Source organism: Xiphias gladius, chromosome 22 (genome assembly GCF_016859285.1).
Source record: "Xiphias gladius isolate SHS-SW01 ecotype Sanya breed wild chromosome 22, ASM1685928v1, whole genome shotgun sequence".
Lineage (NCBI taxonomy): Eukaryota > Metazoa > Chordata > Actinopteri > Istiophoriformes > Xiphiidae > Xiphias > Xiphias gladius.
In genome coordinates this window covers 13,456,814-13,517,761 of record NC_053421.1, presented here as the reverse complement: position 1 = coordinate 13,517,761, position 60,948 = coordinate 13,456,814, and the positions used below count along the sequence as shown (strand labels likewise).

Here is a 60,948-nt window from a genome sequence, read left to right as displayed (position 1 = left end):
ACAGTGTCGGTCGGACTGCAAAGTACAGTGAACAGAAGGGCCCTTTATTTGCAACTTTGAATTGTCTCCCTCTGCTGTTCATTTTCCAAACTGCAGGAGGCGACTTCGCTTTACAAGACAAACACAATTTATTCAGGCTTTCTGTGCCACATTTTTCCTTGGATGAGAGCTATTCATTTTCTGGCATCTTCTGGGTCGGCTTGATGTCAACACGATAACGTAACTATTTTCTGTTGCACCAAAGTAGTCACCCCGGATAATGAGAAAAATGTAAAACTTCTTAAAAAAAAAATGGTTGAATGGATCTTAAGTTAGTTCTTGATTTGTTCCATGACCTCTTACGTGAGTTTGTAGTTCCTCTTCTGCTTCACAACACACGAAAAGGTCCTGAGCACTCACCACACTTTTGTTAAATTATAGGTCTCGTACAGTCTCTCTTTTAAAAGTTAAATGTAATTAATAACAAAGTTCGGTCAGCCGACGGACATACTGAGGTTTCTGTGTGAGATGACTGCACTTAAGCGTGTACCAGGATTTTTATTCAATTTGCATTGCAGTCCAGCAGAAGGGGTCCATGGTCCTTGACACAAATAGCAAAATGAAATATGCTAGCTAGTGATTCTCATTTATCATGATGCACAAGTAGAAAACAAAAAAGTCCCTGTAGGCGCTGAGAAAAAGATCACTTGCTTAGCAGCAAATCATTGTTGAGATTTCCAAAATGATGGGGCCGAAAAAGACCAAAAACACACCGAAATTTTTATTTACTCCTGGCTGCAAACAACTCTAAATTCCTAAACTGCATTAGCAGGAGTGTACCGTCCTCTGTGTAAGGCACATTAATGGTGTAATGATATCTAGACGTCTCCATAGCAGGTGAAAAAGCAGGCATAAAGAATACACAGAGAGGACTCCCTGCACATCCACTGCTGCTGCAATCTCCTGCAACGCAGGTCATCATCGGGCCATCGTGTTCTGATGATGCTATGAAGTGCAATGTATTGCAACAGCAGGGGAGTCCTCTCTATTCAGTGGTTTGATGATAAAAATGAAAAAGTCAGCATGTAAACAGCACACAGGATTGCTCCTGTACAAAACATCCATAATATTTATAATATGTACATAAATAAGACATCCAAAAATGAGAAACATTCATTGCCTAAAAACATTAAATCGCTTTATAGTGGCAAAAACTCGTATATAGGGGATAATTAAGTACCACTTTCAAAACAAATGTGTCTTCAACAGGGTTTAACAGTTGCAGGCGAGTTTGAAGAGGGTTATTTTGTGTCTAGCTTTGGTGCAAAACTACGCTCAAGAGAAGAAAAAAAAGAGGCTTCTTTCAAGGCTGAACGGCAGGTAATCACACAGACGCCAGGGAATGAATCTCTCAAAGTTCAAGTAGGTCAAGTAAAAAGAAGAAAGCTGAATCCAATCTTCTCCTCAGTTCCCTCCCTCTGGCTCCAGCCTCGGCCCCAGATTCGAACAATGCTCCTCCTCGCTTTGGTCCGAAGTCTGGTAAATCTCATTGTCCACCAGGGGTAGGCTCGGAGGCCTTTTGGGAAGCGGAGGAGCCTGTTGAGATGAGTACCGAAACGGGTGATAAACCCCGACCTCCAAGTCCTCGACACCAGAGTCTTTAGAGACCAGCGGCTTTTGTGAGTCTGGGTGTCCTGTGAAGGGCTGGTACGTGTCAGACTCTCCGTAGACGCCGATCTCCATACCCTTTCTCAGCAGGTGTGTGTAGACCAGAGTGTCCTCAATGGAGGTGTACACATGGGACTCGTTGTCTTCACGTGTTTTAGGGAAGCTGCTGTGTCCCGGCAGGAAGTTGGTGCCATTCGGATTGTAGATGGACACCTGATGATTCAGCTTCTTCTTTTTCTTCCTGTTTGGCAGGGGGAGACGAGAGCACATGAGTTTCAGAGTTATATACAGCAACTATCAGTTGTGCAGTTAAATGGGGTGAAGTTTTAAGATGAAGGGGGGAACTCTCTGTGATCTTTAGTGTTTTTACTGAAACAATATCTTGTAAAATTCTTTCCACAAGACAAAAATACCTACTGATCAAGTATAAATGATAACAGTATAAAACATAACGCAGATGCACTCACCTAATCACCACACAGACCACTACGAGCACAATGACAAAAATGACCAACAGAGCAGCCACCACACACAGGACGATAGTCAGCAGAAGGTCTAAATATGAGAAAACAACAACAGATGCAATCGTTTATTAATACTTACAGTTTGCACAAAACTATGACTTACGACAAGCAAGCCTGCAAAACCTCCTCTTACTCTTGCTCTCCAGCAGGGTGATCTTGGTGATGACGCTGAAGTTTCCTCTTTCGGGCTGACAGTTGGACATGTTGAGGTAGAATCTGTCCGAAACGACGATCTCGTTCTCAGCCACCTCATCCTCCCTGCGGCTGTAGTCCTCCTCCGGACAGCCGACTCTCTGCACCCTGATGTTGGTGTGGCGGTTGCGGCACTTGGGCTGGCTAAGGTTGGCAAACATCAGGTGCGCCTCCATCTTCGGGGGGATGGAGACAATCCAGGAGACGGTGGAGTAAGACCTCATTCCGACTGGCCAACCAGGAGTAGCCAAAAGGACAGGGTTGTCTTTCTTTGTAGATACAGTGAATATGTATCTTTCTGAATAGGAGTTAGAAAAAAAAGAATAATAAATATCACTGAAAAACATTCATCTATTTGATTCAACTGAAGCTGCTTGTTACCTGATATCTCCTCTTTAAAACAGGCATCCAGCACGTTCTTGTAAGACGTCCTCAGAGCTTTACCCCCCACGCTGGACACAGTGACAGACATGTTGGTGTGGATCTGGACCTTCTGTATGGCTCCCTGAGGGCAGAAGTCTCCAATAGCAGTGCCGTCGCCTTCGGCCACTTGGATAATAATGCTGTCATTGCATGGCTGTCCAGGTAGGGACTGCTTGAGGGGCCCAGTTGGAGAGGTCAGCTCCACGGTGCCGCGCTGGGGAGGACGGAGAACCCAGGTCGCACTGCTCAGAGGGGCGGGGAGGCAGCTCGGCAGCATGGGGACCAGGAGACGGACTGGAGTCTTCGGGCAGTCTTTGAGCTGACTACACTCTGATATGAAAGCAGAGGTCGTTTAAATAAAGAGGGGTTCAGGGATGAGGCAGAATTTCTTTGAGTAAGAACTACGTGGTGTACACAAGGGTTCCAGGATATACATAACTTGTTTGTTACTAAATAAGGCCTGGAGCAAGTCAGCTTAAAGTGGGCATGAAAAATACACCATTTTCCAAGAGTAACAACACTGTGACTAAAAAAACCACAACAACATTCCAATGTGATTGAAAGTCAAAGTCCTTTCTGATGCCAAATCAATGGAAACCTACAATCATAAAATTTTTTGATGATACGAATTACTGATCCAAGTATGGAGGGTTATAAAAACTATTAACGGCTTATTTTCCAGGCCCAGGGATTTACCTATGACTCTCATGGCGGTGACTCGTACGTCCTCAGGAAGGCAGTCCTGGAAAGACAGGTCACTGTTGGATGAGACTGCGATCTTCTCCTTCGTCACAGAGTTTATTTTCATCTCGCAGTCTGAGGCCGGTGTCAACTTCTCAATGTAAAGAGAGAGGCCCTCCACCTTGCGTAGGTCCACTTTACACAACACTAGAGAAAACAGTGCAGTAGGACATGAGCTTTTATTCCGTCTCTATTTCTGTCCCACACGTAAGCAGATGCGTGCGCTCGTGCATTTCAGCTAAAATGATTATTCATCACACCCACGTTGAACAGCTGGAATTTGAATTTCGATTTGACTGACAGAGCTGAACATGATTCCACTGAAGGAAGTTTTGCCTCCTTATGTGCCACTGCTGCCTTTCATGACTCAGCAATGAGGCAATCTCGGAGCTCCCAAAAAATGAGACCTGAGGAGTCAGATAAAGATCATCAGACCCAAATCTCCACGCCACTGTTCATCATTTCTCAAAAAAAAAAAACGAGGGGAAATTCTGTCACGCCCCTGACTAATAGAACAGCAGGCTTGTTTAAACATGATAAGAAACAATTTTATTTATACACATGCCTGCTGCAACATGCAGAGGAGAAATCATTCATCTTCTACACATGTTTCTGCAAAACAGCGGAGCCTCCACCTACACAGAACAATTTTCCAAGTTGTTCAAAGACAACCAAAGACAAAACCGCTTTCATTCAAAAATGGATAAATCAAACAGTTGATCGACACAAAATGTATGCGTCACGATTCCAACATTTGCAGCTTTAAAGACTCTAAGATTTTGCTTTCTTTTTCTTTATTTCAAATCTTTATGAAATAAATGATTTGGTACTTATCAGACTAACTAATAACTCCACCATATTCACCAGCTATTCTCTAACTGTGTCTGTCTGCCGTTTGGTGCTGAGCAGGTAGTGGTCAGTGGGTTTTTAGAGTTTTTTTTTTTTTTTTTTTTTGCTGGAAAGCCGCTGCCTGCTGTGGCTGGTAACTGACACTGATGAGAGTGCTGAAAGTGAACCACAACTTTTGAAGTTGCGGGCCAAAAACCAAAACAGTGCGCTAAAAGACGCTAAAACACTACCTAGAGCTGAGGACTCGGGTCATAAGTCTCTTTGACATTACACATGATCGTTTGATGCATTGTTAATATAAACACACTGGTTATAGCAGCTTTAAATTTCAGTTGACCCTTTAAATCAGCCTTAGCAGCAAGCGTACATCTCAGTTAGTTTTATAGTTACAATATGGATAAAAACAATATTCGTCAACATCCAGATTAACCCAGAATTAAAAAACATTTCTCCGTCTCTAGGTCTATCTGACCAACTTAATTCATACGTATTTGAGATATTTTAAATTGACAAACCATGTCAAAGGGCCAAATGCACAACCTTCAAAAGTTTAAAGCAAAAGCTGCAATGATACCAGAGCTAAACAACATGATAAGTTGAAAAATGAGGTACAAACCTGGTGAACTTTTACTCGAAGTAGACACCCGGACGTTCAAGGAGAGTCCACGAGAACCAGTTCTTCCTCTGTCCATCTTGCAGTTCCTCAAAGTCAGGGAGAAGTTCCCCAAATTCTGGTCCGGCTGGGGATCCGTCAGACTCAGCACCAATGCCCCTCTCCCTTTGCCGTGGTACTCCACTGCTGTCTCCTTCTTTAGACAACTCGGCTCTGTGAGGTTTAAGAACTGAATGGCCGTCTTGTGTTTGTCCGGGACCTGAAAGTACCACTCCATCACATCGTCGTCAGGAAAACTGTCTGGGTAGTTTGGAGAGAGCAGGTCTGAGGACGAGGTCCCTTTTGGTAATGTGAGTGTAATTTTGGCGAGGGCTAGGAGAGAAACAAGTAAATGAAACTGTCAAAATAAAGTGAAAGACACACAAGAGAGACGTTCAGACATGAAAATTTAAACCTACTCACACTTGACTTCCTCCCCAACAGACACATCAAACTGGCCATTTTGCAGCTTCTGCCCTGCTGGGACCTCCACAGAAAAGCTGCCCAGATTTAGTATCTGAGCACCACTGATAGTGCCCGTTCTGCAGTATTTCCCTATGGCCACATTCCCTGTGGTCTGGAAGGCCTGGAGGGTATAGCTGTGTCTGTCTGGACATCTCTCAGATGGATTAATCTGTCTGAGTCCCGTCTTGGTGAAGTCTAGTTTGAGCGCTTTTGGTGCTGAGGCCTTCAGGTTCCAGGTGAACGTGCGGTTAAATTCCAGCAGAGGAAGTGAGCCGGAGTGGGCCTGGATGATGTGCCCATTGCATGACTTTGTGGTACATACTGAGGAAAGAAATGCACGTGAATTTTACAACAAATAAATCCACCCATACTGTGTCAGTTGAGCAAGATAGTCTGATCACGTTATAAAACAACGGTTCACGTGATACCTTTTATTTTCATTCAGAGAGACTGCAGTACTCTTACCTATATGGCGGCTAATTTCCACCCTGAATACATCTTGAGGTCTGGTGCATTCAAACTCCACTGATAAAGGAGCATTGTCTTTTAACAGTTGAGATGTACCACAACGCCGTGTGCGCCCTGCCCCTGTGCACACTTTACAGCCTTTGACCTGAGCAGTGCTGATGTTGAAGGTGGTGCCTCTGTCAGGGGTGATTGTCAGCTTCTGGACCCCTGGACAAAAGACAAAGCATGGACATCTGATTGTGAGAAAAGCGGTAAAAGCACCATATGTCCAGCCCTGAATGATCATCGGAAATGGCACAATAAGATCCCCACTTCGGTGTAACTGACAATCAGAATGTGAAAAGTGTTCACACGTCGTTAGATTTGTGCTTTTGTCCAATGTTAACAAAGTCAGTATGACTAACTTGGCTTCACTCCTTCAATGACTAACCAGGCCTGCAATGCGCAAACAGGGCCCCGTTCAAACACTATATACAGCAACTACTGTTCTTCTTTAATCCCCTTCCAGTGTCTCCCACATATCCCGTTTTACTGTACTCTGTCCATTTCTGTATTCCTCTGTATATGTCCCTCAAGTGGACAAGACACACGCAGCCCATCATCTGACACATGACACATCAGATGACGCCTTTAGATGGTGAGGATTTTTGTTGAACAAACAACAGGAAACCGCTCCGTCCAGTCATGTACAGCAACCGAAACTCCACACGGAGACTACAGGGCACTGCCTTCGTTTTTGTCCTGATCCTTATCCTGTCCTACAACCTGATTCACTCAAATACGCGTATTAAAGACCTTCGTGTTCCGGCAATCCACCAACAGCCATATTAGGTGTAAACGGCCCCAATAATAATAAACAGCTTAGAAATAAATAAACCTCATCATAACACTATCTGATGAGACCTCCGCGCTTCCTACGATCGTCCTTCAATGTGAGGGATTATCAGTACTTGAACAATACAGTATTAAACAACGACATTTAAACAGCAGATCCACCACCTTTCAGGGGTCAACACTTGAGCGATCGCTTACCTGACACGGCGGAGGCGACGCACGTAAGAAAGAAAACGTGCAGGCAGACTCTGGCCGTTGATGTGGACATGCTGCCCCGCGCTGTAGCCCCGTAACTTCGATCCGGAGGGAAATCGGCGCACATGTCATCGCGTCTCGTCCGGAGCCGGGACCTTCTTCCGCAACATCTACCTCTCGTTTACGTGAAGCTCAGCTCGTCCATGTCGACACCCAACCCCTCCACTTCCTTAAATGCGTGTGTGTGTGCGTGTGTGTGTGTGTGTGTGTCAGCAGCGAGGAAGTGTTACGGTAAACAGGTAATGTAAAGGCGTGGCCAGGTCGGCCATTTTGGCAGGTAGAGAGTTCGTTAATGCCTTATAACATCCGTGAATTAAAATAAAGACATAACTCTATTGAACATAATCGATACAATTTGATAATTTCTAGAAAATATAACCAATAAGTGAAGTCGTTTGCAATTTAAAATGCAATTATCGTTTTAGTTCTGTGCTTCAGATCAAACAAAGTATATACTGATGTTACAGATGAGATCAATACTATTGTAATATAGAATAAGGTCAACATGAACTCGCAGCTGAATGGATTTCCAGTCTAGAGATAATACGCTTTTCTTCTTCATAGAAATGTATACTATTTTGTCCATGATCCGTGGGCTGTCTACTAATCTGTTTCTACAGATCAACATCCTCTCTGGCTGCGTTCTGCCCACACTATTAATGTTAAACCTAAATTTTCAGTCAGAGTTTGTCAACATCTGTAACTGGAAATTGAGATCAGGCTGATAAAGTCTCTCTTGTGCGGGCCTGCAAAATACAGTCACCTGCACTGATACTGAAAGAGAGTTTACACCGCTATGTCCTACTAGTTCTCACACGTTTAAATGAGGGCAGGTTGTATGTGGTAAAACTTTCTTTAATTTCGGGATTCAAAGCAATTATTGTGTCTGTAAACATTCCCATTATAGTACTAAAACAAGCATTACTAACAGATGAGGAGTAATTTTCCAAATCCTTCCTCTACACTGGCCATTATAAAGAGGGGAGGGCGAGAGAAATGGCCTCAAACTGAGAAATGTTGGCTACTAACCTGCAGGTTTTGCAAAATGTGCAACATGACGATCTTTTATGAATTGATGTAGATTAAACACCAGTATATAAAGTGCTTACGGCAACCTGGACCAGCTTTAGCATTAAAATACTGCTCATTATGCATCAATAAATTATCACTCTGAAAGGGGAGATCTTCAGATAATAAAGTGCATTTTACTGATAATAATTCCATACATCCACCTAAAAAACATGGAGGTCATTTGTGAAATTATGGAATTATTATTATTATTATTAGATTAGAAGATGTAACTATGGATTTATTCAATGTACTAACATTATAAAAACAATCTTCCTAGAAGACTGAGCATAAAGAATGAAAGATGCAGAGGAGCCCTGTGGTCCTAAATCAAAGGCGCATCTCATGGTGTCACAATCACTTTGCAAAGACTTCAAGCATTTGACACCGTGGGCTCAAAATATTTCAACGGCATTCACTCAAAATGCGTGTGAAGTAAATTGATTTAGGCTACAGAGACCAGGTCAGTGAAAATCTGAAATAGTATAGCCTATAATCAATTTTATTTTCATTTAAACATGAATACAAATAATCACGAATGAACTTGACATTAGAAATCCAACAATATAAATAATGAAACTCTCTCTATGTCAATCAGAAACAACATCTATTTTTCAGAATGTATTGGGGGAAAAACTATTACACTTGCTCTGAACATGACTATAGGTTAACTATATACTGTATGTGACGGCACGCCTTGAAGTTCAGCTGTCAGTGCAAAAGTCCTACACATGGGATAAGGCAAAAACTTTCTAGAAAGGTTAAAAACTATACAAACACAGTTTAAAGAGAAAGGTTTGCACAGTTTACGCTGACTTAATCTATAGGAACGCCTACGGGGGTATACAAAACACATTGGTGTTGGTCCCAGTATAGATTACTATTGGCTAGTATAAGTCTTCATACATTACCTCGGTTGTCCTAATGAGGAGGAGGTCTATTAAGGGTTAAATAACACCCAAAACTAAAGCATTTGATCAAAAAGTTCTCCAAATCTCCGCAATCAATCATTCGTGTGAAAGGTTGAATGGCTACAATGATAGTATAGGCAGCACAGGCTAATTAATATAAAGATTATTTCAATTATCTCGGTCTCCTCTGCTCCATTCCATTAGGCAGAAATCCTGCAATGATCGGGACTGGCCATATGAGAGCAGCAACACTCCACACAATGATGACCAAAGTCATGAAACAAGCCACAAGTGTCGACTCGATGGGCTTTCTGTTCAGCCTCCAACTTTTGTCCCCCTTCAGCTCGTCGAGGCTGAAGTCCAGGCAGCAGAAAGTGACCTGATCCCCGGTCTGCTGGCCCCTCGACCTGCCCTGACCAAACCTCCGGTACCGCGACATCCCGCAGCCCACGCACAGCCGCAGCTCCTGCTGCCCCCCGCTGACCCCGAGGTGCTCGATGACCACGGGCGAGATCGCCCTGTTGAAAGCCGCGGAGAAAAAAGCCCTTCCGTGGTTGTTGGTGGTGTAGATGAGCACATCACACTGGAAGCCGAAGCTGCTGTCCCAGCGGGCCACCAACGAGGTGGGCAGGAGTCTCTGGACGCTCACGTTGCACTGGGACAAGAGGAGGCGTCGGGCGAGGCTTCGCTCTCCTCCACGGACCTCTTGGAAAAGCGCACGTCCACCTCCAGGTTGGCCAGGAACCTGTTGGAGGAGTTGATGGGGGGCAGGAGGAGGTCTTCGTCGCTCCAGCCTTGACATCGCTGGAGAAGTCCGGCCACGGCGGTCAGAGCCAGCAGCAGAGTCGGCGAGTTGTTCAGCATGGCACAGGGCGCGTCTCTCCTGCTCGCATGGTGCTGAGACGATCCGCGGGCGACGGGCGAGGCGTGCAATGTTTGGAAATGCCAGTCACCGGTGATTTTTTAAAAACGCAGCTCCCTACAGAGTGATTCAGTTCCCGGCCCGACTTGTATAAATGCAAACGTCCAAAGCCTGTCACATGCGCGAAAGCCCCCCCCCCCCTTCCCGCTGGATAGTTCCCTTCTGACTAGTTCTCCAAACGCTCCGCGCGATCGCTTTCCAGGAGAAGCAGGCTGGGCAGCTCTGTGCGCTCCCTTCATCACAGTTCCGAGCTTCACTCCCCCTCCGTCACTTCAGGTGTGAGCGCTGAGCACCAAAACCCAGCGGGGCGGTGAGGGGAGAGCCTCTAGTGCGCAGGGACAAAAGCGCCAAGTGCAACATTCCTCCTCCAATCGGCAATCCTAGCATTCATACGCTCAGAAACACAGAATACATTCATCTTTGTCTGTCTCCTTTGATCCACGGGCTGACTTCAGTGATCTCTCACTACCTGCAGAGGACAACCCTTAGCACCCTGCAGAACCAAACGATTCCTTTAAGACTGAGCCACCGTAGAGTTAAGAGTCCTACTGGACATAAATATGATATAAGCAGGGCGACAGCTGCTTATATAAGAACATTTCAGACCAGGCACCAATGGGAAAGCCTTTTAAGATGAATTTTTCAAATTCTGGAGGAGAAGCAGTGAATCCTTTATCTATTTACTTTGTTGGGTTAAAGTAGTCAAATTCACATATGACGAAACAAAAAAAAATATTCAAATCATTTAATTAAATGCCCATCATGTGTAATATTTAGCCTTTCTAGTGGCATGGCTAGGGACTGCAATGTTGGTTGGTCAATCCACCAATTTGGTCCAGAACTGAAATCTCAACATCTATTGAATGGGTTGCCGTGAAAGTTTGTACAAACATTCATGATTCCCAGATGATGAATCTTACTGACTTTGGTGATCATCCAACCTTTCCTCTAGCGCCAAAGAAAGCATGAAAGCTTTCACTTTTTCTGTGAAATATCTCAACATTTACTGGAGGGATCGACACAAAATTGGTAAGGGCATTGATGGTTCCCTGATGTTGAATCTTAATGACTTTTCTTCTAGCGCCACAATGAGGTTCGCATTTGTGCTTTTGAGTCAAAAGTCTCAACAAATGTTGGATGCATTGTTATGGAATTTGCTACACACATTCAAATCCCCCTCAGGATGAATTGTTATCGCTTTGGTGAGACTCTGACTTTTGCTGTAGCGCCATCATCAGGTAAAAATTTCAGTTTATATTCACACCAAACATCAGAATAGGTTAAAAATGTGATCTCAGTGACTTTGACTGTGGCATGATTGCTGGTGCCGGACGGGCTGGTTTGAGTATTTCTGAAACTACTGATCACCTGGGATTTTCTCACACAACAATCTCTAGAGTTTACTCAACACCTTGTTGATGAGAGAGGTCACCGGAGAATGGCCAGGCTAGATGGAGCTGACAGAAAGGCTATGGTAACTCAGATAATCCCTCTTTACAACTGTGGTGAGCAGAAAAAGCATCTCAGGAAGCACAACACGTTGAACCTTGAGTTCAGTGAACCACAACAACAGAACGCTTCGGGTTCCACTCCTGTCAGCCAAGAACAGAAATCTGAGGCTGCAGGGGGCACAGGGTCACCAAAACGACAAAAAAGACAGTTGAAGACTGGATAAAGGTAGCCTGGTCTGACGAATCTGGATTCCTGCTGAGGCACGCAGAAGGTAGGGTCAGGGTTTGCTGCCAACAGCATGAATCCATGTACCCAACCTGCCTTGTGTCAACAGTCCAGGCTGGTGGAGTAATGATGTGGGGAATGTCTTCTTGGCAAACTCTGGGCCCCTTATTATCTAGCAATCATTGTTTGAATGCCACAGTCTATCTGAGTATTATTGATTTATGGCCACAGTTTACCATCTTCTAATTGCTACTTCCAGCATGATAATGCACCTTTGTCACAAAGCTAAAGTCGTCTCAAACTGGTTTCATGAACATGACAATGAGTTCAGGTACTTCAGTGGCCTCCTCAGGATCGGATCTGAATCTAATAGAACACCTTTGTTCTGTGGTAGAACGGGAGACAGGAAGCATGAAAGTGCAGCTGACAAATCTAGAGAAGTGATGTGATACAATCATGTCAACATGGAGCAGAAACTCAAAGGAACGTTTCCAACATCTTGTGGAGTCCATGCTACGAAGAATTAACCCATTTGTGAGAGTAAAAAGAGGCCCCACCCCGTACTAGTATGGTGTTCCTAATAATGTGCTCGGTGAGTGTATATTTGGAGCTTTGATGTCTGTAAAGGCCACTAAGCCGAGAAATGTGATACGGGTAACCAACAAGGTCACACTGATAACTTAGACTGTTGTTTCATCAGAGTGATTGAGCTAAAAGATACAGAGAGAAGTTAATCTGTGTACCACGCAGGAAAGATTAACTCCTGAACCCTTTATCTAGTCAGAGTAGATTCACTGAGTTGAGCACAAATGATGGCCAATGAATAGGCAGTCCCGGGGAGCAGCAGGGGCTTAAGAGCTTTGCTCAAGAGCACCTCAGCAGTCAAGATGAGGTAAAGGCAAATGCTGCTCTCTCACTTTCCCACCAAGATTTGTCCTACTAGTCGAAAATCTGTTTAAACCATTGCTATTATGTATCTGTAAATGTAGTAAAAAAATATACCAATAGTCTTAAATTGTTATCCTTTGGAAGTGTAGGTGTGAATGTAATGTGTTGAAAGTGAAAATGTAGTCATTTGAGAGTATTTCCCTCCATTCAATGATAAAACATCCAGGTCAAGAACCTGGTGTTGTCACATGTTAGAGTCACACACATCTTTCTGAGCTCAATCTGCAATAATGTAAGAGTGCAAGTACACATTTCATACAAAATGTTCCCATTGGAAAATCTCTCTCATCTATCAATTCTCTGTTTTATTGAGTCATGAAATCAACTGTGTGCTGTATACATGACTAGTTACTATAGTTACATGACGCTGTAGATAAACAAAAACAGACTGCAAAAAAGGTTTGCTTCTTAGCGGTTGTTCTGTAACATATTTAAATGGCAGGACCTATAATTCAGCACGCTCAAGGTTCAAAACAAAAAGTTCACTAAATTTGTGACGAATTCAAAATTTTCTATATTTGTAATCGTTAACTCCTATCAATTCTTTTTTTTCACTTAAATGATTGGTGATTTTTTTCCCCTCGTGTGCCAGCTTCTCACAGACACAGATTGTCCAGTAGAGATCAACATTACAAAAGTAGATGCCACCAGTTTCTCTCACTGAGTTGTAAAGAATCTGGTTTGGTTGCAGCTGTTTCTAACACCAGTATCACAATCAGCCTGTCACAGATGACAAGAAAAGGTTAGCTTATAAGTAAGCTCATAAAGCTTACACGTTTCTAGCTTCTATATATGAAAATATCTCTGAGACAGTCCAGCAGTCAATAATCCATTTGCTTATTTATTCATCTGTTGTCTGCTATGAGAGCTTTCCGTATGTTGGTGCCTGTTTCTAAGCCATGTTGTGCGCTCAGGGGCCGCCAGACACATCAATAAACATGTGCCTCCATGCTGCTGGAACAGCAGGGGTTTTGTAAACAGTTTGTGTCACCTGGCTGCTGTATCTGATGCTGAAGAGGACCCAGTAACCCCCCACTCCTCTTCCCTCCCCACCGCTGTTTGTGTTTTGGATCCAGCACTTTATCACAAACAGCACATCCGATTATAGTTACAGCTGGGGACACAGCTGCAGTTAATCTCAATTTTGTGGAGTTCTAATATAACTTTAAACATTAGGAATAGTGGTTGAACACCTGGCCCATTTTGGCAAGGAGGATTTCAAGCTGCGGTCACTGTGAGCCTTGGATGGCCCAAATCTCACCGAGCTCAGAGGCAACTCTGTCTCCTATAAAAAAATAAAAAAAAATTATGTTTATGCAACTCAGAATTGAGGCCGGGACCAACCTTCTTCACCCTGGCAGGACTGGGAAAAATGTCAAACAGAAATGTTTTAATCATTTCCTGCTTGTTTCATACATGCCTTTTGAAAATGTTGCTGCATTTGCTTACTCACAATTAAATCTATTACTGCAGATCCCTACATATATCCATCTGTGGTATCTATTGTTTATTTCTCTGCTTTTACTTACAGTATTTGTATTTGATCTAGAAAATTTCAGAGTTCAGAGCATTTTTCATACATAACGATGTTTGCAAAATTTGCACAGAATGCACTGTTAGCCTCATCTTGTGCAAAACATTAGATACACCTTGCAATGTAATAGAGTTCAATGCCACACCAACCAAAATTAGAGCTTTAAAATCCCAAATCCAGAGCTCGCTTACCTTTTTTGAACAAAATATGGACAATAGAGGCTTCACAAAGGCGCAGGGTCATTATTTTCTGTTGTATTGTATTACATGCTGTTATGGTGTCCACCCTCCTGAAGAGGCTATCCCTTCCTCATAAAAAAGAGAAATCATCCCCATACCCCAATCACTTAACTTTCCATGCATCATGCTTCTAGTAGCCACTTTTTAAAGCATGATATGGGTTTCAATGAGGGCATGATTATGCTTTTTGCCAGTATACTCTTCATAACAATGTATGCATAATGCATCAGAAAAGATAATAAGCTATTGACAGAATTGGGTCATTGACCAGAGGCAAAATGGTGATGAATTATTCTCTTTCATCTTTTCAGGCTAGGATATATGAATGGCACTTGTATGAATTGTTTTCTTCTGTGCTGTTTAAATGGTGTAATTTGCTCCGGGGGCCTGCCTCCATGTATTTGATGTGAAGGCCAGCTGAAGTGAAAGAGGCTTTGGCCTCCATTTGCACCTGAAGGCCCTCGTCCTCTTGTCTCCTTTTAATTACGAGAGTGGATGCTCCTCAACCTTCTTGCTTTAAGACAATTGTGAAGTTGTTTGGTTCTCTTTCTCTACACTAAGACATCTCTCTGGTGCTAACAAATACTCCCACACATCTCCCCAGTGCTGGTCCCTCCGCATCAGATATGCTCTCTAGACAATGTACTGGCGAGCAGAGCAAGAAAATGTAAATGACTTTCTTGTTCATTAATTATGCTATAAAAATGTAAATTGCTTTGGTGACAAAAATGCAAATGGGACTAAGATAAAAGTCTCTTGTGCCAAAGGAGAATGTATGAAACATTCATTTTCTCAAAATGTGGCTCTTTATTCTGGAAACCAAAAGAAGGGCCTGTTAGGGGCTCCTGGCTTCGGCAGCACTGTGCTGGATCAGACACCATTAGTCTGACCCATCGAGTCTCACAGACAACCGACTTAATTAGAAGTTGAGGACTGGGTGCATGCATCCTCATTGACACAGTGTTCAAGCTCTTCTTTTACAGCTTAGCCTGATGAATCCCCTGTTTGTCTCAAGTAGTACCGTCAACTAATCACTGCCAGGACTCATCACCACGGCAACAAAACAGCGGTTTCCCTAGAAGCAGTGGAGCAGTGGGGTGTCGAGGAGATACAGAATCTGTTTAGTTGATGAAAATAAAACTAATAACATCATTTTCGTTTTTATTGCCATGTTTGGTGATCAGAGCAGCCACAAATATTCATAACAATGCTGTGTTCAGGTCCTGTCTATCACAAAATAATCCACAGGGCAGAGTGTATGACACAGCTACAGCAGAGAGTTTCTTCCTCTCTCAATTCTCCTCTGAAGAAACAATACTTGTCAGAGTATGACCATCTCAAGTGGCAAAAGTCAGTGGTCTGCAAAGAGCTGGAGACAAACTGGCGAGCACTGTAGCAGAGAGTGATCAGAAAATACAGAAATTGGCGTGATATATCTATTATACTCAGTCTCCGAAGCTAAGTATACCAAATATTGCGAAAAATAGTTCTTTAACACCTGCAAATCAAATCATATATTACGTGCATACGGTAGAGGAAGAAGATGCTTTATTAAAAGCATGAGCGGCTAAAGGTTAATGTTCAGTTTACTCATCAGCTGGAGGACTTATCAGCCTGTGAAAGCAGTTGTATAATGACTTCTGTGGATGGGAAAGGAGATTTCTGAGAAGGATTATCTTGGATTGGGTTTGAGATTTAAAATTTTTTAAGCGAAAGTCTGAAATTTACAGACTTGACCCATGATTTTGAAAGATGTGGGGGGTGTCTAGCAAAAGATGCTACTGAGTTAGATTAGGGAGTAAACCTCAGCACAGAGTATATCGGCCTCTGCTGCTTTACTAAAACCCTACATTAAAACATAATAAAAATAATAAAAATAGAGGTATATCATCAGGATAATGTACATAAGTATTTAAAGTTTTTTAAAAAGTAAAAACTCATTATGCAGTATGTCTTCTTACAGAATTGTATATACTGGATTATCATTACCGCTGCATTAACATGTAAGCAGCATTTTAATGCTGTAGTCAGTTGGCATTATGTAGTCAATTAAATTGAACTACTTATATACTGCTGGGTAGTTTAATTCATAACAATGCGTCCTGTTTAATACGATGTTTTGGATACATAATTTAGGAATCATTAATTTAACTGTTTTTAATATATACATTCACCCAGGACTCCCTGCAAAGCAGGCCTGATACTGTGTGGATTATTCCTGTGAAATAAAATAGGCTTTAATGCGGCTGAAATTGAAGTAGCTGTCAAAATAATTTCAGTGGATTGATAGGTACAGTGTCGAGTCCCTGAAATGTAGTGGAGTAAAAATATAAAGTATAGCACAAACTGGATATACTTGAGTTAAGTGCAAGAACATGAAATTTGTGTTTTGGTACTATACTGTACTTAGGTAAATGTATTTAATTACTTTCAACCACTGCTTTTTCTCAAACTGTATATTTTTTAGTTCTCATATGATTTAATATGTCCCACGTACTCTTTTACTTTAAAGATTGCCTCTCTTTCTCATTGTTAACCTTTAACTGAGAGCAATTAAAATGCTCATGAACACATGCAGAAATTAAATTTTTACTCGAGGACATAACAAGGCAGCAATTTAAAACTCATTGTATTGCATTTATCTTAATCAGATTGCCACCCAAGCTTCGCTCACAGCTGGTTTGAGTGCATCTAGGAGACTGCAGAGGGATCCGCAGGATTGAGGAGTTGTACACTAATTAGTAACTTTAATTGCTAAGTAGCTGGATGGGGATCCCGAGAGAAGACATAACAAATGTGTAGTTTTGTAGAACAGCCTGTGTGTTGCAGAATTTACATTTTTCACCCCAAATGAGTGAAAGTCATGTGGCAGTGTGAGAAAATTAGAAGAGGGAAGATCAGGACAGAGAGTGGGTCGCTGCCAGAGTTTCTCCTCGTCTCCTCCGTACCGCCATGTTTCTCTCCGGGGCCTTTGTCTTCCATAAGTACAGGAAAGTGAAGGACACATGGGGTTGTCAATGTGAAATAGGCCCTGGAAATAACATCACACTCATCAGGCTCTCTGAATCATGGGCAGAGGCGTGGAGGGACCTATCAGCCTGCTCCTCGCCGGTCTCGGGAAGCTGAGATGGTGTGAGATTGCTTCTCTGTGGCACCACCGGCCCACTTCTCATTGAGGCAGATGTGGATTGTGAATCACACAGCCGTCCACGAAAGGTCACCTTGGACAGGTGAAGACAAGTCAGGCCCCCACTCCCCTCATCTGCTTTCTACCGAACGCACTGCTGCTCGGGCAGCTCTGTGTGGTCGTTTGTCATCTGGTACTTTGCTGGTGAAATGTAATCGTCCTCCCAAACAGGGAAAGAGGGGGTGATTACCATGGGTTGTTTTTCATGGTGGGAATGGGGGGGGTGGATGTTCGTGGAAAACGAGGATGATTGGTTGCTTTCAGAAGCGATTTGTTTGAAAAACAACAGAATCTGCTTGTACCTGAGACTCAAAGGCAATGTAGCAGTCCAAAAATGACCAACTTTTATGCAACCAAAAATAAGTGATTAAAAGACTTTACCGTCAAACTGAGAAACGGTGCCATGCAGTATTTTAAACTGTTAATTAGAGTTAAATATAAAGAAGTAGAGCCCTGAGACAAAGCTGGCACCTGGAAAGAGGATGGGACTTTCACAGAACTGATTCCATTTTTTTTTTCCGTTTGCTGTTTCTCCACACATTTCCAGCAATAAGCTGGCTTTGTTCACTCAGACGCTCCCTGAGGGCATCGAGCCTCCATCTGCTCCTGTTACATGATGCCTATCATTTTTCCTTATATGTCACATTGATAGAGGACCTTTATTTTGAAAAAATATTGTCCTGGAGCAGTCAATTTCAATCAGGATTTTGCATTATTCAGTCAGTTGCGGGGTTGTTTGCTCATGTTGCCAGGTTACTGTCAATTGAATCTGATCAAACCACACCCACACAATCCAGATGAATCAGATAATCTGAGGGTTTTTTTTTTCTTTGGCTGTATTGGATAGTTGACAGTGAAAAGGGAGACAGGAAACAAGGGGAGAGATGCATGATTTACAACAAAGTACCAGAGCTGGAATCCAACCAGGGACATTGCAGTTATGTGGCACGCACTATAACCATTTAGCTGCTGGGGCACTCCATTTCTGAGTTTTTGAGACTTAAACTGAAATGTAAACTTGACAAGCTGTGGTTTTATGTGAAGTTAGCACCTTGCACTATTTCTTGGCTGGGTGCACTGGCTTCCTTTCACTATGCAGGGCCAAGAAAAATATCCAACACTTAACCCTACATAAAAGCACTGTTGTCATTTTTACATTTTTGTTTGCGTGCGAATTTAACAAATGGGATACAACTTGTTAATTAGTGAGCTCTAGACGTACTGGGAGGTGGATTGCTTTAAATTCTGGACAGAACCGCGCTAGCTGTTCCCCCCTGTTTCCAGTCTTTATGCTAAGATAAGATAACCCTCATCCAGCTCCAAGTTCACATTTACTTTACAGACATGGGAGTGGTATCAATATTTTCATCCAACTCTCAGCAAAAAAAAAAAAAAAAAAAACCCAAAACAAATACATAATTCCCTAAATGTTGAACTATTCCTTTAAAACAATAATACCCCCAGATGTTTTTTCCCCAAAACTTTAACTTTGATTGTTATCTGTTAAGTCATAATTATTTAATCTTATTAAGAAAAACTTAATATTTAAAACCATATTTTAAGGGGTTTTAATTTCCTAGGTGCTGTTAGTCTCTTTACCCAGTTTATTTGTCTGAGCTTTATGTATTTCATGTAGCCTTATTCTAAATGATACTACACAGATGAACCCTTATTCACAAAGAGTCTTAATTTATTTTGAGTAATGTTGGTAATTAGAGTACATGTTATAAATTATACAGTTTTGATCTGTAGGATTTGAAATGTGTCTGTGTTACCGGATGAGTAAAGGTAAGACCAGTTACTGAGTATTCAGTGTTTTCCACGCTCCACTGCTTTAGACCCGGTCTAGTTCAAATGGTTATATTGACTCTAAACATAAAAAGAAGGCTCACCAGAAAAAATGACCCTCAAATTTCCCTCCTTTTGCCCTTAATCCACTTCTTTCATCCATCTTTCCCTTGCTTTGTAAAACAGGGTACTCATGGAGCATCAAAATGAAGCTGAACTAGCAGAGCATATTTTCCAAATTTGTTAGCATTTCTTTTCTTGGATTACAGTAAGGCTCAGTTTTGAACAAAGGATAAAACACCAGCACCTGCACTCCTCCATGAAGAATAGTAAGGATGAGTCTCAGATTAATTCATCAGGCTTTATGTGCAGAGTTAGAGTCTCAGCTGTGTCAAAAACCCATTTCCCTGTCTCATTCCTCCTTCCCAGCAACATCCTGTTGTGCCCTGGGTGGAGGCGCCCATTTAACTCTGATATACGACAGCAGGCCGGATCAGAGCCCCAGGTTTAGCTCGCTGACGTCAGACTGAGGAACTCTCTCTATCTCCCGCTAACGACACTCCACCCTCCTTTTTCTCTCTCCTCACTGGCTGTGACTTCTCCCCTCTTTCACTGCTCCTGTCTGCATGTCAGATCAAAGGTGAGAGCCACAGGGAGAGCTCTTAGAAAGAAAAAGACTCTGATGAGATGCTGCCTCCTCCTCCTCATCTTCCTCCTCAGTGTCTCTCTCTGCTCTCTGATGAAGATGAAGTGAGTGGAGGAACTCTCTCACTCAGCAATCACTCTACGCTGGAAGTTGGCATCAAAGAAGCAGCGCTTCTCTCAGACATCACATATAATGAAAGCACCTCCTGAGGGTACTTATAGAGCAGCTGGCAGTAAATTTGTGTCATGGAATTATTTCAGTCATGTTTTATGGTAATTATTCTTGTGATGGACTACTATTTGCGTTGATTGATTTTGGTTTGGGCTACGTTTGACCCGGGATGATAAAATAAACTGTAAAACAACAAGAAGCGTCTTAAACAGTAAAGTTAAAGTTAAAAAGTAGATTTAAATTTATTTTCTCTGTGGTCTTCAATGACAGATGAAGGCAACTTTTATAAAGGGATTAACTTGTAAGAAATTGCCTTTCGAATGGTTAATAAACCTTTTAGGCCTAATAATGGTTTTGAAGATCGATGGTATTTTTTGTTTAATTAAAAATAAAAAGAATAATAATAAGAGGAGGATATTGCATGGTTGCTAGGGTAACAGCCAGAGCCATCACTCAAGTGAAATCACCGAGATCAACTGTTAAGATCTGGCAATCAGACATTAATGCACACACACACACACGCACACACACACACACACACACACACACACACACACACACACACACACACACACACACACACACACACACACACAGTTGAAAATGTAGCCGTAAAACAGCCAGCAGCATGTTATATAAGTTTGAATAAAACCTGGTGTATGAAATGTTTATCAAATCACTTGTGTTTGTGTTTTTTTGTTGTTCTTGTTATTTTTTATTTATTTTTTTATTTATTTATTTTTTTACCCATGTGGGTTTGTTCGTGTCGACGTAAGACGTGTCGATAAAGTTTAGTGAAAGCAAGATGGCGGCGCCTATGGTAGAGTGGTGATCCAGGATAACAGGTCATTTACAGCGCAATTTAAAGCTGGACATGAATATTTTTAGTATGCATTGTTGGTTGTATGTCTTTAGGACCATAACGCGGAAACAAAGGACGTGGAACTAAAACAAGAGGTACCTTTACGTACCTTTTATCTGTCGCTAACGGACGACTGGTTGCTCTTGTGTGGGCAGACCAGGCGGTTACATCTACTATGTGAATCCATGCCATGCGAACATAAAGGATATTTGAAACCTGTTGGTACTCTATAAGTCGAGTGTCGACAAGTCAAATGTTCGTTACGTTTGTTCCTCACTGTGTTTGACTGATAAGGTGATTTCCCCTTTAAATGCTTGACACCGACCTGTCATCAATTTACTCCACAAAATTATACAAACGGTACAACTAAGGCTGCAAAGACCGGTCGATTAAACGGGAAAGAATCGACAGCTATTTTGGTAAGCGGTTGATCATTGATTGATTTAGCTTTGGATTGTAAAATATAAGGGAAACACATTCAAATTGTTTTGTCTGATTAACAGTCTAAAACCCCAAATATATTCATTTTACCTGGATCTGTGTTTGAGCGTTTTTGTTTGACAAACCACTTGAACCATTACTTGATGACCAAAATTGTTGACTCTTAATTTTTCTGTCAGTCAACCGAGTGATTAATCGTTTCCGCTCCAGTGTTTATTCACAGTCATTTACTGACACGGGATTATTTGTAATGTGGATATCGCGACCAGAGGGAGACAAACAGTCGATCTCAGTCTCGCCATGAGAATAACAGGAATCCCAGATGCTGTCTAATATCACTGTATTGATATTTCATCAATATAATGAATGGATTGGACATGATTCTGGTTCTGGGTACCAAAATCTTCTGATTCCAGTACCAATATGATAACTGAATTTCTGCCCATTCCAAAATAACACTTTTTTTGATGTTTCTTTTTCTTTTCTTTTCTTGTCTTTTTTTTTGGTAGTTTGTTTTACAAAAATCTTTTTTTCAATTTTAACTAAATATAACTTCTCAAAGCCAATCTTCAGAAACTTCTGCCTGAATAAGATAAACTAAAATTAGTAAATTAACAATTTATATCAGTATTTACCGATATACATTGAGAATTGTGAACCTGATGATAACAAGAGAAAGATGTAAAGTAAGAATAAATTTAAAAAAAAAAAAAAAAGCTTGACAGTTTTTGGTCAGTACCAAAAGAGTAATGAAGTTTGACAAATCTCCATATGGAGCATTATCCTCCCCTGAGCCAGCGTGCTGTTTGCAGAAGTTTTGAGTCACTCTTTACAGGAGACACCCGAACAGATGAGCCCAGTCACCATAGAAACATTTCCTCAGTCTCTCGCCTCAGCCCACTCTCTCGCACCGTCATAGATGCACACAACCTTGAGTGCTCGGCTCTCCCAGCCTCAGCCTGAGGGAGGAGCGTTGGCTGCCGTGCTGCTTAGGTTGTACTCGAGAGAATTTAGTGAAAAACCCATTCCCACAAGCAGGTGGGTGGCGGAAAGGAGAGAGCGCTTTTCGCTGGTTTTACACTCATTTGCCTTAAAAAGCTCAGAGTTATCCCCCAAAGATTTGTCTACCCTGGACCGTAAATCTTTCAGGCTGGTCAGAGTCTTAATGAATGATTGGTAGGCTTGTGTTTTCTTGCACTTGAGTGACACTCTTATATTTACAAAGTCTTGTTTTCTTAAAGTCTCAGCTTAAACATTTAACTTTTGTTGCTTAAAGTCTCTTTCATGATGCGTCTTTTAATCTACCAATTTCAAATTATTATTTGAATCACTCTCCTAAAGGTCGATGTTTATGTCCCACCTCTGCACGTACTGTTTGAGCTATTTTGCTACCGTAATCTCGTATTTTCATAACATTATGGAATATCGAATAACCTTTACAATGGCTTTAGATAACCAGTCCTAATTTTTGTTTACCTCATTTAGGTGTTTATCTCAGTCTTGTGTCAGGGCGCGCAGATCACTTCCTCCATTCAGGAGCTATAAATGTCTCACTGTCTGAGGTCCTGATGCGTTCATGGCTGTGAAAATATTCTGTTGACAGGTCAGGTTAGCAGCCGTTGTCCTCTTCTACTAAGGAGACAGATACTGTACAGATATCTCAGGTTACCTTGGAAACTGCGTTTATATACATGTCTGTGTGTGTGTGTGTGTGTGTGTGTGTGTGTGTGTGTGTGTGTGTGTGTGTGTGTGTGTGTGTGTGTTACAAAGAAGACAAATTTAGGTCAAACTGTGACTGTCTGGCCAACATCAAGCCATATATAAAGTCTACCTTAGCTGCAGTCTCTATAAAAAAGAGAGTTAAACTAGCATAAATAAACAATTTGTTTTTTCAAGTTGTTACTTGTAGGATTTATTAACTGTCATTTATTATCCAATAATCTCAATAATCCTGTTTTTTGTTTTTTTTACATTCTCATAATGCAGTATTTCATCCTTTCCATGTTTTGGCAGCAGGAACGTTCCATCCAGGTTAACATCCTGTAATGCAAAAGAAAAAAAAATTTTTTAAACTGCAGGGCAGATTCAAAGCAGAGAAATGAGTGAATAGTTGAAAATCAGTCGATTGAAAATGTCACTCTCCCATCTGAGCAGGCAGGCAGTGTAATAAGAACAGGCTGTCCAGAGCCTCACTGTGAGGCAGAGCTTAATCACATCTCGCTGAATAAACCTCTTATTTCACAAAATCATGCTGCTGTGTGAGTGACGTGGTGAAAAGAACTCAGACTGTGAAACAGCAGTGGTGGGGCAAAAAAAAAAACAAAACATGTGGAGAGCTGCAGTGCTGAGCCACCAGTCACTCTGTTGTCTGGACCCAGATGTGCTGACTGTCTATGGTGAAGGAAAGTAATGGCCTTGTTGCATTTTTATGGCACGAGGGCACTGCACACTAAACTGTTGTGAGTGATCATTATCATCCCCTTTTCATGCCTCTTCAGTGAACGTGGCAGCCGCGTGATCAGCAGCATTGTTATCTATTTTGTGCATTCACATGAGCTCTTAACTTGTTCAAGAGTTGCCTTAACTGTTCTGCAAAACAAGCTTGGTGTTCACAGCTGAATCGACGTTAAGACTTTCAGTAGTATCAGTTTGTCTGATTTCAATACTCAACATGAAAATACCATATATATTACAGTATTTCAGCATAATCATATTGTTACGATATGATCATGCTACTAAAATTTGTACTTTATAAGTGAATGATTAAAATTGTAATTAAGGAAAAGGTTTTATGAGATTTAAATATGAGAGAATATTCTGAAGGACGCTGCAGTTTGGCGTTGGAGGTGACTTTTATTTTTTTAAATCATTTGAAATCTTCTATTCTACAATTATTGAGAAAAGATGAAAGGTCACCTCCGATGTCAAAATCTCTCTAATATTTGAACTCTGATTGAAAACATTTTTCCAAGATGGTTTGGTTAAAAGTCAGTGAATTCCTGTTCAGAATGGCCATGACTGTAATGATATAAAATGTGAAGTCATTCTACTGCACAGTTTTTTATGAAAAACAGGTTAACGTCACCTGCACTGTCATGGAGATGGCCTTCATTAAATTTAGATGAGAGTTACTTCAGTTTTTGCATCCTTACTGTCAGGGTGTGGACCCTGAACAGGGACCCATTTGGATTTCAAAAATGTTCAAGTTTTTGTTTTAACATGTGTAAAAGGTATTTCTGATGAAAGGCATGTCCGTGGGACACAGATCCTTGCATTAAACATCAATTAAGGGCTGCACCGAACAATTACTTTCTTTATTGATTAAACTCCAAATTTTATTTTCGTACATTTATTGATTGTTTATAGCATAAAATGTCAGGAAATATGCTCACAGAGTCCAACATGACGTCTTCGAATTACTTGTTTTGACCGACCAGCAGTCCTAAACCTAGAGTTAGTTGGTTTACAGTCACATAAGAAAGAGAAAACCAGTTTTTCACCAGCATACCAACACTACCACCACCATATTGTCCCTCTGCTCTCCCTAATGAAAGTGTCCTCCTCTGTTTTAGGTGACAGAACCATGCAGGTGTCGGTGAGAAAGCTGGCTCTGTATCCGCTGGCTTCAGCCTGGTCTGGCCGTATCAGGGCTCCTCTCCTCAGGCCAGTACCCAGCCTCTTGTCCCCCAGCACACGCACCCTGTTCAGTGAGACGGGAGTGTGGGAGAAGGACTATCGGTCAGAGACCCGACGCAGGGTGGAAGAATGGTGGCACCCACGCATTATGGCCCATTGGCGGAAGGATGCGCTGGAGGAGGTAAGAAGGCCTTTGTTACCTTTCATGCAGGCCTACTATACGGTCTGTAGCGTGTTGACATCAGGCTGATAGAGATACACATGTAATATCTAATCGGTCAAGTTACTGTGAGAGTGTTTACATGTGCACTAGAGTCCCAGTTATGTTCGGGTTTTTAGAGTATCCCAGTTAGGTGTTGTGCGTGTAAACAACATATCCTGGTTTTGAGAAACTTGGATATGCTAACTGCAGTACTCCGAAAGAAAAAATCGACCGTACTTATTGTTTATTAAATGTCAGAAAATAACGAAAAACTGCCCATCGCAAATTTCCAGAGCTCTAGATAAAATATTCAGATGTCTCGATTTGTCTAACCAACTGTTCAAAACCAAAAGATATTTAGTTTGCGATAATATAAAAAGAGGAAAGCAACAAAGCCTCATGTCAATTAATTAATTGATTAATTGTTTCAGCTCTAAATGCAGCAGAGTTTAGGCAGCCAGGATATAAAAAAATGGCGGACATGTTGAGGAATCAAGACACACCTTCATGCAGACGATTGGAAACCTGGATATTGTCATAAAAATGTGTACACAAATATGAATAACCAGGTTTCGCATGTTCAGTGTAAATGTGATATCCCAAATACGATCGAAACAAGGTTGATGTGCAAAACCAGGACACTAAATGTGCATGTAGATGTACTCTGTGAGTTTAGTGGGTTTTCAGAAATTCTGTCATGTAATGAACAGCAGTGCTGGCCTTTAGATCTGCCCTTTTTTACACCGGTCATGCTGTAAAAAGAGCCGTAGATACGGCTAAACGCCTGAAAATGGAAACTCATACCGTGGTGAGTCTGAATCTGTCTATGTGGAGAACTCTGTAAATGTATACATTTGAAACACCTTTAGCCTTAAGGTTAATTGATAAATAGGCCATTAGGCATCCTTCGAAATGATTTCTAGCTATTACTGTCCCTGGCCCTTGTAGCCGATCTCAGACCCGGAGATCAGGCGGATTTTACATCCTAATGGTCTGACCGTATGGCTGTTGGGGAGACGCTGACAGTGATTAAGTGTGTTCATGACAGCCCTGGTCCTAATTAATTTATTGAAAAATTCATGACTCAGGTTTCCTGTAATCACGTATAGCTGGATGTAACCGGTACTTACTGTGTCGCTGTGGTAACAGCGTTGCGACTGTAAACCATCCATAATCGGTGCTGCCACCATTCGGACTCTGACACTATAATCAGAGGCTGTTAGAGCCTCATAACAGTAATTCACCAGAAGTCATTCAGTGCTCTGGCTTTGTATATGATGAGTTATTATTCCTGTCCTGATCTCATCACATTAATGTAGTGTCTTATACAAGACTCATTCAAAAAGAGACTGACTGATAATAGAGAAAACAACTCCTACACTTTTACTGTAGTCTCTCAGGCTCCGAGTTTTATGATCTTTTCATAAATCCCATGAGGTCATCTCAAAGCTCTGTACATTATTTTGGCCGTCTGTTGTTTTTCTTAGGGTTCCGGCAGGAAGAAGTTTTATGTCCTGTCCATGTTTCCATACCCATCGGGGCGACTGCACATGGGCCACGTGCGAGTGTATACCATCAGTGACGCCATCGGTCACTTCCAGAGGATGAGAGGCCATCAGGTGTGACTGCTTTTAGTAAATGTCTTTGTCCCATCCTGCTGTCCTGCCTGGAACAAACCAAGTCAATACACCCTGTGCTGGTACGAAAAGTAAAATAAGCCGAGCAGGTTTTTATTTTGACATAAGAACTTCACAGTGACAGGAACAGTGAAACATAAATTTAAAGCTTATAGGGGTGCAAGAACTCACAAATATGTCATAGGTCAACAGAATCAATTCCCTACACGTTGTTTATGGAGAAAAATTATGGAAATAATGGAAAACTATGGAAAAATAAATAAAATCAAATCAAAACTTCTCACAATAGGTGGCTATCTCTTCAAGAATGAGCCAATTATGACTCGGTGCTTTTAACTTTTAATATATGCCTGGGTTTGCTTTATCGTTTGTTAACTGCCCCTCACCACAAGTCTCTTTCTTTGGCTCAGCTGTCCCTGATTATGTCTAGACGTATACTTTACTGGCTTTTCTTGCCAAAATCACAAAGGATGTGTCATCCTCGGGAGCACTTTGAGAAGCTCATTTTATTGTAGTTTACTACCATTCATTGTGAGACATCCACTTTCATTGCTTATCTTGAATTTGATTTGGCTGTTCCTGCAATATTACCGGTAAACCACCATTCCGTACTGGAACAGTGAGTCAGTAATTCATTCAGAGTTAATGGAGCTTTCTATAGTTGGTACAGAACATTTTAACATTATTGCTGCTATCTGCTTTCACTCCGTATGTCTTTCTCTTTATAAAGTCTCATTGCACTGTTGCCTTGCTCTTACCTGTTTATTCCTGCTCTCTATTATCATATACACAAGACATTATCAAGAACGTGTTTACACTCTCTCTCTGGACTGTGATCCTTCATAACCCTTCACTCGTCTTCTGCTTAACCAGTGTACATATTATAGTGCGCTAACCACAGCATTCATTTAAGTACCATTACTAGCATAATACCTCCTTGCGCTACTATCTTTCCATTGCACCTTCAAAGTTTGCACTTTCCTGGGAGAATTAGAATTTTCTGTGTTTGTTGTACTTGGTTTCTACTGTGCTGTATTTATTTCAAACAGCATACATTTTCACATCATGCACATTAGTTTAATAGAAGTTAATTATGTCTAATTTGTAGGTTGATTGTTTTACTTACATTTTACAAATTTTTAAGTCTGTTGTCCTCTCATGAACTTGTTTTTTGCTACAGTGACCTAATTCTCAAATGTGTTGTCCTTTTATGTTGCTGGAAAAAAACACTGAAAGTTCAGATTTTTGTTGATTTTGAGTGGTTTTACTGAGATTGAAAAAATAAACACATATATAAATGCAGAAATCAAGTCAGCCTAAAGCAAGCAAGGAAATGTTTCCCCCATTCTTTTAAGCTGACAATTCGAGAAAATAGAAGATTTAAACTGGCCGTGATGATCTTGAACCTTCCCACTAGGTCTAATTTCGTGGTTAAAATTAGGTTTAAATGAGGTAAAATCCATACTCTCGATCTTAAGCACTCTAGTGTGTTATTGACTCGACTCTGTTTCAGACCAAAGCCTTGCAATCGATATTCAGCACTCTGTTTGAGTCCAGTAAACCGTGGGTGTAGATGAAGCTGTAATCAGTGTGCAATCACACACACCTTCTGTTATGACAGTGACAGCCTACGTTCAGTTTCTCTGGTTAGTCTCTGTCCTCACACCATCCGTCCTTGTTTATCCTGCTGGAAAGTTGGTGTAAGACAGGCTTCTCCTTTCTTTCTTTTTCCTCTCCTCTCCTTTCTTTCTTTGTCTTCTCCTGGTGGATTTTTACGCTAGAGGGTGTGTATCTTCTCCCACACCAGCAGAGAGATTCCCTTGTGCTTCTGCCTGGTTCCTCCCTGAACAGAAACATGGTTTCACATGACTGGCAAATACTTCCTGCCCAGGAATCTACTTTCTCTCAACATCTGTCAGAACACGAACCTTGTTCTGCTGTATACACACAGTCAACTCTATTCACTAGTTAATTAAGGAAGGTGCACTATGATGATCGTCACACCCTAAAAGTGTTTCACCTGTGAGACAATGATAAACATTTTATCATTATGTTCCTGTCCTGTCCATTTTACACCATATTAATACATTACCTAGAGTAATGACAACTCAGATTCTGGAGAGACACTTCGCCGTTAAAATTTTTTAAAGTAAAATTTCCGTGTTCAAACTAAATTCCATTAATCGATCGTAACTTGATTAAGGGAGAAATCAGAGACATTTTTTGGCCATATATGACCAAAGAAAGGAATAATTCAACTTTTTGGAAAATACATTTATTTGCTTTCTTGCCGAGAGGTAGATACCACTCTCATGTCTTTTAAGGTAACTTTAAAGCTAACACCAGCAGCGTAGTTAGCTTAGCTCAACATAAAGCTAGAAACTGGGAAACAGCTTGTCTGGCTCTGTCCAAAGGTAACAAAACCTGCCCACCAGCACCTCTAAAACTCACTTCAAACTATGTTTAATCCATAAAACTCACTTCACCCGGCCAAGAAATAGTCCGGCATGCAACCCCCATGATCATACACTTTGGTTTTGTGCGGATTTAACAGACAAGATATAACTGTTAATTTGAGCACTTTATAGGTGCTGGTAGGCACCAACTCTACCGAACAGACATGAGAGTGGTATTGATTTTCCCATCTAAGTCTTGCCAGGAAAATAAATGAGCGTATTTACATTTACATTTATTCATTTGGCAGATGCTTTTGTCCAAACAAATGAGCCACAGTAGATCAAAGAGATATTTCCCAAAATGTCAAACTGCTCCTTTGAACCAAAACTAAGCGTGGCTAGATACCATGTGGGGTAAAATAATTGAGGTTTTTTTATTCATAATTTTGATTAAATGCCCCTTCCAAGATGTAAAATGAAAACTACTTGAAGTCATGCTCCTCTTCTTCCTGTTCTCCTTTATTCTGGGCTTCTGTGTAAAATTATCTCAACATTGTTGGATTCTCGGGGTTGTTTTTTATTTTTGTACATTTTCTTGGTAGTTGTCCAATGAACAAGACATAAGAGGTGAATTTTGAAGCAATTAACACTTTGGTTAGAATCAATTAGTGTGATGAGAAAACAGAGAAATGCTGGAGATGGATTTCAAAGCTGCCACAGATGGAGAGAAGCTTCTAGCTGGAACTGTGTAGGTGGACACTTGCATGTAGCTGAGAGGCTCCACATCCACAAACCCAGACTCTCAGCACTTGAATCCTTCTTGTCTTCAGTGTGAGGAGCCTGGAGCTGTGGATGGCACCGATTTGCTCCACATTACAGCGAACAGACTTTCATAAAATCAGCCTCCACGCACTACTACATCTATCTTCCATTGCTTCTTGTCAGTCATGCTCTGAAATATACTGTAAGTCTCCGTGATAACAGGCGAGCTAAGAGATGGACTGGTCTTCACACTTTGTGGGGATATTAGGATAAGTGGAGCTGAGGCTATTAGCAGTGAAAAGATAATGTGCCTCTGTTGCTCCCTTTGAACTTCGAGATTTGTGCTCACTGATGCAGCTTGTCCATCACAGCCGGTCCCTGTAACAACATCACATGAACACTATCTCAGTTTAATGGCGTATTTACACTGAATAAACAAAACAGTAGCGTATCCATCCCAATGAGGCGCGTGTTTTTTTTCCCGCTTTGTTATTGACATAGGCTATCTTTGGCTTGCGCCTCATTCTCAGTGTACTTGTATTCCTCCTGAGCCGTCACAGTGGTCTGCTGCGCTGAGCTCTCTTAGCCTAATACCATCCAGCACTCGGCGTTACAAATGAGGCCCATGCAGTTACCAAGGATACCAGTTCGTATGAAACATCAGACCCGTTAGAGTCCGTGCAATGATCCTCTCCAGTCTTCGACTCCTTGTCACTCTGCCTCTCCTCTACTTTACTCACGCCTTCCACGCCTTTCATCTCTTTTCTCTCGCAGTGAGCAGAAAAGCACAAAGACCGAGAGAGAAAGCTAAAGAGAAAAAGAGATGAGTGAAAGAGACATCGTCTTAATTCGACAATGATTCATGTCAAGGAGACTGTAGGTTAGAGGGGGGCAATAAAGTGGATGTGGATGAAAAGTACAAAGGCATCGAGGGAGAAAGCAGACATACAGCAGAGGAAAAAAAATGACAGCAGATTGTAATGTTGTTCAGGAAATTGCATGAAAACCAACTTAAGTAACTTGAATCAAGCTGGTCAGTACAAATCTGTCACATCCTGATCTTCCATTCCAAGCTTAGCCTTGCTTTCCATTCACTTTTACATTATATGGCAAGTGCTCTTCCATGAAAATTGCACTCAGTCTGCATGCATTAACCGCAATGTGTAATGCAGGTGAGATCTCACCATATATGGGTCAAACTGTCCTGCAGAACCCAGCCTTATTTTGCTGAATAAATCACCTCCTCCAATGAATATTTTTGATTTTACTGGTATTGTTGGCATCAATGCCCATGTCACATGTGACATGAAGTAAGCAAAGAACAAACTTTCAAAATGTCAGTTATTCTTTTTGACATTTAAAGTCCCCCTCCACTCAAAAATGTGTTTTGCTCATTGTTGTTTCACTTTGATGTTTGAGCTTCACTTTGTGGGAAGATGAATGCTCACTGAGTTTGACACTAGAAGGCTGTTTTCAAATTCATTTGCTGAAGCTGGAGTTTAACACGTGCGTGTAAGAGCAGATAAACTCATATATTATGGATTTTTCAATGACAGAGAAGTAGATTTTAAGAATTTTTAAAGGATAAATGATTTTTTTGTGGCAAAAAAACATATTAGACAGGGAGTATTTTATTATATCTCTAAACGTGTTTGGGGGGGACTTGATACACACGTGGGCTGCAACTGTTGATTGCATCCATTACCAGTTAATATTTATCAATTATTTTTCCATGTGATCGTTTAGTCTATAAAATGTGAAAAAATAGTGATAAATGAAAAAAAGCTCATACTCACATTTAAGAAGTTGAAAACAGAGAATGTTTGGTATTTTTTGCAAGATAAAAAAACTTGAAATTAATCCATTATCAAAATTGTTGCTTATTAATTTATCATCGATTCACTAATGATTTCCCCACTAATACTGAGCCCACAACTGCATCCACAGGTGTTGAATCCGATGGGTTGGGATGCTTTTGGACTTCCAGCTGAGAACGCAGCCATTGAGAGGGGTCTTGACCCAGGAGAGTGGACTAAAAGGTACATGAAATATTACATCTGTTCTTATGAGCACTCATCCTTTATACATACCCTAAATTTGCCGTTTTGTCTCCTCTCCTCAGTAATATCCGTTCCATGAGGGAGCAGCTGGACAGCCTCGGCCTTTGCTTCAACTGGGACCGGGTGAGTAGATACAAGAACTGAGCATCAAACAGAGATTTGGGCAGCTTTTAGGTCTGGGTGACTCACTTACGCACGACACCTCACACTGCTGACCTGACTCTGGCTTTTCCTGACAGGAAGTGAGCACTTGTCTTCCAGAGTACTACAGGTGGACGCAGTATATGTTTATTAAGCTCTTTGAAGCCGGACTGGCATATCAGAAAGAGGTAGGAATGACCTTTGCACGAAAGTGCTTATCCTTATATTTTTTTAGAAGGAATAATATATTTGGTTTGGTTGGACAGTTACAGAAAGGATTGTGGCAGCGCCTACTTGGAAGAAAATGAATGAACTGAAAAGGAGAGAGCTTGGTAGAAGCCCTTTGATAATGTTTAATGAAATGGGACGAGACACTGAAATAATCCTTTGGCCTGTCTATTAAATCCAAGCTACTTCCTAAGCTGTGTGTGTGTGTGTGTGTGTGTGTGTGTGTGTGTGTGTGTGTGTGTGTGTGTGTGTGTGTGTGTAACTGTGTGTGTGTGTGTGTGTGTAACTGTGTGTGTGTGTGTGTCCCTTTGTGTGTGTGTGTGTGTATTCATCTGCATTTGTGTGTGTGTGCGCGTGTTATCCAGGCTGTGGTGAACTGGGACCCTGTTGATCAGACAGTGCTAGCTGATGAGCAGGTGGATGAAAATGGTCGCTCCTGGAGGTCTGGCGCTCTGGTGGAGCATAAGCTGCTCACACAATGGTTCATCAAGACCACAAACTATGCCAAGGTATGTGGGTGTGTGTGTGTGTGTGTGTGTGTGTGTGTGTGTGTGTGTGTGTGTGTGTGTGTGTGTGTGTGTGTGTGTGTGTGTGTGTGTGTGTGTGTGTGTGTGTGTGTGTTTGTGTTTGACAAGTGGGCAGTGAGCAGTGGACCCCTCTCTTAACAATCATGGCTGACACTTCAGTGGTAACAGCTGCAGAACTACCTCTCTGGTTCAGCAATCAGACCCCTGTAGACCATCATTTGTGGTCCGGTTTCTCCTGACCATGGAGAGAGAGAGACTAGTGGAGTCTGGGTAATACCACGAGGGGGCCTGGCCGGGCCAATGAGAAGCCTGCACCTGTTCAGCTCAGAGGTGAAAGGGGCTGCTGCAGGGCGAAATCACGCCCTCTGGACTTATATGAATAATCCACAGGAATGATGCTTCATTCATAATACATGTAGCACATGCATGTGCATTCTTAGACAAGAGGACAAACGTTTGCCAACACCGAGTGGTCCTTGAGGTGGAAAGTGTTTGTATTATGTGGAAGTGGAAAGTCTTATTAGTTTGGCACATTTTCTCAGACCCTTGACTTGCAAACAGTGAACGGAGATCCGTCATTTAAACATTTAAACACATCATTATTTATTCAACTTATTGTTTGTTCTACAAAATTCTAGAAAATAGTAAAAAAAAAAAATTCACATAATTTCAAAAAGTCAAAGGGGAAATCTGCAGATATCTTGTTTTGTCCGACCAACAGAGCAAAACCCAAACACATTCAGTTTACAATTGTATAAAACAGAGAAAATTGAGTCAAAGTAGTTCTGTTAGTATCTGTTGACTAGCTAATTGATTAATTCACTAATCGTTTCAGCCCTACTTGTTGAAAAAAATAATGAGACAAACTGATGCCATGAGAAGGCAAGGCAGACAGAACAAGGTATAGCATGGACACGTTTTCAGTTTCTGTGAGTGGATTTTCATACTGTACTGAAATAAAATAGAAACCAGTGTCTGGGAAGTGTGAAAGTAATCCAAAAACTTCTGCATTATAAAAAGTGGTGAGAAAATGGGCCAAATCTTGCAAAAACAGTAGTTTGCCCCCTGAGGGTCTGCTAATTCCTTTGCCAGTTTTGTCATTTTGATGAAAAAAAACCACTTTGTCCGCAGTCAGGCATCACCCAGTTTTAGCCACAGCGCTCAAGTTGCCAATGCTTGTCCAAGTCAGAGGCTTGAGTGGAGGTGGAATCAGCCTATTTTGACAAGGCGTTCCTGCATTCCTAATTTTCTCCTGACGAACATAGAAGTGGGAAGGAAGGAAGAGGGAGGTGTAAGGGAAAAGAAATGGGAAAGACAGTTGGAGAGAAAGGAGGACTGTGTCAAACTGGAGCGTGCCACATTAAAAAAAGTGCTGTAATTGGACTATTATTTCCTGCGTGTGTTTCTCTGCTCGCCTGTACACGTGTTCGAGTCTGTTAGACAACATTACCTTCAGACAATATTTATTCAGCAGTCATCAGTCCAGCTGTCAGGTTCTTCCACGTTATTCTTAGATAGTTTCCCTATGAATCGTAACGACATTGTTTCGTCCAGGACATAGATGACTACGCGTTATTACTAAGATGGACTTTTAGATGTTGAGCTTGCAGGATCCTAAATGATCATGTGGCAGTAGCAAAGGCTTCTTTTTCATGCGTAATCACTTTTTGCACTCAGGCACACATGCTGCCCGCCTGTTAAATCACACTGACGTCTAAATGGTTCACAAACTGAGAGCTCAGTATATTGTTCTACTATAATACTGCACAAATATGAGCATAGCATCAAAAAAAGGTTTCTGTCATTTAGGTACATTAACCAAACAAACAACTTGTGATTAGGAGTTTGCCGGTTCGAATCCCTGAGCCAGCTCAGAAAATGCCTGAACTTGAACGGCTGCATTGTGTAATATTTTTGTCAGAAGTGCACTTGATGTGTCTTTCTCTCACACTCACGCTCACGCTCACACTCACACTCACACTCACACTCACACTCACACACACACGTACTCACACAATCCTTGGTTATTTGCTATACAATGCTTTTTCTGTGAAGCTTTTCTTAGTTGCCATGGTGACTCCTGTCCTTGCTGCACATCTTTCCGTTACTCCTTCTTCTGTGCCAAACTATATTTTCTTCTCCAATAAAGTAAAAACATCTACTGTCTCTTACTTCAAAGCCGTCATTAGTTATCCGTCATTGCTTTTTATGCTGGTAACATCTTTGTTTTGCTGTGTCTCTCATAAGAGTCTCTCAGTCATGCTGACACACATTCACTGGGATTTGTGTCTCCTCTCTCTCCCACTCTGGACAAAATCCATATCTGATACATTCTGCAGTCATGCTAGTGATCACTATAGCCCCTGTTAATGTTTGTAGTGATATCACTGTGATGAGGTACTGCATGCTGAGTGGCACTGTGAGGGGGATTGTGGTTAATAGATTGTGACAGACTGAAAGGGAAATGCAGAGTTTTAACATCTCTGGCCTTAGCCCAGCTGTGGCTTTTTGGCCTCAGCCTTGTTGATATGCATAGCTTCCTTTAATCACACAGAATAACTGTTGTTGTTGGTGTTTGTGTGTGTGTGTGTATGTGTGTGTGAGTGTGAGTGTGAGTGTGAGAGAGAGACTGTGCATGTATGAGAGAGTTTGTGCGCACTTTATAGGCCATTGCTTTGTGATATCAAGGAAAATAGGACAAGTAGAGGTCAGGATTTTTGAAAAGCCCTCTTTGTGTGCATAATGTGACCTGGTTGGCACTGCTGCTTTGTCAAAAATAAATTGGCTGGGTTTTGAAGGAGCCCACACTGAGCGGGAGTCAATTGCATGACAGCCACGTACCTATGAGGAACTGGTGCCCCCCCTGACCATGAGTATTTTTTTTTCCAAAAGTGAACTGGGAAATTAGCTCTTTCCAGACTTGTACAGAGTGGCAAACTTGTGTCTTTGTTTCTGTCTCCCTCTTCCAGCCTCTCCTGGACTCCTTGGCAGACCTTCCAGAGTGGTATGGGGTCAAAGCCATGCAGGCAAACTGGATTGGAGACTGCACTGGCTGCTACTTCGATTTCAAACTCAAGGTGAATCTCAGCTTCCTTATGCCCCTGCTCACTTTTTATTTATTCATCATTCTTGCTTTCTTTCAGTCTTCTTTTTCCACTAAGTGTTTCCCTGTGGTTTCTTCTTCCCTCTTTTTTTCATCCCTCTGCACAAGCAGTGATTGCTCGCTTCATTTTAGTCTCTTAGACACCTCTTTTTATTTGTGTATATCTATAAAAACCCTGTACCAAAACAGCAAAATCTCCACTTTGTTGTTGCCATTCAGTGCGTGCATCCATCTGCAAGCGGCACTTTACCCAAACAGATGATGCCACAACTTAGTGTCTATTGAGTTTTCAGAGAGCCATATTTACAGCTCTTCATCTGTCGTGTGTCGTTTCATACAGAGTGGTTGCAAAGAGCCTACTGAGAACCCAATTAGCATCCTTAATAATCGACTCTTTTTCGAAAAAACTATGAAAAATGTTACTGAAATCAGTCCCTTACTTTAAAAAGGTTCATATTTCTAGAGAAAAGAGGGTTAGAGGATGTGAGATTACATTTGTGTCTTTCCCCTTGTAAATGGGAGGGGGTTTCTCTGTCAGAATGCACCAATGAAGACCAGAGGTCGTTAAGTTAATTGGCTGCTTGTCTTATATTACATCATCAAACATTGTCATAGGAACCCTTCACTGAATTATCTCCCCAGGGGGCTGAAGATATGTATTAGTATGTCTTTTGCAACATGGCATGCAATAATTACCCTAGAACCCCCTAAATTGAGTGTGTCATCTCTAAGTAATTATGGGATTATAGACATTGTAGCCTTATTATATGTCAAAGAGCTACATACAGCACATGTTGCATACATCTCACAGTCAAGATGTTATTTGTTAATTGGGGCTCCAACTGACAATTTTATCAGTTTATTTGTCAATTATTTCTTCTATAAAATTAAAAAAAAATGGTGACAAATACATTTCACAAAGTACTGGAGCCCACACTTGATGTCTTAAAACAACCTTACTTGCTCTAACCCACAAACAAACAAGACTAAGAGTCTACAGCCATGCTAGCAGCTATGTGTGGCTGGTTTAAGGCAAAATTTATTATCATTCTCTCTGTATACAATAATCAGTATACACAGGAATTACACTGCCTTCAGTGCTCAAGAGAAGAACAGATACAACAGGAAACCAAGTGCAAAGACAGTGAATGTCAAGTAGTATTTAGTTTCATATATAAGGATGTGCTTTGTTTCCATGAAAAACAAATCTTACTGGTACCTAAACACAAACGTTGCTTTGAGCTAAATGCTAACGTCAGCGTGCTATCATGCTGATTTTTAACAGGTATAAATTTTAACATGTTCAACACATTTTTTGGCAAATTTTATCTTGTTGATATTGACAAAGGAAAACTTAAGGGATCAACCAAGTTATAACGATTCCTCGTGATGGGGAACATGAATGTTCCAAATTTCATGGCAATCCATCCAAAATTCACCTTCGCAAAGTATTCAGCAGCGAAGAGAAAGCTGCCCTTTGAATTTAAGATGGAGTACTTGGAAAATATTGGAGTTTTTTACTTAATAAACTATTAATCAATTACAAAACTTGTGCTGTGTGACCACCAACTATTTAATGACTGGATTGGTTCACCACTGAAATGCTTAAATCTGTATTATAAAACCAGAGATGCTTCCGTGATGACCGATAACTTCCCATGTAATGTGTTTAATGTACGTGGTAGACATGATATTTTAAAATAAACCACTTTAGGTGACAGCCCGAGGAGACAGACGGTCCTCCTCATTAACTCGGCTCCATTGCAGCTGTCGACACTAAGACGCTGAGAGGTTCCCACCTGCTTCTTCTCTTATCTCCCAGGTGAACGGGGAGGAGACGGGGGAGACCCTGTCAGCCTACAGCTCCTCACCAGAGACGGTGTTCGGAGCGGCCTTCCTAGCCATCCTGCCCTCCCACCGACTGCTGCATGGTAGCAGCTCGGTGCGCTCTGCCCTGGAGAAAGCCTTTCAGCCGGGCAGAGGTGAGCATCTCTCTACACTGACCCCAGCCTGAGTTTTGGTCGTCTGTCAAGGTGTATGATTTCCTGCTTTTTCGAGGCGGGGGAAAGATACAAAATTAGATTTTACCTTATCAGCAGCATAATTAATTACTATTTCAGGGGTGAATTGGCTCTACACTTGCGTGCTGTCAGCACTTGAAAAGGTTCCTTGAAAAGGTCATGATCCTTTGCATATTATGTGTGCTCTTTGTTGAGCAGTGCCTAATTAACAAAGCAGTGCAATAGTAAAAATTCTATCATGATATGAAGAAGGAACTATGTGTTTTTTTTGGGCATCTCAATTACGATTTACAAAGTAATTGTTTACATATATTCCATAGCACCTGAATGGATGCCTGTTTGGGACTGTGTACTCATGTAAATATCCTAATTTAACCATTGTACTGTCAAGGTATGGCTGTAGTAGTTGTAGTTGACTGACTGTATATAAATTGCGATTCCCTTGAGGTTTCCTCTTTGACAGTGGTTAATGATTGTTGATAATGAGCTACCGGGGCAAGCAGCGCTGCCTCTCTCATGTTCCCCTGCCCTCTGCTCTCCAGACTCCCTGACAGAGGTCACCGCTCGCAACCTGTTCACCGGCCACGAGGTTCCCCTGGTCATCTCGCACAAAGAGGCGTTTGATGGCTATCTGGACACTGTAATTGGTGAGTTATTGGTGGAGTGCTTGTGTGCATGTGTGTAGGTGGGGTTTCACAATCACCCGCAAACTATAATTACTAAGTATTCATTTATACTAAATTCTTTGAGCTGATACTATAGACAGAATATATGAACTAATAGGAACACTTGACCTCTCCAAGCAGTCATCTGATAAAGTGGAAACATGTAAAAGTCATTATTCAGCAAACAAGGAGATGTATATAAAGCCTGATTGTGCAAAAGGTACTGACCCAAGGTTCTTAAAATTTTGAAAATTCCATATTTGCTGTATGTCTTTACCACACAGTATTATCGTTGCCGTAATGATGTGAAACCAGTGGGTGTTTGTCTCACAGAGTGTGGAGGTGAAACTCATGGGATTTGTTGCATCACAACATGCTAAACATCACCAGGGGGGGAGCTTTATTCCTCTCTCAAGAGATCGGTTATATGTGTGTTTTTGTATGTCCATTTTTTTTTTACTGTGTCTGACAGGTATCCCGGACTCTTGTGAGGAAGATCTATCTGTAGCCAGAGCTCTTTCTCTTCGGTGGACGACAGTGCTGAAAAGTGACCAGGACGGGACGCAAACTTTGATTAACTCTGATGAGGTCAGCACTGTTGATGACGAGCACGCCATCAATAATATACAAAAGACTCACGATTATTGAAATATGATAATTCACATACTGGTCTAGTAGTACACTTGTACACATTCTCTCTTTAATTTTTGTAGAAAATGAAAAAAGTGAATGCCTCACTTTTTTGTCCTCTTCTTTCTGTAGTTCTCAGGCCTCACCAGAGAGAAGGCCTTTGACTACATTACCCAGAAGGCCAGAGATCAGAAGGTTGGCGGCCACCTTACCAGCTCCAAGCTCAGGGACTGGTTGATATCAAGACAGCGGTATTGGGGCACACCCATCCCTGTGGTGCACTGTGGGTCTTGCGGTCCAGTTGCAGTCCCTGAGGAGGAATTACCAGTTACATTACCAAAGCTGCCATCTCTTACAGGAAAGGGGGCGTCTCCTCTGGAGGCTGCTCATGACTGGGTCAACTGTACATGTCCCAGGTGAGAACACCGCGATATTTAACTTTTAATTTTATGTTTTATTGGTACATTACACGCAAACTCATCTGTATGCTTCATCTATATGGTTCTCATTCATGTTATCATCAATATATTGCATCCTGAGGAAAAGCCTGTTTTGCATTTATGCATCTATATTATCAGTGTAGCAGCTGTTTGTGACTTTGAATTATATCTCCCTAAGGATTCGCTACAAGCCTAAATTGTCTGTTCTCCAGGTATTTTTATCCTATAATCACACACACACACACACACACACACACACACACACACACACACACACACATATACATATACATATACATTTATATATATATATATGTGTGTGTGTGTGTGTGTGTGTCTGTGTGTCTTTGTCTGTATATATACATACATATATATTTGTGTGTGTGTGTGTGTATATATATTTATGCGTGTATATATGTATACAATCAGTTTATAAAGTATTTTCTTGTAATGGTGGTGTTGTCGCCGTCCCTTAAAATGCATGCAAAAATGCTCATAGAACAACGCACATCATGCAGAGTCAGTGAATAATTCGCCCAATATCAGTGGCTGACTTACCTACAACGCAAAATACAGTATTATTAGGGACAGGTAAATTAACCACATAATAAATTTTAGAATTCTTACTTGTGAAATGTTTGTCTATATATAATGAATTATGTACTGTAGCAGCTAGTTCTGCTTTTCAGCTGCGGCTCGTTAGCCGAGAACAAAAACTGTTTATTTTTCTTCAAGTCATTGCAAAAGTATGAGATAATGATACAGGATACAATTACCGTAAACGGTGTGCTTGTCTGTAGTGTATTTCTTTTTGAGAACACCGTCATTCGTCGGCTCGTCACCTTCAACAGCTGGCTACTCTTCTAAATAAAACTCTCCGGGTTATGAATCATTAAAACACTTAAAATGTAACTACAAGTCTATGGAATTGTTGCCAAATTCACAAGACAGACACCCTTCAAGATTAGCACTTTAAGGAGTAGTTCAACATTTTGGGAAAAATATGCTTATTTGTTGTCTTACCGAGGCACAACATAAATCTGAAGGGTTGTGAGAAGACTAATAGGTAAGCAAAAAAAATTAAAAATACAGTCTGAATTTTGTTGTTTTTACTTTGTCATGCCCTTATCAGTAACTCAAATGAAACAAACTTAAGTTAGAAGATAAAATCACTCTGGTGGGTCTGGTCACAGCTCATAGGCATATGTGACTTGAAGACATTCCTTAGTTTTAACAGATCATAAGCCAAAAATATTGGCACCAACTGACTTAAACATATGATTTTGACATTAAAATAGTGACCTCTGCTTTGTCTAAACTTAGTATTTACATTTCACTAACAAGACCCTAAGATTTGAAAAGTCTTGGGAACGCCTTAATACCTTCACTTAGTCATATGGACAAAGCCTTTGTTCAGGTGTGGATCTTAGCCACCACTTGGACAGGAAGCAAAAAACCCTGCTGAATTGCCCTTGAGCCAGTCACTGAGTCACCACTACCTCCTGAAGCACTGCAACATTAGCAGATCAGCAGCCCCACTCGGCTATGCGAATTTGTAAATAGGATGCAGAATAGGGTGGAGGAGGTGTTATTTCTTTTTGGCACAACATAAGCGATTGGGGAAATGATCCTTTCTAATATGGTTTTTGCAGAGTGAGAATTGAATTATGTGTAAACCCGCTCAAGTGACAGACTCTCCTCTGTACTTCCTGTATTTCCTCAGGAGACCAGCACTGACATAAATGATGCGGCTGTCAGGCAGGCTGAGAGGACTGACAGCTTTACAAGAACACAGAGCACTGAGAGCGGGCCTGTGGATTGTTTGATTAATGCTTTTGTTCTGACGGGATTATGTAATGAGTGGCATCTGTGACAGGAGCAGCATGAGATGATGATGGAGGTTGCATCAGCCAGCTGTGCCTCTCAAGACACACACGCACGCACACGCATTTACCTTTTGTGCACAGGTCTCCCCATCGAGTCATCTCAGTGAATGAAAATGTTTGTGCGTGCAGAATGCGTACTCAGCCAGCGTTCTCCAGAGTCCCTCGCTGACGTGGGAATTCCTCTCTGAATAACACTAATCACCATCATGGCACCCTGTTGATTAAAACAATGGGCCACTCAGTTGCAGATGGCACAAGTCATCAGGTTTGTGTTCACACACTTCCACAGAGCTACTATAATTCCTCCCATCAGTGGTGATTGATGGCTATAATCAGAGAGACGCTGTTATCTTCCCTCTTCCCATCTCCCCTCTGTTGTTAAGTGTCTGTGGAAATTTGTTCTCTTCACTCGTCGACTATGTCCAATTAAAGTTTGAGTGGAACACAGACGTGCAGAGAGATGAGAGATGGGCGACAGAAATGGAGTTTTATCTGTCCTTGAGGAAGTCATTTCCTGTGTGCCCATCTCGTCTCTGACCCTCCGCTGCACTGTAAATTGGCCTGCCTCAGCTTAGCCTGGCAAAGGAGGGTGTGCATGCAGGTGTGTGATGTTTCATGAATTCGCAGGTAAAGCAAGAGACCACCTAGTTAGCACAGCACACATACATACACACTCATACACACACACACACATTCGTAAGCAGTCACGCAGACACACAGCAGATGGAGGGCTATTTTCCATGGGAAGAGAGCTTTCGCGGAGTGGGCAGCTGCCTCTCTTGCCTCATCTGTTTGAGAGCCTTTTGGCTCTTTCTGGCTCATCCTGCAAACACACACTCATGCACACAGGTTGCTTCAGATGTAGTTACCTAGTTTGGTTGTTATGCTCCTGTCATGGTTTAGAGAGGGGCCATCTCCACAGACGCATCTGTGTGAATCGTCTAATGTGATCCTCACTAGTCTGACTGTAGCTGACATCAGCTGTCTGTCAAATTACCACAATCTGGCCTCTGATTGGCCAGACTGGCATGAGAGATGAGGTGAGAAATCTTACTTGCTCAAGCAAATTTTTTTTGTTCTTTTCTGTGTTTTGTGAGGTTTCTATTTTTGGATTCTTGTGTGTGTGATGTAAATGTTCTCATCTGGTTTCCTTCATATGAAATAACACCTGGCTTCCAAATATTAACGTTCTACACCTTAGCCCTGTTGCTAGGCAACCTTCAGCTCTTACCCCATCATCACAGCCTTACTGTAGACTTGTATATTAGGTAGTCGCGGGATTTGGCCTCTTGATGTGTGTGTCTATATTAGAGAGTGTGAGATTTAAAAAAAATGACTGTGATACAAATGTCTGTCTGAAGGAAAATGTTGGAGAGACAGACAGAAAGACAAAAAAGAGACATCCCATAAGGTCCAGCAAACAATACCTGCTCTGTTGCACATAGTGTAGCAAAACTCAGAGCTGCTTCTCTGTTTATCTTTCTGGGACACTGATTTAAATCTATTGAGACTCATTATAAAGTAAAAGGCAGATGCTTTCACTGTTACATTAAGTGCGTTAAATCTGAAACGAAAAACACTTTCCAAAAGCTCTCTTTTTCCTTGTCTTTGCCAATGTCCTCTCCTCCACTGTGAAAGTGATGCTGGCAGATTCGCATCACGTACCCAAGTGCTATTTGGCTTGGATAGAAAGGGGCCTAAGGTGGCATTTCCAACACAATCACGTGATCATGTGTTTGGCCTGCAACTTGGTTCCCTGTTAGCACAGCCTGTTAGTCAGGGCACAGGAACAGAGCTCTGGTGCCAGTCTGGCTTCACTTTAGCTTCTCTACAGGGACATGACCCCAACAGCCAGATGGAGCCAGCTTTACACACACACACACACACACACACACACACACACACACACACACACACACACACACACACACACACACACATACACACATATCACACATATCACATAATGTGCCATTTCTCAAATCATACAAACAGGGATCGTTCATTTGCTCGCTTTCTAATTTGTCAGCCTAATATTGATTTTTGTGCTGCCTCTGCCAACTCTCTTTGTCTCTCTCACTCCTGTCAGATGTAAGGGCCCAGCGAGGAGGGAGACTGACACCATGGACACATTTGTGGACTCAGCCTGGTATTATTTTAGATACACTGACCCTCATAACCCTGACAGGTATGAACAGCCTCCTCCTTAGACTTCACTTTCTGTATTTTTTTTTGTTTGAATCAGTGAAGCCAGGAAAAAGCAAGCCTATTTATTTACTTTTCCTGTTACATTCTTTTTACTTGCACTGTGACATATTGGATCACAAATTGCACAGATCTTATTTTGACCCTTTGTTTAAATAAAAATGAAACAAAAAGAAAAGAAAATTGTGGAAAGAAATGGTTGGAGAAGAGTCTAAAAAATAAAATTTTCTTTATGTAATCTTTCCTATATAAATACAAGCTTGATTTTCTCTCTTGCCTCACACACACATTGCACTTCCACACACACACTTTGTTCCATATGTACTCTCAGAAAGTTACACTCTATGCTCACTGTAAGATTACCCCCACTTACCCATTTCAAACATGCATATACTGCCTGTGTGCACTCTCTTTACATACTCTTTCACACAGACACACACTTGCCTGAAAGTTGCATTCCCTGCCAATAGAGATTATGGAGCCATGGCTGTCACCTGCTGGGATGGTGGCGATACCTTGAGCTTAACAAAAGAGATTAATTTCCCAGTGCCCTGACCTAGCTGTAAAGCAGCTTTAAAAAAGGGGGGGGGGGCTGCTCTCTCCATCACTTTTCTTAACGGGAAAGATTATGGCACAACAGAAAATGCAATTACACTATTTGTGCATTTCAGTTGGCCTGCTGAGACTTATGTGCACAAGGGGAAACGATGAAAATGGGAAGCAAGAGATGCTGAAAATAGCAAGTCAGAGGAAGGAAATGGGAATGGGGTGTTACATGGAAGAGTGTGTGTGCGTGTGCCTGTGTGTGTGTTTGTATATTAGAGCTCCCTGGCCTCATGCCAACAAACAGGCTAAATTATTTTCAGCCTTGAGAGTTTATAACTCTTTTCCCCGGTTCAATTATCTGGAGACACCATCAGCCAGAGACGGAGGGCGGGAGGCAGAGAGGTGTGGAAGAGAGTAATGACTGGTGTGAACGGTTACACACAGAGATAGCAGTCTGCCCCAAAAAGCATCATTACTGTCGCTGGAGTCCCTGCCTCTGCTGCCCATCGCACCAGTCAGGCTAATCACATGCTGCTTTCCTGTTGAATTCTTCACTTAACTGGTAACACGAGAAGCCGAGTACAGAGGGAGTGTTCAGGAGCCGGACTTTAAACACTCAGTACTTTAGTACATTTAAAAAAAAAAAAAAAAAAAAAAAAGAATTTCTGTGAGTCTGAAGCCAGTAAGATAGATGAGGTGTCAGGATGCTTCTGTGAGCTACATCCATGGATGCTTGTATGTCAGATTCAGCCTGCCCCCTAGAGGACATGTTTGTGCATATCTAACAAGGCACATAACAGCCACTGCTATCTGATAAAATGATTTCAAAAGGATGTGATGTGAATTTTATGTAAACAAAAGTCTACTTTGCTGCCTCCAGTGTTGATTAATCTAATAAGAATAATGATTATAATAATAAACTTTTCACAGCACCTTTCAAAACAAAGTTAAAATTGAGCATAACAGTGGAAAACTACATTTAAAATTTCAGCACCACAATTAGATAAAGTCAGGGGAAATATTCCAGATATTGAAATGCTGTTCAATGCATCATCAAAGATTGAAATGAACAAATAATACATACTAGAAGTGGAAAAATAAAACTAAGGGGTAACATAATATAATACCATGTAGCATGTCCAGGCCAACAAATCTCTTATATTTGCTGTTTTAAACTTGTAGTGTTTGTGTTTCCTGGAAATTAAAGGAAAAAAAACCCCTTGGAATAGGAAGTCGTGCATTTGATATTTATAGAAGCAGCAACAGCAGTTTTCTTGGAATAAATCAAAGAAGAATAGAGTATTTGGCATAAGCAGTGAAAGCTTCCATGGATGAATAGAAAAAAAAACTTCTGCATAAACTTCTTCAGCAGAAAATCTAAGGAAGGAAAAAGGATGTTGATGTACTTGACACGGTGTTTGAGAAATGATCTCAGGGAAGTGCGGTGCAAAAAAATAGTCTCCCACACTGACACTTGAACTTCTTCACCCTTTTTTTGGTTCTTTTTAACTCAACGTTGCTCCTGATAACAGCTTAACATGAATTCAGTGATAGCTCCATGGTTCATGGCCTCCCTAAACCTGCTTTTCCTCCACAGGCCTTTTGAGCGCCACCTAGCAGATCACTGGCTGCCTGTTGACGTGTACATCGGAGGGAAGGAGCACGCTGTCATGCACTTGTACTATGCTCGCTTCTTCTGTCACTTCTGCGAGGACCAGAGTCTTGTGGCTCACAGGTGGAGTACATTGTGGCTTATCTGCTCTTGCTGTGCATGGACATTTAGTGTATGTATGTTAATGAACCTTATTTGTGCATTTCAGGGAGCCTTTTCGGAAGCTGCTGGTTCAGGGTCTGATCAAGGGCCAGACTTTCAAACTGGCTGACAGCGGCCAGTACCTAAAGAGAGAAGAAATAGACTTCACAGGTACACACTATCTGAATCTGCAAGCTGTGACACATCTGTAACAGATGGGAGCGGTTAGGGCTTCCCTCCATGTGGCTCTGCCAGATAAAACTGAAAGGCATAAAAATCGTGAGAGAGACAGTTAAAAGAAAATGCGAGACATGAAAACAATTTTCCTTTTTTTAAGATGGTAATCTCACCTCATCCTTTGTGCTGCTGATGGCATTCCCTAGTTTTGTGCTTTATAGCCTTTCCAAAATGACTGACACGTTAACCAGCTACTCTTGACAAAAGTCAAATCACAGGAAATCCTTTGAAGAATCCTCTTAAAATTGGCTTCACGCCCAAGGATTTCCAGCTTCTCTCTGTTGCTTGCTAACGGATAAACACAAGATACTGGTGGCTTACAGGGAAAGGGAAGCCTCTTGATCCCAGTGTTAGAGGCTCAGATTGTCCAGGCCATATATATTTTTCTTTCTTCTGTCTTTTACTAGATGTGATAAAACAGGAGCTAAAGAGAAGCAATAAAAATGACAGATATTCATTCAAACAGAGTTACAATGGAATTTAGTAACTAAACACAGTGAAATTAAAAGAATGGAAAAAAAAAAAAAAGGTATGAGACGACTGAAAGAGTATGCCACTTTGTCCAGCCATCTCTGATCTCCGGCTCCTAACCTGCCTCTAGATAAGGAGCCAGTGACATTGGGCGGTGGTCGTATTGAGGTGACATGGGAAAAGATGAGCAAGTCCAAACACAACGGCCTGGACCCCCAAGAGGTGGTGCAGCAGTACGGCGTGGACACAGTTCGACTCTACATCCTTTACGCTGCACCACCTGAACAGGACATCCTCTGGAATGTCAAGAGTGAGCGGAGACGCTACTGCAAAATTACTCTCACACGTTAAGTTATTATTAAGCTATTTCAATTCAGAATTATGCTGGAGGTTAGTTATGTGTGAAGCCATACCTATATGTCATGAATTGCCTCCTCAAAGAAATCAGTTGATTTCAAACGAAGAAAAGTTAATTTTGAAAAGTTGCTTCACCCACAATATGTCAAAATATCCTTTTCTTCTGTGTCTGTGTGTGTTCACCGCTTCAGCGGATGCCCTTCCTGGGGTTCTGCGATGGCAGTCTCGACTGTGGCAGCTGGTGACCAAGCTGAGGGGGGCGCGGCAACTTGGAGATGTCCCCAACCCCTCTTTGCTGAAGAAGAAGGAGCTGGCAGAGACTAGGAAGATCTGGGAGAACAAGAACTACGCTATTCAAGAGGTAGCGACTCTATAGCCTCAGACTGGCTTCGACCTTGAATGAATGGCTGAAAATGTCTCATGGTGCAAATATTAAATAGAGTGAAATACTGCAACAGTCCTGACCAGTAAGGGTCAGTAAAGTGCCCTTTTTTCAGAATCTCAGCTTTTCACAGCAATTAAGTGTTCATCTTCTTTGAAAAAGATACCCTACGGCATCTGTCACCTTAGTCTATTTTGAGTTGAATCTCTCACTGCTAGTAACAATTATTTGTGGTGGTTGTTTTTTAATGTGCGGGATTAAGGAATTGACTTCTTTTATCCTTTGAACTTCTGCACTAGATTGTTCCATTGGAAGGCATGGTAGGAGATACCATGTTACAAGGTACTATATGATAGCTGGGCTTCAAGTTAATATGTCACCCATAACACAGCCCAGCAGTGAATAGTCAGTTTCCATCCAGTGCTGAACATCCATTGCAACCTGAAACCCCCTCTTACTCTTAAAGAGTAAGAGAAGAAGGAGATGGAAATTGATTTTAAATCCACTTCATCTCCTTTCAAACTAGCCTCCTTTGGCTTCAAGGTTTGATTCACTCTCTCTCCACCCCTCAGGGTTAGTGCTTTTAAAGGTCCTCAGGCTGTTTGCCATAAGCCCCCAAAGCCGAGGCTGTCCTTTGATCCGTCCCTCAGAAAAGACTCGGTGATCAACCTCCTCCTCCCTAAGGCCCTTCCCAAATGGGTTTTTCTTCCCAGAAGGCTCAGCAGGGGAATGCTGACACGGTGTGTGTCCCATCAACTGGTACACGTGATGATAACAGGGAGGAGGCTCCTATCCTTGTTTCTAATAATTCTTCAAAGGCGGACTCAAAATGATGCCATGAATTGGTCAGTCTGTCCGGCAACATCTGTATGTCTAGTAACTTAAACAGAACAAAAAGCCTCAGACTTTATGATTTTTTTACTCACTGGACATGTCACCTGTCTTTTTTTTTTTTGGTATTTTTAGGTGACATCTTACTTCACAGAGGACTTCCTTTTCAACGCAGCCATTTCTCGTCTGATGGGACTTACCAATACACTGAGTGTGAGTGTGCCCTGCGGTACCTAGAAATAAAGAATCACTTTTCCTTTATTTTTACACATCTTTTATTGCTAAATGCTTTGAAAATCATTTTTTTTTCCACTGCGTGCTTGTGTTCAGAGCGCGACAGTCAGGGTGGTGCAGCACAGTGTGGAGTTTGAGGAAGCTCTGGCTGTGCTGGTGATGATGACAGCACCCATGGCCCCTCACCTGGCTTCTGAACTTTGGGCAGGTGGGAGACATGCAAACTCACAAATCATAGTATAGTATAGTATTACCTTGTGCACCCACACACATTGTATGCACTCAGGGGAAAATAGTTGGCAGGAAGAAATGTTAACTGTGGAGACTTCAAAGAGGATGACATTTTAAACTGTCACAATGACAAAAGTAGGTGAAGTTTGTGGTAGTTTATATCTGTGTGAGGAAGTTAACTCAGATAATCGTAATGGGGACACTGCTGGTTATCTAATACCAGTAAACGCCCAGTGGTGATGTAATCAACAGTTAAGTCATTGAGTAAAACCTGTCATTGAGACTTTTTTAAACGAAACAAATCTACAGTGCCTCTTACCTGAAATACATTCACTGTCCATCAAACGAAACTGAAAGCAGTATTAAGAGCTTTGACCTAGTGTGGAAAACAAACAATAGAAAGGAAGCTTCCAGCGTCAGTTTTCATGCCTCGTATGGGAGCTTGCTCCCGCACTGGCCTGGAGGACATCCCCTTATTGTCGATGACACACGTACACAAGTGTTCTGCACACAGCTGAGAGAAAAGCTGACAGCTGACAGCCAGAGTCAGGAAAAACTGAGAGTTCGTTGTTGGGAGGAAGAGGTGTGTGTTTTAATAAGTGGCTTGTGTGCATTTTGATTGTGCTCATATGTAGTTTTAAAACTCCCTCCTAAACAGCACATACTTGTGAGGGACATTTGACCCCTGCTGCACTCTGTCACGTTGTACTTTTTCTAACTCACAGTCGTTGTTTATAATTTTACACACACAAGGCAGGATAGAGGAAGTTCACATCCTTCCCTTGTGCCTCCAGTGGGATGTACACTTGCTGGTTTAACTGAGAGTCAAGAAGGGGTGGTGGGATAGCTAGGCTGTTGTATGACCCTTCTTGGAGGTATTATTTCTCAACATAAAGGAAAACAAGCCACAGAAAAGTCATCCCCAGCTATTTTTCTGTCTTGCTTTACTAAAAGAAAATTACTTTACTTTGTTCTATTTTCAAACATTTTTCTTTGCACTCCTTGGCTGAAAGGGTGTAATGTTTTTTTTCTCTGTACGTTAGCATATGACACCATCTCCTTAGTGTGTCAGTGTAATGTATTGTCAATGATGCCTTTCTGTGTCCCCTCCCCCAGGTCTTTGCCAGGTGAAAAACCCCCTCAGCCCCCTCCTCCAGCGGGGAAGAGACGTCCTGCAACAGTCCTGGCCGACTGTGGACCCTGAGTACCTGAAAGTCCCCGACTTTGTGGAACTGTCTGTACTGGTAGGAACACAGACACACACACACACACGTTTTTACTAAGTTACAGCCCTTTTTTAATTATTTATACATAACTTTGTTAACAGGTACTGTATATGCACACAGGTTTGCTCGTGCATCTGCTAGCATTTTCACTCAAACTCTCTACCCTTAAACTCAAAGTCTTAGCTCCATGATTGCATTCATAGTCTGTAATTTTTCAAGCGGGCCTATGATTAGCCTGTGTGTGTGTGTGTGTGTGTGCGCGCCTCTCTAAGTGTATGTGTGTGTATATGTGTGTTTATGCATCTGCATGTCAAGTGGTAGGCTTTAAGCTAAATAGACAAGTGGGTCAATAATTAAAAGCCAGGAGCCAGAGCCACTGTGTTATTCCTGACTCTCTCACTCTCATTTCTTACGCTTATTTTTCTGCCTGTGAACTCAATCACATAAATAGTGAAAGCCATGAGTTTGGCTGCATATGTCAACATCAGGAATGCAAGTTGGTGTGTGATTGTGTGTGTGTGTGTGTGTGTGTGTGTGTGTGTGTGTGTGTGTGTGTGTTTCTGTGAGCGAGCACTTTCAGAGTTGTACAGACAATCAGAAGGAATACCCAGCTGTGATGGGAAGGTTCAGAAAATCAACTTGAATCAGATCCAAGCATCACACATGTTCACACTGGCACATGGATGCACACAAACACACACATGAACGCACACACGTATGTCAATCTTCACACTGGCTTTAACACTGACTCAGTTAATAGATAAAAGCTCAAACTGCTTTAATCTGACTGTTTTCTCCCTAGCAGGTCATATCCCCTGAGAGAACCCTCTAATCCCCTTTATACACACACACACACACACACACACACACACACACACACACACACACACACACACACACATATACACATGTGATGTGTGATGACACCAAACACAGTCAGCTGACTAACAGCACCTGGTTGGATTCACTGGTTGGATTCTCTCTCTGTACCCTGACAAAGAGACAAAAAAGACAAGATATAAATGAAAGCAAACCTGGAGATCGTTTTGTGTGTGTGTGTGTGTGTGTGTGTGTGTGTGTGTGTGTGTGTGTGTGTGTGTGTGTGTATGTGTGTGTGTGTGTGTGTGTGTGTGAGAGAGAGAAAGTGATTATTTCTCTCCAAACCCATATTCGCTGTGCTCGCGAGTGAAAATAACACTCCTTTACACATTGTCATTTCTGCATTCTTGTTTACTTCTTGTTCATCTTTCATACACAAAAGTCATTAATCCTATATGCATGCTCTCCCATAACACACACATACACACACACATACACACACAATTCATTTGTATAAGCTCCCAGTGCTCGATGATGATGATGTTGCTTTTACTTCAGACTGAGCTCTCTGTTGTGGGCATCCTCGGCCCCGTGGAGGCAACCTCACTCCCTCTGTCCTCTAATCACATACTTGGGTTTGTCCCAGAAGGGAGGTCAAGGCTGAGTGGCCTCAGACACACGCACACACACACACACGAAGACACACACATAAAAACACACACACTATTAATTTTCAACCACTTCCAGAGACGAGATCACATTCGCCTTGTGCACACATACACTTGCTTCTAAACATGCAAGACTGAGTGCCCTTCCCATACCTACCACTAACTATGTTTATATGTGGAAGGGGCGGTGGAGTCCGTTATTTTGGGACTTTTGGGTCAGGAAGGAAGACTTTAGTTACAGCTTGACACGACAGAACCTTTGTCAGATGGAGACTCAACAGTTACTTCTGTAACTTTTTACTAGAAACTTCTCCCATCCATTTACCTCTTTAATTCTCACCCTCAGATAAACAACAAGGCCTGTGGGACAGTGACGGTGCCTCTGCAGGCTTCCAAAGATACAGAGCGGGTGCAGCAGCTGATCCTGGAAAGCCCGCTTGGAAAGAAGTTTCTCGGCAAGCGCAGCATCAAGAGAGCCATCCTCTCCCCCAGGACCGCCCTCATCAACTTCCTCATTGATGAGTGACGTTTGGGCGTTCACCACTACTTTTGTAACTGGTAAATAATTGTGGATTCCTGTCAATCAGTGATTCAGCATGGGGAGACAGACAAAAGAGGTGGACTGTTTTATGTAATAATTTAAGGCAAGACGAAAGTCAGTTTATATTAATTGTCAAAACTTCAATGTAAATATGTCTAAAGACATTTTATTTATATTTTCCTGTTTTTAATAAAAGACTGAAGGGGCATTGAGTTCCTCCTTTTTCGTTTTTATTATCTATATAAGTTGCCAAGTGAGATTTAGCACCTGTTTCTTCTGGATCATCCACCACATTTAGTTAGACCCACTTGACAATCTCACATGAGCCCAGACACCACTTTAGAGTTTTCCAGTCATTGTTCACATTCTCCCCTTTCTCCCATTGCACCACTTTCAGGATCGCACCCAGAACCACAACTTCACACCTCTGCGTCTGCCCTATGCCTGTCTGCTTGGTGTCTCGGCTGAGTCACGCACTCATAATCTGCCTTATCAGTGTTTGTCGCCACCTCTGGTGCTGCTTTTAGCCCACAGATCTCTTCTGAGAGCCATACATGGGCCACTCTTTGGCTTCTGGAACCCTGTCACCATCAGAAGGTCTGTTGGAGATACCTAAAGAGCCAAATGTGGTTGGGGATTTTCAGCTCGCCACCACATCATGATTGTCCATTACTGAGCTTATTCATCAGCTCAGTGTCTCTGTCTCAACATTGGGCCACCATGACTCAGCCATTAGCACTGTCCTGGCAGAGCACATGAGCCAGCGGCACTGAAATGTATCCCTGTGTACACCCACTCCCCTATCTCTTTAAAGACTGAAGGAAGAGTTTCAGTAGCTGCATGATAAAAATCTCATACTTTGTCTTGTATTGGTGTGTGAATGAACAAGAATCAATGTGATCTCTCTGAAAGGTTAGATACGCGTGTCAGATTTCCAAGGTCGGCTTCTGTTTGAGGAAGTGCTTTTATTTTTATAGCATAAGATAGTCAGCCTGCGAGTGAATCAATTATGCTATGTCTTATTATGTAAGTAGTGGAAGGTTTGCTTTTTATTAAAAAAAATGTGAGGACAGGAGGGAAAGCGCAATGTGCCTTACCGATCCCCCTAACCTTTTTTCCATATTTCTGTGCTTTATCTCTGACCATCAGGTGACAGGAAAAGGCTCTCAGGAGAGACAGAATAACAGGAAGAGAAACCAGGAATAAGAGAAAGGGAGCAAAGAGCCAAAGCCGTGTTAGCTATTCTCTGCATTCTCTCAGATTCTGTGAATTTTATCTCAACCAGATGCTGTCACAGCACAAAACATAAAGTGGTTTTGTGAGTACAAGACAAAGATAGAGGGGCATTTTATCTTCTGGCACCTCATCTTTGTGGGTGCCATATTTTCTTTCACACATTCAGACTGGTTGTATGAAATAAGCATTAGCTGCATGAGAAGTAGTTTTTAACCCCTGATCTCTTCTTCTTTTTGTGTCATTGCCTCAGTTCTTTTCCACACCTTCCTTTTCACTTTGCTGCCTAGTAACACCAGTTAATAAACAGGTTGGAACTTGAACTGGCCTGGACAATTTAGTTGCTGTGTCATTGAAAAGAGCAGCATAGCCATTTTTAGGTGGGTCAGAAATGCCAGGGAATTCTTCCCAGCCTGAAGTTACCACATGTTTGAACAAATTGATATTCAGGATATTTCTGAACTGTGATTTGTTTTTTTTTGTTTTTTTTTTTTCTTTCTTGTAAAATGAGGTCTGAGCTGTACTGATGCACTTCCTCTAATAATTAATTTTGTCACTGACAGGCCCTGAAGTCATTTAACGTGTTTCGTCAGCTCTGCAGTTTCCATGACGACTAGAATTATTGAACAGGCAACAGTATTCCACTGTGACTCACTTTGTCCTCAGACCACATTCGTAGTCTCTCTTACATATGACATGTACAGCGTGATTTGTCTTTGAGGAGTTAAAGAAAATCACACCCTGTCTTCTTGAGAAACTCTGCTGGTGGAAAAAAGAGAGGGTGGAGTGCATGGCACAGTCACGGTCACCCTCCGCTGCACTAGTCCAGTGACTGGATCTGGCTGTGTATTCTCACAGGACAACACAGTAATGCCACAGCTCATTATGTTGGAGCCTGACCTCAAGGCTGGTAATTTGGTCATTCGTGGATGTTTTTTGTGTGAGCTCATTGTATAAGCAGATTTTCACTAGTCCTTTAATTGTGTTGAGGGTAAAGCTAAACTCCCGGCATGTATGTAAAGACACCACACTCGTCAAAGTTATTCATTTATTGACTGTACTTCTGCATAGTAACAGTCTTTTTTTTAGGCATTTTGGCCTTTTGTGATATTAAAACTAGGCTATGTCCAATACTATGCAAAAGAACAGACACAGGTCTGACATGTTTTGTCCTCAAAGGGATCCATGTACTGTATATATTTTTGTTTTTTGTCCACTGTATGTAGTCTTTACTGCACGTTAAGTTGTATGGAAGTATCACACAGGTGTGGGGAATTATTAATTTCTCATCCACTCTTCTTATCTGCCAGAACTTTATTACAATATTTCACACAAATCAGCTAAATATATCCTTTTCCATCCATCCATCCAGAACAGCTGCTACCAAGCACCAAGGGCACAGTTGCTATCTCTTACTCAATACTGTGGCTGCTTCAAAGTAAAAGTCTTACAAAGTAAAAACCAATAACTGCTGCTCTATTTGAATTTAACACAGTTTTGCAGTTGAATACCCTCTTATGTAAATGTATTTGCCTCACAGTAAAACAAACTGACTACTAATCAACAGTCTAAGTACAGAGGGGGTTATTTATTGTGTATTTTTGTAAAGTCTTCTGAGATAAATACTACTGGCTTGACTTGACTGTTTCATACATGCCAGCAGCAGATACACCAATGAAAGAAAGACAATAAGGCCTTGTATCCCCCCCAAAAAAATAGACTTAATCAATAAATGATCAATTATTGATCTTTTATTAAATATCATCAATAGTTGAGAAAATGTTGTAAATGTGATGTTTGATATAACCTATTTAGCCCAACCCTAACCCAACCCCAAAAGATCGATAAGTAAAAATGGACACGTGGAGTGTTTAAAGACTGGGAAATGAAGTTCTAATTGGAGTTGTTCTATTTTTTTTGTCCTTTAATGATGTGCTGAAGTCACAAATGGGCCAATTAATGTAATCGGTGAAACCAATCTCAAATCTCAAATTTTTTAAAAAATCCCTATTGCTGTTTGCACTAGAATAATTGAACAGGCAACAGTATTCCACTGTGACTCACTTTGTCTTCAGACCACAGTCATAGTCTCTCTTACATATGACATGTACAGCGTGATTTGTCTTTGAGGAGTTAAAGAAAATCACACCCTGTCTTCTTGAGAAACTCTGCTGGTGGAAAAAAGAGAGGGTGGAGTGCATGGCACCCTCCACTGCACTAGTCCAGTGACTGGATTGGGTTGTTTATTCTCACAGGACAAGACAGTAATGCCACAGCTCATCATGTTGGAGGCTGACCTCAAGTCTGATCAATTATTGATCAATTATTGATATTAAATATCAACAGTTGAGAAAATTTTGTGAATGTGATGTTTGATACTGCCTAGTTTAGCCTAACCCTAGCCCAACCCCAAAAGATCGATAAGTAAAAATGGACACGTGGAGTGTTTAAAGACTGGGAAATAAAGTTCTAATTGGAGTTGTTTTGTTTTTTCTGTCCTTTTTTTGTCCTTTTTCTGTCAAATGTTTAGTCTATGGTATTTATGTACAAGTACATTACATGGATTACAACTGAATGTGTCATATCAGCATCTTGGGTAAGAGGGTAACAGCTTTCTGTTAGATGTATGTTAGTTTTATAAGTAAATACCAATATATCACATCTTCTTAGCTCCTGCCTCATTCTTTCAGACACTGACTTAACATCAGTTTATGTGATCAAGTTCTCAGGGTTTCTGCTATAATAATAACCTCAGCTGTTTTGGTGAATGTGTGTGAGAAAGAAGTAAAGCAAGTTAAGCCTCTTGCTTGAAGGGAGGGTTGTACTATGGTTACTGTTTCCTAAACAGACAGATGGCTTTCCTTCTGTTTGAACTACAGCACCAACAGCAGCCTAGAGGCCCCCTCAACATACTGGCTCCATATTTTTTCACTTCAACGGGGGCTGTCAGACAATACATGCACACTCAGACGTCATCCAGGACACAAATAAAATGTGTTCCTGTGCGCTTGCTGGGAGATGGAGTCTCTTATTTTCCATTCACATTATGAGTTCATCCTACTGTACCCCAACTCAGTCTCAAATATTCCAGTCAGGGTCAGGACACAATGTAGAGGGGTCACAGTGTCTGTGTGTGTGTTCCATGAGCAGGAATGTGTGACGTCATTCAACCAAAACAGAGGGGGCACAGGCACTGTAAATAGCCCCCCTCCACCACAAGTAAAACACACCCATGCACAGTAGTTATAATATAGTTATATATATGCAGCTCCACTGCATAGATTGTTTATGAGATGTGGGGAAAACTTTAAAAAGTTGTGTCTGAGTGATACAGGTTACATTTGAATCGCTGAGCTTATCCGCCCATGTTGGATAATCAGAATCAAATGGCTATGTGCTTACAGTGTGTGACTGCAGAAGAGTAAAGCAAGATATCACTGTGAGTGAACATTTCAGGTGACAGCGTAAAACATTTTAGTTATCCAAAAATAATTCCCCATTTACTTTATTTTTTTCTCATCTCCTTCCATAACTAAACCCACAAGCCGTGGTAGACTCCCCTGTAATTGTTATACTATTTTATAGTGGAATTTAACTAATGATGGTTGAAAATTGGTAGAGGTGGAGTTTTCTTTAAGTGCTGTATATGTTGTTGGGTAGTTGGATATTTTATAAACAGATCAAATGTTTTTTAGGTTATGTAAAAACATAATGAAGTAGCAAACTGTAGCTGTCACATACACTAAGCGGAGTAAAAAGTACAAAATGAACTCCTGACATGTCTGGAATACTGTAAAGTAGCATTCAATGAAAACACTTAAGTAAAGTACAGGAACCTCAGATTTTATGTTTAGTAGGCTACTTGAGTAAATGTCCTCCACTGCCCATAAGGAAAACTCCTGATGCTCGCAGTTCAGCCCTAAATTTTATGGCGCAAAAGCAAAACGCTAAAGTTGGGTTTGCTGACTCAAAGAGAAGTGACTTGAGTCAACTTTCTCTCGGTATTTTTAAAGACGACACAGGATGTAAGAAACAGAGGAAGCAGATGAATTTCTGCCCCCCGCGTTCCGCTATTTTAAACGAAAACATGGCTAGTTATTTATAACATTAATGTATGATTAATGAGCCCGGCGCTGCCTCCAACCCTACTTTTACTTGTGGCTCGATTTGAGCGCTGTGCCTTTAAAAACAAACTGTTCCATGTTTTCAATCCCAACTGTCGACCGGTGGCCACGTACGGCTCCGTGCTCCGACGGTTATCCCACGTTCTGCTCGTCAACCGCGGACTGCTTTTATCAGATAACCGTTGCGTCATTAACGACACATCAGCTATTTGAAGTACTTAGAATTAATTTTTTTTTCTGTTTTTTTTTTTTTTTCTCTTTCCGACAGAGGTGCGGAGGATAAGGGTTTTGAATGAAGGTTCCCCGCTGGGACTGTAAAGCGGGAGGAGGGGGCAGCTTGTGGGGTCGTCGTCCAGGCTATCGGAACTGGGATCTGCTCACATTTATAACCAGACAGACGGAGGCTTGTTCGGGGCAGAGCTGAGCTGGACGGACGGCCACTTTCACCGAGGAGGACGCGGAGTTTTAAACTTCTATTCGTTTGCCCCGGACGATTTAAGGGACTGAAAAGTTGGAAAGAACAGAGACAAGTTTCATTCTGGGTTTTGAACCTTGTCTCCTGTCAAGACTACGAGCCGCTGGACTGTAAGCTAATAGTTCCCTCTGAAAGTAAAGTTATCACTCTTTTACAGACTACTGTGATTTAGCTAGGCTTTAGCCTTCACATACAATTGCTTGTAACGTAACTTTATTGACGCAGACTCACAAAGTATCTTCAAAATGGATAAATACGAGGATTTAGGACTAGAGGCGAGTAAGTTTATCGAGGACCTAAACATGTATGAAGCATCCAGAGACGGTTTATTTCGAATGAGAAGGGACGCAGGAAATAACCCCGACTTTGAAGAGACACGAAGAGTTTTTGCCTCTAAAATGACTAAAATCCACATGCAGAAACAGCAAGATGAGATGGCAAAAAACAACCAGGCCTTTAAAATGAATGGGGGTCACAACAGCACATATTACACCAAAGACAGACCGCCCATCAATAGTTACAGACAGCCGGGTGAAGCGGCAGCGAAGCCCCCGATACTCTCTGGACCTGTGCCGGGCACAACGGCCGGGAGTCCGTACGCACAGTTTGACGGCCAGAAAAACCACACAGGCATTCAGTCTGAACTTCCAGCCGGCAGGGCATATAGCTACGGAAACAGTTACGATAATAAGGAGCGCTTAGAGCCACATTCATACCAGCACAACACCCCTAATCCCCCCAGCCCAGGAAACGCGTCTCATAGCGCGCCCACACATGCTGGTCACCCGGTCAGCCAGCCGGCCGCTTGGGCCCCATCCAGAGAGAGCCAGCTTGCCCCGTCTTTGTCTGGGTCTGGGAGCAGCAGTGCATCTGAGCAGCAGCCCCAGCGCCTGTCTGCACCTCCCACCGTCATCAGTCTTCCATCCCAACAGAATCAGGCTGTCACCCCTCCTGTAAACCAGAGTCCACCCTCCTCTGCTGGGCAAGCCAGGGGATGGGCTGGCGAGCCATCTGGATCATCGAAACCAGACCTGATCCCTGCCCTGCCTCTGAGTGCCTTCACCGGAGGAGCAGATTTCCATGTGCAGCAGCCCTCCATACAGCCTGCAGCCCATTATGCACCACCTTCTCCAACTTCAAGACCCTCTTTTAGCCATCATGGTGCTGTGGCAGCTTCCCCTATCCTACCTGCACCTTCTGAGACACCTCAACCCAAAGCCCAGGTGGCATCAACTGCCTTGAGCCATGGCAATATCTCCAAAAGCAGCAGCCAGGGTCAAGGTCAGAGCCAAATACCTTGCTATGGACAGGCTGCCAGTGCTGAGGCTGACGTCCCATGTTCTCACAAGCCTGTCCAGTTACACTGCCAGTCTTTCCTCATGCAACTCCCTGAACAGGGGCCTTCAGCTGCTGAAATAAAATTAGAAGCTCTCACTAAACGGCTGGAAAAAGAGATGGATGCCCAACCAAAGGCAGACTACTTTGGTAAGACTTTTTAGACTACCAACACCATCAAGAAGGCTTCTGTCAGTTAGACCACTGCTGTAAGGCCCATTGAATGACAGAACCGCCAACCCACAGTTCAGAACATAAATCCACTTGTTTTTGATTTCATATTTACACATGCACACTGTCACCCTTTGTCGTCTTTTTTCCATCTTTCCCTTACATAGAGACAGAAACACACTATTTATGTGTGGCTTAATCAGGATGGCATCCCAGTTGTCTTATGTCTTTCTTTGTTTGATGGCATTCTCAATGGTCCTTGCTGATAACATAGTTGACCTTTTTAAGCCGATGCTGTAGGTGGTCTCTCTCTTTTCTTCTGTGGAATGCAGACGGAATAATTTTCTAATTTGTTTCATGCCTTTTTTTTAAATGATTCATTGTCTGACCGCTTTGCAGCTGCAACAAACCTTTGAGCATTAAGGTTGGGCCAAGGACAGAAAGAAGTATGCTGCCCGCTTATTTCATCCCAAAAATTTATTGGGTTACTATTGAGTCAGGATACCTTAACTCGCTTAGCTAGAGCTCGATCAATTCGGTCAGCTCTTGTGCTCTATTAGGTCGGTGATTGCTTCAATGTCCCTTCCACTAGTGAGTGACTTGACAGTAGCATTCGCTGTTTCCCAAATTACGTAATTGCTGCAAACCTGTGCTTGCACATTTCTCATTACTCTTTTTGTGAGCATGCAATGCATGCTTGTGCATGTGATGAAGACATGCGCACAAGGAAAATGATAATGAATAACATCACCTGTGACCTGTTAGTTCTGGCTTTTGGGGGCACATTAGGAACAAGTATTCATGGCTGTCCGTCATCAACAGAATACTATTGCTCATATTAGTGTCTGTAGTACTTAGCTGCTATATCTACACTATACAAGCTCTATTAGGAAATTAATGCAACATGGAAAAAACAACATGCTTTGCTGTGACACCAGCTGACAGATGCAGATACAGTGAATAGGCAAGATATACTGTATGCTGCCAGGACTGTGTTTGTTGCAGAGAAGGCTGGTGCTCACGTGTTGGCCAGGTGTCTGGAGCCAAGGCCATTCATGCCACTGGGATGTTCACTTCAGGAATGAAAGATAGTGGGAGGGGAGAGAGCATGAGATGGGTGATATCAGGTTTGAAGCCACAAAGAACCCCCATTACACACACACACACACACACACACACACACACACGTACACAGAGCCCACCCTCACTTCCTCGCAGGAGGATTTCCCTTTTTGAATGTCATGATTGTAATTCATAGCCTTCCTCAGCCCCCGTGGGTGCTTATATCGGTGTGTAAGAGAAGATATTATGGTCTATGTCACTGTCACGAC

The 60,948-nt window shown here is 41.9% G+C and overlaps 4 protein-coding genes across 6 annotated transcripts in view; 2 read left to right on the top strand and 2 right to left on the bottom strand.

Moving 5' to 3' along the window:
• Window positions 1-480: 480 nt before the first annotated feature.
• cdcp1a (CUB domain containing protein 1a) lies at window positions 481-7,201 on the bottom strand. The gene is made up of 9 exons (XM_040116836.1): window positions 6,994-7,201; window positions 5,959-6,168; window positions 5,452-5,814; window positions 4,993-5,361; window positions 3,483-3,674; window positions 2,745-3,116; window positions 2,305-2,661; window positions 2,115-2,202; window positions 481-1,888 (listed from the first exon to the last, which is right to left on the bottom strand). Exons 1-9 carry the CDS (start codon window positions 7,115-7,117, stop codon window positions 1,444-1,446), a joined length of 2,520 nt encoding a protein of 839 aa, XP_039972770.1. The 5' UTR covers window positions 7,118-7,201; the 3' UTR covers window positions 481-1,443.
• Window positions 7,202-8,624: 1,423 nt separating this feature from the next.
• LOC120784535 (transmembrane protein 158) lies at window positions 8,625-10,029 on the bottom strand. The gene is given in 2 exon segments (XM_040118418.1): window positions 8,625-9,692; window positions 9,695-10,029. Coding segments are annotated over 2 exon segments (690 nt in total). The 5' UTR covers window positions 9,894-10,029; the 3' UTR covers window positions 8,625-9,201.
• Window positions 10,030-20,912: 10,883 nt separating this feature from the next.
• Window positions 20,913-54,030, top strand: lars2 (leucyl-tRNA synthetase 2, mitochondrial). Of its 3 annotated transcripts, none has more exons than XM_040118611.1 (21): window positions 20,913-20,986; window positions 25,017-25,261; window positions 26,770-26,901; window positions 32,025-32,116; window positions 32,200-32,260; window positions 32,377-32,466; window positions 32,872-33,015; window positions 36,003-36,110; window positions 37,959-38,118; window positions 38,700-38,804; window positions 39,295-39,410; window positions 39,585-39,868; window positions 43,868-43,966; window positions 46,127-46,264; window positions 46,350-46,453; window positions 47,121-47,300; window positions 47,539-47,708; window positions 48,696-48,773; window positions 48,891-49,002; window positions 50,142-50,269; window positions 52,085-54,029. In XM_040118611.1, the coding sequence occupies exons 2-21, from the start codon at window positions 25,028-25,030 to the stop codon at window positions 52,262-52,264; spliced, it is 2,715 nt and encodes a 904-aa protein (XP_039974545.1). In that variant the 5' UTR covers window positions 20,913-20,986; window positions 25,017-25,027; the 3' UTR covers window positions 52,265-54,029. The 3 variants fall into 3 exon arrangements, with proteins under 3 accessions (XP_039974545.1, XP_039974544.1, XP_039974546.1); XM_040118610.1 differs by having other exon boundaries at window positions 20,930-21,098; window positions 52,085-54,030; XM_040118612.1 differs by lacking the exon at window positions 20,913-20,986 and adding an exon at window positions 21,117-21,422 and having other exon boundaries at window positions 52,085-54,030.
• A 3,711-nt stretch (window positions 54,031-57,741) lies between these two features.
• Window positions 57,742-60,948, top strand: part of LOC120784313 (Wilms tumor protein 1-interacting protein-like) — a 19,233-nt gene continuing 16,026 nt past the window's right edge. The window contains exon 1 of the mRNA XM_040118013.1: window positions 57,742-59,596. Coding sequence (XP_039973947.1) covers window positions 58,357-59,596 — 1,240 coding nt within the window. The 5' untranslated portion in view covers window positions 57,742-58,356. The remainder of the gene's footprint in view (window positions 59,597-60,948) is intronic.

What these genes read in the sequence shown, in the direction of transcription:
- cdcp1a (XM_040116836.1), bottom strand. Translation starts at nt 7,117, where the DNA reads ATGTGCGCCGATTTCCCTCCGGATCGAAGTTACGGGGCTACAGCGCGG. An exon ending in CGTCGCCTCCGCCGTGTCAG is followed by an intron (nt 6,169 to 6,993) that starts GTAAGCGATCGC and finishes TCTTTTGTCCAG; the next exon opens with GGGTCCAGAAGCTGACAATC. An exon ending in GTGGTCTGTGTGGTGATTAG is followed by an intron (nt 1,889 to 2,114) that starts GTGAGTGCATCT and finishes CCTGCCAAACAG; the next exon opens with GAAGAAAAAGAAGAAGCTGA.
- lars2 (XM_040118610.1), top strand. Translation starts at nt 25,028, where the DNA reads ATGCAGGTGTCGGTGAGAAAGCTGGCTCTGTATCCGCTGGCTTCAGCC. An exon ending in GACTTACCAATACACTGAGT is followed by an intron (nt 48,774 to 48,890) that starts GTGAGTGTGCCC and finishes GCTTGTGTTCAG; the next exon opens with AGCGCGACAGTCAGGGTGGT. An exon ending in GGCTTCTGAACTTTGGGCAG is followed by an intron (nt 49,003 to 50,141) that starts GTGGGAGACATG and finishes CCCCTCCCCCAG; the next exon opens with GTCTTTGCCAGGTGAAAAAC.